The following is a 60,948-nucleotide window of genomic DNA, read 5'->3' as shown; positions in this document are numbered from 1 at the left end:
ACGAATCCAAACTGTACTTCTTGATCGAATAATTCTCATAATTGCTATCATCTGCCTGTAAATCGACATAGGAAATCAGAGACCTGAGTGAACCAAAGGCGAGGTCAAAATTAGAAAGAAGGTATCAAACATGCTCAATTGCAGGGATTACTGGCAGCGTACGATTCAAGACCTGCAGAGCCTTAAACTTTGTACTGGTACGCAACACAACTCTTTACTAGTACCGATCGTTCAGGATGCAAAGAACCCACTAAGCCTTAATGGGTTCCACTGTTTTGTGGATGGTTCGTGGAGTGAGACAGGACAAGCGGGTATCAGATTGCTGCTGTTGCGGGATGGACAAGTGTTGTAATAACCCTACGGGCAGTTCATGAAGCAAAAAGATAGCACAGTCTTCAATATCTGGCAGTAATTCGTCAAACTTGTTAATTGATTTTCACCGAGTAATACCTCATTATTGAAGTTTTTAATATGAATTTTCTGCAACCTTCGTAGTAATTTGAAGCTTAAATAATACTACATTTTACATAAAATACGTGATAACTATGGTCAGGACACAGTGGCACCAAACTCACCAGAAAGGTACTGTACTGATACTTAAACAAAGTCACTTTAATTTTCAATAAATATTACTCACCTAATTTACATCAAAATTTAATGTAGAACCAACTGGTAGTTAATTTGACTGACTACTGGTAGCATCGAATCAGATAAAGCATCAGAATTGATTCAATTTCTTATAATTCAGGTGCATTTATGTTTATATTTGAGAGTATTTTTGAAAATGTACGACAAATAAAAAAACAAAAAAGAAGTTGATAATTTAAAAGTGAAGACATTTTAATAGCCATTGCAATTGTTATTTGTGAAACAAACATGATAATAACATATGTTCTGGAATATGTAAGCAATAGCCATGCATCAACTAAACATAATAATAGCACATTCCCTAGAATAGCATTCTTTGACATTACATTATCTGAAATTCTTCTATTCCCTGGAATAGTCTATAGCGCAAACCAAACGCACCCTAAGAGCATACAGATGATTATCCAAATAGTCATCTTACAACAATTACAATTACGTTATACAGATTGTTATGTCTCTTAGAAAGGATAGGAAGATATTTGTTTACAAGTGAGTCTATGGTACTATGCATATCACGGGTTGTTACTGTGCTACGGCTATATATTCGAGTTTTTAAATCCTAATGGTTGATCCGAACCGTTCATCTTGTTCTCCATATTAATATGTGTTTGGAGACCAAATTTTACATTTTTTGAAAAATTTTACTATTTTTTTAGATATTTAGAAAATCACTTGATCTGGAAATTCTGGACCATCCAAAAACAGTGATTTTCAATAAATCTAAAAAAATAGTAAAAAAAAATTTCAAAAAATTTAAAATTTGGTCTCCAAACACATTAATATGGATAACAAGATGAACGGTTCGGATCAACCGTTAGGATTTGAAAACTCGAATATAGAACCGTAGCACGGTCACGAATCGTAATATGCATAGTACCATAGACTCACTCTTTGTTTACTTTTAAAAATAGAGGAGAAATTTGAAATCATGGTAAAAAGTGTACGAAAATAAAATACTGAAACATTTATTTCCAAAAAAAAAACACTGAACTATTATACTTAAAGAGAGGAAAGAAAGGAAAACGACACGAGTCTTAGAACAAAATAATTTACCAGCACTACCACTTAGAACTCTTATATTGTCACATACTCACATGTATCACTGTTGTAACCACAACTATTTTCATTTTAATTCAAAATATACATTTTATAAGAAATAGGTCCAGTGTGACTTCCTATTTACTTGCGCAATTAAAGCATGCCATGGCGAGGGTCATTCACTCATTTCCTTGTATCTCTCTCTGAACCTACACCATTCAAAAGTTCATTCATGCCATCGGGCAATAATTGAGCACAGCACCACCACCATCTGCTATTCTAGACACATCAACTCCAAGCAAAGGATATGACTTGTGTAGAGATAACTTGCGCCCTCTCACTTGTACATGGCAGATACTTTAAAAGAAAACAACTAATTACAAAGAATATATAGGATAATGTAAAATTTGGTCACTGAAGGACAAAACAAAAGGGTGAATTTCTATATACACAGAAAGAAACTTACCAAATATAATACAAGTTATCAATATAACATTTCTGAACCCTGCCTAGCAGTTCTACCTTCACTACACCTCCAATGCAAAGAACAGGGCGTGGTAGTTTGAAAGATTGTAAAACATTTTCCTGAAAAATGGCAAAAAGAAAAAAATAGTAAGCTTTGATTTGTGATGCAAACAGGTAAATATAGAACATAATTAAGGTTCAAGACATATTCACCTGTTGCATGGGAAATTGAGGCGAGATATAGGTCCAAACATAATTTTCATCAGCAATTAGGTCCAAATATTGATGTCGTTCCGAAAATGACAGTGGTACATGTTGCTTGGTATAGCCCAATTTGAACTGCACAAACTTTGACGAATATATAGGAGCACCATAATGAAAGAATGCTGCATAAAAAGGATTCCAAGAAGAACATTTAAGATATCCGCTCAAGTTGCGTATTAGTAGAATTCTTCATATTTTATTTTGGAAGACATTTGCTACTTGATATAAGTGCATTATGCAGAACCTTTGATAGAAACAAATTTTGAGCATCAATCGTCGGAAGAAGAAAAGAACAGAAACTTATAGGCCAAATTTTTAACAATTGATTATATTTATGGCAAAAACAAAAATAGTCGATTGGAGAGTAACAGACCAACAGTAAGTTTCAGAATCTTCAAAGCTCATTTTTTTTTTCCTGAACTCAAACATAAGCATACAGATAAAAGTTTCAAGCAAAAAATTAGAAAAGTCATGTTTATATTTTTTAGCAATCTTATTTATTAAACAGGAAACCTATACACAAAAGACCACACAGAAAAAGTTGCTTGGCTCATTCAGATGGAGAAATTCAGAAATTTTGATAGAAGATATCTGGTACCAGTTTGTTACCCCTCTTTCTCTTTTTAAATTTCTTTCAAGTGGAATACCATTAGACCTTTACCTTCAAGACAAGCATTAATATGACAAACTAATGAGCAGAAAAGGACACAGAAATATATCTGGACAGCTTTTCCCTCTATTATATTTTTTCCTAATTTGTCAACTAATGATTCCGTGGCACCGATAAACAAGTAGAAATGAACAAGCAAACAAAACAAACTTAATTTCACATTTCTGCTTATTTTAGATTATCTTAGAGACTCTGGGCCACCTAGTTATTATTTCCTATTTTGGCTACATAAAAGTTTTGAATATATCAAAATGTTACCAAGTCCCCATAAACAAACGGAACTAACCACTGAAGGGCTCTATTCTGATCTCATGGACAAAAACCACATCATGAGCGAGCTGGTACATTAGACTCTCCGGTACAGTAGGGTCCACTTGCCCACCACTTGACCAATAAGATGCCATCGAATTGACATTCTCACTCAGTTCGAGCGTGTTATCAATGCTCTCATCTAGATAATTGTCAGTGCTAGAAGCACCAATGGTGTAGGAAATGCAACTTCTAGTACCCTCAGTCGAGAAGAGGTGTTGGCTGAGATATGCGTAGATCTTGTGGTCTGTTTCATGGTTTCTCCATTCTGGCGTGGAACTGGACTCGTCCAGTGTTGTCGTGCCAGGAGGGGTGATCTCTTTGATGCTCGTGAAGTATGAGACCTCTGGACACAGTTTAATGCACAGGCGCTTACTAAAACCATTTGCAATTACTGGAACATAGAATAAGTAAGTAGATAAATTAATCAATTCAAAAGAACTGTACTGTATTCAATTGGTTACTGCGAATATTAATTTACCAAATTGACGCCAGGATCTTGAGACAGCGGTGGCGCGAACGAGATCAGCTGGATCGTCGATGCAGTTAAAGATGCTAGTCGCAGAATCAGGCCCAAGCCACTCCAACAAATCCCATCCATTCCAATTCTCCATCCAAAGAATTCGACCGGAGAAAAAAAGAAAAAGCACGCAAGTCGACCGGAGAGAGATGTCTAATCACCTTATTTTATTTTTCTTACCTTCCTTCCGTTCTATTCTAACGAAAGGTCATGTCACCACGAATCCATATCCTCTGGGGTAACAGAATATTTCTGTTTGTATTATAGCCGTCCAATCGGAACCCGGCCAATCCGGGTCGAGGTGTAATGAACGGTCTGCTTCGTGTGGATTCTAATTGAAAGGTCCAGATTCAAACAGAAATATTCTGTTACCTTAGGTGATACTAATTCATGTCACCGCCCCATGTCTTGAACTTTTTTTTTTTGCTTTCCTCGAGGCCCGTAGGCCTATTACAATCACAGATTCTCATCTAACAAACAGGAAAATTGCCCCCCTGCCTATTACATGCTGACATTCTACCCTGATTTGCTAAACAGTGAGCCTCCCTGATACCTCTATCCTGTCTGGACCTGTGCACAATTTCAATAGAACTCGTAGCTTGATTTTGAATCCTCCAAGCCTCCCATAGTTCTTTGCTTACTCTCCAATCCGGTATCAGAGGTAATGGGTTCGCCAGTGCATTAACAAGCTCAAGTGAATCTGAAAAGACTTTCCCCCCTTGACCCCCATTTCCTGCCACCTCTAGCAGACCTTTGCATATCGCCTGAGCTTCAGCATGGGTTGCATTAATGGCTTGGATCGCCCAATACTCCCTTTTGACAGTGGTACCATGATGTACAGTAACAAGTCCTATCCCCGCACGTATTTTAAACAATAATACCAATTCGTAACGTATGACACCGAAAATTTTGTAGTTACCACCCTCAAATTTCAAAATTCTGACATTACCCACCGGAGAGAGACCTGTCGCTCAACTCCGCTGACTTTACACGGTTCAGATCTTCTATACCAGATTCTATACGTTTATATCTAGGTAGTATTTCCTGACATATTGCATATGCACACATTTTTTTCCGATCAATAACATTTGCATTTTACATTTTAACTCCACCTGTCACTGTCTCGAACTCTAGATCGCCCCCATAATAATGCAAGTATTTAAGGATTCAGAGAATCTGTATTGACTTGTCAATTGCTAGTCTTAATTTTTATGTAATTTGTAGCTACTAATTACTAGCTTGCAATTTGCATGCCCGTTCTCAGTTCACTTCTTTACTTTCAGTTTCTGCAGTCTCTATGATTTTCTCGCTCTAAATGGAGGTGAATAAGAATGACAAACAAACAAGGGTTCGTCTATTTTCTAGACCCAAACCTCAAACCATGTTTGAATTATGGACAGTGATCATTAACTAGTCAATACTTCGGCTAAGTTAGCTATAATAATCAATTCAATCTTTGAATGTTTATTAAAATGAAAGAAAATTTATGACGTCGTTACAAAAATAATGAATCTAAATAAGAATTGATAAAATATGTGTTAATTTATTCAATAAGTTAATGATAAGCTGCATCGGAATTAAAACAAAGTTAAAAATTTCTGTCTTGGAATTGTCATTGTTGTGTTTATTGCGTTTTTTTTTTTTTTTTGTAAATCTTCATCATTTTATTTAAGTTGAGTAGAGTAAATCACACAAATAATAAATATGTCACTTTTTACATCAGATATTAATAAAATCAATTTTAGCATTAATGGTTTTATCATCATAAAATAACAAACAAAAAAATTGCCCTGGAAAAAATTCAAGTCAACATATATAGTACTTCAAACAGAGTAAAATCATCCTGAATTATTATTATTTTTATTTTTTTACTTCCAACCTGATTTAATTTTACCAACTGGAGACTCTTTTCCGCCTCTAATCTCTATCAGTAAATAATATACTTTCTATTCAAATGTTCAGTAATTAAATTAAATAAAATTTAGAAGTACTGAAAGAGAAATTTGACCTTCTGGATCCAAACACAGAATCCAAGAAGAGAGGCTTAGCTGTCCATCTTTCAATTAAGTGTTAAGTCTTAAGTCTTTCATGCATAATCAATCAGATTTAGAGAAACCTGCGAGAAGTTTTGAAGAAAAAAAAACATTTGGTGCACAAACCTGATCGTTTCATTGAACTTAATTTTTCAAAGACAACATTTGGTCCCTACCATCTCGTTTCATTGAACTTAAGAATCTTGTTGTGCATCAGAAGCCATCCAAAGACATGGAACCTCGGTGGGACCTGAAGCCTTCATAACCTACATGCTGTTGATGCTATTCTTGGTCCATTTTCTATTGTGAAGTACGCCGATCTCACAGTGAACTTACCATTATGATTCATTTTCGATCATCCCATTCCTCTTCTCCTGCATGCCGGATGTACCCGTCTCTGACACCTGAATTAATGTGTCTCATGGTACAGCTGCTGTAGTTCCATTGTCGCCTGAGTAAACAGTACCGACCTGAAGAAGGATGATAGGTCTTGCTCCATAATTTCCTGCTCTCTTGTTGTGTGTGTAAAGAGAGTGCTATATCGGTATTTCACACAACCCCTCTGTAACATTGTCAGTTCCATAGAGGGCATTGAAAATTTGCTTCCACAACCTTGGCTCCAATTGCTGCCACTGCCAATCCCATTTTGCCAGTTCCATAGACTTGACCATTAAATTTATCCTTTTCTAACACAAAAACTACAGCTTCATCTCTAGTACAGGGTAATATTCCACTATTATCTATTGAATATGCTATTGAAAACTACCAAGAAAAATTAATCCTACATTTTGCAATATATTATATTAATATGTATTGTCTTAAAATCTGTGTCAATCATATCCTATGGAACTTAATTGGTGCGCCATACTGAGGATGTATGGTAATAACAATGTATGGAGCATGCTGGTATTTTTCTGACAGCTGAAATTTGAAATGCTGAAGAATCATACTCAACCCCATCTTAGCCTCAAGAAGTGCAAAATTCTGGCCAATGCATATACGTGGGCCCCACCCAAAGGGAAAGAAGGCTAACTGCCCATCCTTTGTTGCCTTTGAGATACCTTCAGCAAATCGTGTTGGTTTGAACTCGGTTGCATCAGGGCCCCATATGTCAGAGTCATGATGGATGAATAGTATTGGCAATCCTAGAAGCACACCAGGTGGAATGGTTACATTGCCAAGTTGCATGGTTTTGTAAGTTTGACGGGTAAGCATAATCACCGGAGGGTACAAGCGAAGCACCTCATGTAGTATCATCGTCACCTAAAATTGAAATTAATTTTAGGAATATGAAATAACAAAATATAAAGATGTGGTTCTAGATCAGCTTTGTTTGTTAACGTTATAGGAGGAAGTTCTCTCTTCTGAGTTCATCACAGACTAACATAGACTTGCAATTGCAGCAACTACCGTAAGATATCGTAATTGTCCCATACCATTGGGCACAAAGAGTCATACTTTGATTAAAGAAATCAATATATCCCCTTCTAACCTTGTGAAAACCAAATTAATCCATCTTTAGCACAAAGAGGCAACATAATTTATATTTAAAACTAACAATTTTTAGTCGGCCCAAACTTTCAAAATCTGGCTTTTTCCTCCCAATATGTTGCAAAACCTCCTCCTGCGTCTTTTCTTGCCACTCAGGATGCATGCTCAACACAACCATAGTCCAGGTCAGCAGCACTGATGTGGTGTCCTGTCCTGCAAAATAAAATAGTTTGCACTCTTCTATCACCTCGTGAGTTGTCATGCCTAGACTTGAGTCCAATTTCCCATTTTGCCCCATTTCCCTCATGTTTGATTCCAACAAAAGACAGAGCAGGCCATCTTTTGTGGTGTCTCCATTTCGGATGGCCGTCTCCCTTTTTGCAATTATGCTCATGAGGAGTGTTTGGACCTCTCTTGAGATCTGCTTCATCCTCCTATTGTTTTCGGTTGGTAGGTACCTAGGACACCGGTGAATGAAGCTCAAATCATTTTATAATTCTTCAAAAGAATATTGACAAGTACCTCAGTTCCTATACAAGGCTTAAAATAAAACTAGAAATAAGAGGAGCTTATTTAGTCATCAGTCATTTTGACCTTTTCTGTTTACTTTTGTCTGTTTGCTTTTATAATTTCTATTGTGTTTTTTTTTTTTTTTTTTAATTTATTATTATTTAACTTAGCTCTTAAACCTGGTTACTCAATACTGCTATAATATCTCAAGAATGTACTAAAAATTTACAAAAAAAAAAGGTATTACATGTTATCTCTAAGTTATACAATATCAACAATGCATAGCAATAGTACATACGAAAGGCACAATACAGCAGAAGAATAATGTAAACTGGTCAACTGCTGTATTTAGTCTGTTCTTGTTCACAAATGATAAAGAAATTATTTCTCAAATTAAAACTAAAATAATAAGGGAATACTCGTACCAGATGGAAGGGAAGAAAAAGGTGGGAACAGATTTCATGAGACGCTCCGCCAGCTCGCTTTGCAGCTGGAAAATGCGTCTCCCTTCCAGGTAACTACTGCCAAATGCTGCCCTTGAAATGACATCTCCTGTAAAATTTTGCATCTCTGGCCAAATATCCAGCTCAAATGACCCATCAGGCCCCACTGAGTTCTCCCATCTGCCAACTAACTCATCACAACAGGTAGAGAATGCTAGCTGCATCCTCTGACAAGGAAATTGTTTTAATTGGCCTCTCATTAAAAATAATAAAAGTGTTATATCCACATAGTCAAAAATCAAAACATCAAAATCCTCTTTCTAAAGAGACAAAGCTGAGAATGACACTTCGGAGCAAATTCGGGTGTTGTTGGCCAAAGACTGGGAGTTGAAGATCATGCGAACCAAGAGGAAATGGAATGGTTGTGCTGATCTATTAGCAAAAAATGCACTTTCAAGTGGCATTATTTTTAGATCCTTAAATTTTATCCCTCATTTTATAAATAATTTATATTGTGCGGATGTATTAGGTGCAAATTGTAATAACTTGTTTGATTATGTTTAATAAAATGGGATGTATACTCTTCTGATGGCTATGCTGTAGGAGGGGTGTGCTTTTTTTCCCTTGTTTGATATAAAAAAAATAAAAATAAAAAAAAATTCTCTTTCTAAAACTTGCACAGTCAAATGTGACATCCTAAAACTGAACTGTTGCTTTAGCAATCATACTTTCCTTTTTATCATTAAATTATTGATGAAATGATGTTAATAATTAACACCATCTCGTGCATACAAGTAGATATGGAATGACTACCTCAAACTTTGATTATTAATGCTTAAGCCTGATAGAAAAGGATAAACCGAGACCAGCTGTACCAATTTTGTACATAATTTTATAGAACACATACAAAAACCAATACAGTGCCAGTAGCCCAGTACCACAGGAAACTATTGGTTCCTGAGGAACTGATATTAGCAACCAAAATTGCTACTCCTTTTTTTCCCACTACAAATAAAGAATTTTCTATCAAACGTAGCTAATTATTTTTACGTAAAAAGTTACATTTACTTAGCAGCAAAGCACCTGGATAAAAAAAGTAAGAACCAGGTGTATGTCCAAAGCATTTAGTACTATTCTAATTTATTTTTTATGTCATAAATTACCTTTAATTTCTCTACATGAAAGGCAGGGTTGAGAATTCTTCTGTGCTTAGCCCATTTCTCCCCTTCATAATTCAAAATCCCCTCAGCTAGACGACTGAGTCGGCTTGCTTTTGATTTCTTAAGGTGCCCGAATTTGTTGGATAGAGAATTTCTCTCACTAATTCTGGATCCCTGATGGTAACTCTTGGGAAGGGGCCAAACCAAGTAATAGACTGTTTGCCTGTATTTTGTAAAAGTCAAATAAATATTCATCCAACAGATTTAAGAACATCAATGTTCGTGTATTGCTTTTTCATTGACTTCATTGACTTTACTAGAGCGACTACAAGGTATTTATAGATAGTGAAATGTGCAAACTAGATCTAAATTACACTAGTAACTATGCCTAAACTACAGTTAACATCTCTGGTTAAATTTGAATTGAGCGCTAGAAGAAGGAATATAAATCCGTATTCAGTTAGGCGCGCCAGTGATGCTGGTAAAGGAGTTATATTTCCAGATTTCATTCTCTCTGTTGTATATTAAAAATGGATGTGTCCATTGTGTATCTAGTACAATTTGAAGCTAATTGATACTTTTGAATTTTGGGAGGACCACAAAGAAAAGTAGCCCTTAAGACTAATAAAAGTGAGCAGGGATTGGATAAGAGAAAGATCTACTAGAAAGAAAAAAGATGCATCCCTCGTAATTGACTCATCGAAACCAAAAGAAAATAAGAATATAAGGTTTCTCAGTTCGTACCAAATTCTTCCATGCTGCGATGAAGAAGGGGCGCAACACGAGGGATAATATCGTGCGAAAGTGGCATGGGCTTGGCGCACGCTTCTTCGTTGAGCCGGGTGTTCTCCTTGAAATCACCGGCAAGGGACCGGTACACAGTACCACGCAGCCCTTGCTTCCTGAGCGACCGGTCCAGGCGCCTCGGCCTAAGCCACGCCCGTTCAAGTGCTTGGGCCGCTCCCCATAGGAGAAGCAAGGAGAAAGCGCCTATGAACAAACTCCACATCCACAGGTTAGATCCAAATTGGGAAAATATTTGTTGCATTTTGTTAGTTGGGCGTTTCGCTTTTTTGTTTTGTGTTCTATGTGGTAAGAGGGGTTATAGATTGATTGGAATTAATTTGGGGAGGATCGAAGTGATGGTTTAAGAAGGGAAAGAATTAGGGGTGAGTAATGAGCGAGCATGAGCGAGTTAGGGTATGCTCGTGCTCGCTCATTTAATAAATGAGCAAGTTGTTAAATGAGCGAGTTCAAGCGAGCGAATAAATAAGCGAGTTATGAGTGGCTCACGAGTTTGAGTACAAAAATTTAATAAATTGTCATAATTTAATTAAATAGAATAATAACAAAAAAATCAACGGTATTACAAAAATAAAATAATAACAACATAAACTAACAATAGCATCAACAAACAACAAACAACAATCAACAAAAACTAAAGCAGCACTAATAAAAATCAAACATAAATCTAAAAACATAAACTAACAACAGCACACTGTTTTGAGACGTCTGTTTAAAAAAAATAAATAAATGTATAAACTATGAATATTTGGGATTGAATGTGGCGGCGGGATTAGATGTGACAAATTTTAAATGAGCAAGTTGGGGCATGCTCATGCTCTCTCATTTAATAAATGAGCGAGTTGTTAATGAGCGAGTTTAAGTGAGCGGATAAATGAGCGAGTTCAAGTGAGCATTTAGTGAGCGAGTTATGAGCGGCTCACGAGTTATGAGCAATTTAATCACCCCTGTAAAGAATAGCGAAGTATGGTTCGGGTCCTTCGGGAAACCAAACAACTGCAACTCCATCAAAGTCAAGCCGGTCAAGGTCAAAGTGGTTAAACCGTCAAGACGGAAATCTCTCCCCTCAGCTTGTAAGTTGTAAGGGTGTTGAACGTATCCCTCTCGATTTTCCATTATTTAGCAGTGCTCTTTCTGTCTTTCATAAGGGTTGACCGTTAATGTACCTTGGTATCTACTGTTCATCTACTTTATATCTATTTTAAAAATAATAAAAAGAACAAATATTTTGTTCTTGATTGATCCTTGGCCGTTTGATCAATGATGTGTGACCGAGATCAACTCTTATTTTCAACATGGGACCACCTGCTAGTCTACATATTTAATATGACTTCTGTTGTTCACCAAATTGATCGTTCCAACTCATCACGTACTGCAGGGAAAGATCAACATTAAAAAAATGCGCTTTAGATTCTAACTCGCATACTTAGTCCAGAGGTATGAAACAGTGATTTTGTAGCTATCTTAATAGTAAAAAGAATTTAAAAAATATAAAATTTGGTTTGTAATTATATTTTAACGTAGATATCATTTTGAACAATTTGAATTGTCTATTTGAACTTTGAAATTAAAAATAAAGATGTTGAGATACAATTAGAACATAAACTATGAAGCATTTGAGCTCCTCTTGCAACATAATATGTATTGTCTTGAAATTGATGTCAATCATATCCTGTGGAACTTAATTGGTGCGCCGTACTGAGGACGTACAGTAACAACGGTGTACGGAGCATGCTGGTATTTTTCTGACAACTCAAATTTGAAATGCTGAAGAATCATACTCAACCCCATCTTAGCCTCCAGAAGTGCAAAATTCTGGCCAATGCATATACGTGGGCCCCACCCGAAGGGAAAGAAGGCTAACTGACCATCCTTTGTTGCCTTTGAGATACCATCAGCAAACCGTGTTGGTTTAAACTCGGTCGCATCAGGGCCCCATATGTCAGGGTCATGGTGGATGAACATTATTGGCATTCCGAGAAGCACACCAGGTGGAATGGTTAAATTCCCAAGTTGCATGGTTTTGTAAGTTTGACGAGTTAGTATAACCACCGGAGTGTAAAGGCGAAGCACCTCATATAGTATCATGGTCACCTAAAATTAAAAAATAAAAATAATGAATATGATATAACAAAATGTAAGGGTGAATTTTTATAGCAACTACCTTAAAGTAGGAAGTTCTCCCTTCTGAGTTCATCACAAACTAACAAAATTGACTTGTGATTAGAGCAGCAACTCCCGTAGAGTCCATAGCCATGATTTTTATGGATTTAGTTGGATTTGTTTTATTGATATACACATATGCCTTGGCACTATCAGAAACTGTTGTATACACATACTTCAATTAAAAATTCAATATATGTCCTAATCTTGTGAAAACTAAATTAGTCCATCATTAGCGCAAGGTGGTAACATGATCTCTCTGCATCCATGCACATAATGTAATAACTCACAATTTTTAGTCGGCTCAAGTCATCAAAATCTGAATTTTTCTTCCCAAAATGTTGCAAGACCTCCTCGCGCGCCTTCTCTTGCCAATCAGGATGCATGCTCAACACAACCATAGTCCAGGTCAACAACACTGACGTGGTCTCCTGTCCTGCAAAATAGAAAACTTTGCACTCTTTTATCACCTCGTGAGTTGTCATGCCGAGACTTGAGTCGAATTTCCCGTTTTGCCCCTTTTCCCTCATGTTCGACTCCAACAAAAGATCGAGCAAGTCATCTTTTGTGGTGTCTCCATTTCGAATGGCCTTCTCCCTTTTTGCAATTATGCCCTTGAGGAGTGTTTCGACCTCTCTTGAGATCTGCTTCATCCTCTTATTGTTTTCAGTTGGTAGGTACCTGTGACACCAGGGAAGAATGCCTTCTATCATTTCATATATAATTCTACAAAAGAATGTTGACAAACCCCAGTTCCTCGGCAAGGCGTAAAGCCGTAAACAGGAACTAGAAATAAGAGGAGCGTATTTAGTTGTCAGACACTTTTACCTTTCTGTTTCTGTCTGTTTGCTTTTTTGTTTGTTTGTGCGCTTGTTTGTTTCTTGTTTTTAACTGAGCACTTAAACCTGGTAACATAATACTGGTATAATATCTCAACTTACATGTACAATATCAACAAATGTATAGTAATAGTACATATGAAAGGCATAATATGGCAGAAGAAATTTGTATTGGTCAACGGCTGCACTTCGTTTATTCTTGTTCACAAATCATTAAACTGATCACAAATTATAAAATTATATTTCAAATTAAAACCAAAATAATAAGGGAATGGACTGTTACCAGCTGAAAGGTAAGAACAAGGTGGGTAAAGCTTTGATGAGACGCTCAGCTAGCTCATTTTGCAGCTGGAAAATACGTCTCCCTTCCAGATAACTACTACCAAATGCTGCCTTTGAAATTACATCTCCAGTTAAATTTTGCAACTCTGGCCAAACATCAACCTCAAATGACCCATCAGGCCCCACTGAGTTCTCCCATCTGTCAACTAACTCATCACAACAGGTAGAGAATGCTGGCAGCATCCTCTGAAAAGGAAAATATTTTTATTGGCTTCACATTAAGAAATAAGAACAATAAAAGTGTTATATGAATCCACATAGTCAAACTTCAAAACATCAAAACTCTTTCTAAATCTTGCTCTGTTGAATTTGACATCCCAAAATTATAGTTTCCTTTTTATCATGAAATTATTGATAAAATTATGGGGTCAATAATTTACAGTCTCGTACATACTAGTTCATATGCAATGTCTACCTCAAATTTTGATTTTTAAGGCTTAAGCCTAACACAAAAGGATAAACTGAGACCAGCAGTACCAATTTGGTACATAATTTCACAGAACATATCATAAACCTCTGCAATGCCAGGACCAGAGTGACATTGCTCCTGTTTTATTCCCACAAGTACAGTAAGGTGTCAAACAATGTTGGTTGAATGAAAGAATTTTCTATCATAGGTAACTAATTTCTTTTAAATGGAAAGGGCACCTATATCACAAAAGTAAAAACCAGGTATATGTCAAAAACATTTTGTAGTTTAATTTCTAATTTATATATTTTATGGAGTGAGTCTATGGCACTATGCATATCATTTGGTCCTTAATACGGATTAATGTTTTCATTTTCAAAATTTTAACAGTCGATCCGAACCGTTCAACATGATTCCCATATGAATATGTAATTGTAGACCGAATATTATATTTTTAGAATTTTTTTACTATTTTTTAAGATAGGTAGAAAATCACTTGTTCTGAAAATTCTGGACCATCCAAAAACAGTGATTTTGTACCTATCTTAAAACATAGTAAAAAAATTCTAAAAAATATAAAATTCGCTCTGCAAGTACATATTCATATGAAAACCACGTTGAATAGTTCGGATCAACCGTTAGCATTTTGAAAATGAAAATATTAATCCGTATTACGGGCCAAATCGTGATATGCATAGTTCCATAGACTCACTCTATTTTATGCCATAAATTACCTTTAACTTCTCTACATGAAAGGCGGGGTTCAGAATTCTTCTGTGCTTAACCCATTTCTCCCCTTCGTAACTCGAAAGCCCATCAACTAACAGCCGACCCAATCGGCTTACTTTAATTTTCTGAAAATGCCCGAATTTATTGGATAGAATTTCTTTCAGTAATTGTGGATCCCTGATGGTAACTCTTGGGAAGGGCCCAAACCAAGTAAATGACTGTTTGCCTGTATTTTGTAAAAGTTAAACCAATATCAATCCAATTACAGGTTAAGACTTAAGAGCGTCAATGAATGATTATGCCAATGATATTATATCCTCTGGTGATGACTGATGAAGATTTATTTGGGATATTGCAATTTGAAGACTAGTTAACAATTTTGAATTTTGGGAGGACTACAAAGAAAAATAGCCTTAGACTAAAGAAAATGAACAAAAGAGATTGGATAAGCATATGCAGGAACAAAGGTGGTTTTTCCTCGTAATTGACCCATCAAAACTAAGAGAAAATAACAATACTAATAATAATAAGGTTTCTCAGTTCGCACCAAATTCTTTCATGCTCCGGTGAAGCAGGGGCGCAACACGAGGGATAATATCGTGCGAAAGTGGCATGGGCTTGGAGTACGCTTCTTGGTTGAGCCGGCTGTTCTCCTTCAAATCACCAACAAGGGACCGGTACACAGTACCACGCAGCCCTTCCTTCCTGAGCGCCTTTTCCAGGCGCCTCGGCCTAAGCCACGCCCATTCAAGTGCTCGGGCTGCTCCCCATAGGAGAAGCAAGGAGAAAGCGATGAACAAACTCCACATCACTGATAAATCTTGGTAGTAGGGTGTTTCAGTGAGGTTATGAATTTTTTGTTTGTTCTTTGTACTTTAGAGAGTGGAAGAAGGATTATAGACTATAGAGTACGGGTGGCAACGAGCTGTTAAAGAGCGAGCTAGGCCACACTCGTACTTGGCTTGTTAGTGTATCAAGCTGAGCGAGCAAGTTTAGATTTTAGGTTCCGAATTAAAACTATTGTTCAAGACTGATTCGTGGCTTGTCCGAGCGAGCCGAGCTAGTTCGTTATTAGCTTAGCATATTTATAAATTTGTATATTTTTTTCCTGCTATATCTTAAATTTTCATAACACATTTTATCAATTATGGCTAAAATAAAATAATATTTATATGACTAATTACTAAGGAATGCTCTTAATTCAATTGTAATTAAGCAAATCAACTACTATAAATTAACTTTATAGCTAAATTCATACATACAAATATATGAAAATCCTAAATTCATGCAAATATATTCACAGAATAAATTCACGCATATCAAACCAAACAAATTCATACAAATTAACTTAATTGCTTATAATTAATTCACACATATTCCATACAAAATTACCAATCAACTTAAATACAGTCAAAAGTGCAATTGCCATTACACTAGCTATAACATCCATAGACCATAATATTCACAATCTAAAGTGAACGGATCCGATTAAACTATTAAACTATATATATTAAATAGCTCGTTAACGACTGAGCTAGCTTGTGCCGAGCTAGGTCAAACTCAAACTCATTAATTCTAGCTCGGGTATGTAGCGAGCGAGCTAATTTTAACTCGATCCATTAACGAACGAGCTATTACCGATCAAGTTACGGGCGAATACCAAACGGATCACGAGCCGCGAGCTTTTTTTGCGAGTCCTAGTTCAAACCAGTGCAAGGATATTATGTTCCTGTCGGCTACTTTTCAAAGAAATATTTGTTTATTTATTTGAACATAATAGGTGAACGGGCAAAATGCCGAAATTTTATTCATATCTTAAAAAAAAAAATCCAGATTGCTAGAGGTAACCGTTTTAAAAAAAAAAAATTGATCGGTGTGAGTTCGGTTGAATATAAAAAAATTGTTATATAAAAAAATTGTTCGGTTGAATATTAATCTGTGAAATGTGTGACGCCAGCGCTCGAGTAAGCCTGCTTGTCATATCTGGGGTCAGATCTCGAGAAACATTTTTTTATTTCAAATAGGAAAATAAACGACTTTCTTTTTACCGATTTTTTTGTCCGTACTCCGTAGTCTGCAGCGTTAAAAAATTAAATCAAATTTATATAGAATTTGTGAAAATTTATAACAAGGCAGGGATGCGGTTAGCTTGCTTAAATTTTGTTCAAATTTATATACATTATTAACTAGTTCGACCTTCCCATAAAAAAAAAAACTAGTTCGACCTTGACTTGACTCGATTTGTGGTGATCCGGTTTGTTTCTTAGTTCGGTAAAAAAAAAGTGTACGAAGATATTTTTCGACCTTTATATTATCTCTATTTGTGTCTAATAGGAAGATGATTACTTGTCAGATTTTTTTTTTTGCCGATTTGTGATATATAATGCAGCTGACAGTATTAAATCAACGAAAAACTTTACTTTCTATGCAGACGTGTCAAAACTATACTCTCTATGCAGACGTCCAGGCTCAGCTCGCTCGTGACTCGGTTCGACACAAGCGAGTTTGAGCTTTACTCGGCTCGTTGACAGTTCCACTTTAAGGGCCTGTTCGGTCAACTTTCTCAACGTTACTGTTCACGTGAGAAAATAAAAATTCAGTTGGACTGAATTTTGTTTTTCCCACGTGAACAGTAAAAATCAGTTTAATTTTTGCACAGCCCATACCCATTATCTTTCCCATGAAGTCTGTTGAACAGGCCTAAAATGTTGTACAAATTATAGTACCACTAGGAAAAAAAAATATGTTTTCAAGGACAACGTTTACCTCATTGACCACATTTTTTTCATTATAAAATTATTCACAATCACACCAATTCACTTCACACTCAAAATTTGTATATTCACTCCTCTCCTCGCACTCAATGCTTCTGTGCACGATTTTTTCCGAAATTTTAATTAATAGGAAATTATTTAAATAAATATCGATAATGGAGAACGGATTTGAGTTTTTTTTGAGATATAGGAAAAATGTAATATTCTCTAGACGTTATAAACCATCACAGTCAGGAATATACCCTGTTTTGACAGAAACTGGTACTGTTTTAACAAAGACTGACATTGTTCCAGACCGTAATAGACTATAACGTGCAAAGGACGTTATAAACTATCACATTTTCCCTGTATATTTACGTTATAAACTATCCCATTTTTTCTGTATATACTCATATTTGTTCTCCATTATTGATATTTAATTAATTAATGTTCTATTAATAAAAGTTTCGGCGATTTTTTAGGACCTCTGGAAGTAGAAAATTAAATTGGCCAATTTTCAAAACGCAGACTATCTAACTAATAATATGAACTTAGAAACCATGCCAATTCAACCCCACAGAGACATTCTCTATTTTCCCATATCGTTTATTCTCCCCCATGCCTCTCATGTAACTATTTTTCTTAATTTATTAACTATGGGAAAAAAAAAATCTTCATGAATTATTTTTCTTAAACAACCCGGCATTCTGACAATTTCGACTCCCGTCTAGGTTGCCTCTGCATCTACAAAGTTCTGTTAAACAATGGGCCCCAGTTGAAGGGGAACAACGGAATGGCCGTTCTTTGGTGCCTCTGTATTGATATTAAATAATATAAAAGAGTAATTAATATTGATTAACGAATAGTTTATTAACACTAAGAACTCCCACGATCCTTCATAATACATTATTATTATTATCTTTCAATTGGTACACTCATATCCTCCAGAACTTAATCGGTGCACCGTGCTGATCAGGGCGCAATTTAACAGTAGTGGTGTATGGTGCATGCAAATACTTCTTCGAGAGCTCGAATTTGAAATGTTGAAGAATCGTACTCAACCCTATCTTAGCCTCCAGAAGAGCAAGATTCTGGCCAATGCAGTTGTGCGCGCCCCAGCCAAACGGAAAGAAAGCAACTTGGCTGTACTTTGTTGCCTTTGAGATACCTCCGGCGAACCGGATTGGTTTGAACTCAGTTGCATCAGGACCCCATATGTCAGTGTCATGGTGGATGAGTATTATTGGCATCACCAAAAGCACACCTGGAGGGTAGGTAATGTTGCCAAGTTTTGTTATTTTGTATATGCGACGATTCACAGTTACTATCGGAGGGTAGAGGCGAAGAACCTCATATACTAGGGGAGTGCTATTTTGAGGTCAACAATTGTAATATTAAGAGCTAGGAGAAATTCTTTTCTCTAAATATCTACTTTACCCTTTAACTCCTCTCTCTTACATCTGTCTTATTAATTAAAAAAGTTTATAAAGGAAATGGTTAATAAGGAAGTTTCACAGTCAATTAAAATTTATTTTGAGTGATATTCTTTTGTTGGTTCTTTTTATTTATTTATTATCTTTTTTAGAATGAAATATTTTTGGTCGCGTAAACTTAATTACCTGCTCTGAATATTACAACAAGACTAAGAAAACATGCCAGTTGAATGCTCCGGCAGGAGTACAAAATCGAGTTATTTGAGAATGAAATTATTTTGCTCTATATTAGATAAATTATAACGGATACAGATACGATTCGATTACTATCCATTTGTATCCGATCCGTGTACACTCTACACAATATCCTTATATATGATATATATATTTTTATAATAATAAATGATCAGGTTATTCTAAATGAAAACGTCAGTAATTTGCAAATAAAGAAAAAAGTAACAATACATTTATTTTCTATGAATCCTGACGCCTAATTCAAAATTAAGTTTGAAATAATTATTATTAGAATTTTTATTAAATCACATGTAAAAAAAATTCAACAAGATCTTGTTTCCATTAACTGAGATCAGCAATAAATTTCATTCTAAAAAGAAATAATAAAAAAAAGAAACCAACGAAACAATTTCACTAAAAAAAATTATTAATTGAAGAAACACCTCATGTAACTTCCTTATTAATCATTTTCTTTATTAATCTCAATTAATGAGACATGTAAAAGAGATGAGTCTAAGGGTAAAATAGATATTTAGAGAGAACTTTCTCTCAGCTCTCAATATTAAAATTTTACCTTAAAATAGCACTCCCCCATATATTATCATATTTACCTGGAGTTACATATGATGTTAAAATTACAAAAGGTGTCATAAGTATTTCAAACAGCTAGCTTGAAATTGGTATATATTATGGCATTAAGAGCTGGCTGGAAGTGGGGCGCGTCCAATGGGCATCGGACCCAACTCGGTTTGATCTCCGCTCAGAACAGTCTGATTCACTTCATGATTCGTGCGCGCTTGATCCGCACTACTATTGAAGCGGCATGCACGAATTTTGAGACGGTACACACAAATCATAAAAATAATCGGACGGTTCCAAGAGGGTATCAGACCGATAATTTGGGTCCAATGCCCATTAGACGTGACCCGCTTCAAATCCAAATCCGAATTAAACAGAGCGGATAATTTCCAAATTCGGATCCGGATAATTTCTGAATATGATTTAAACTCCCGGATACGGAAACAGATACGAATTAGGATTCCGAAATATCCGATATATCCGGATCGTCAGATTATCAAAACCCACAAAGTTTAATCCTTCATCCGCGTTATCAAACATTGGTTCAAGCATCCCATATATATCGCTCTCTCCGACTATTACTACCGCTAGTGGGACTAAGCATCCGCACATCCAGAACCGGACATCCCGTCCATTTAATAGTATTAATATTACTGGCCTTTGGATCTCCTTGAGATCTGCTCATTGTTCAATCTAACTGTGCTAACGTCACAAATAGCATGGCCTAAAGATATTGATATGCGCTGAATTTTAATACCCGCTCCAGTCCGCCTCGTTTCTTGCTCTTCACTCCACCCAATCTTATCCATCTGTTTCTCCCTTCTCTGCCACGTGTCTGACTGATATTCCCCTCCCTTCTTTAAATAAATTATTATTATATTACCATACCTAAGCTGTTGTTGTTTGAAGAACTGTTATTGGTATATTACAAATTTAGTTTAAATAAAGTTAATTATATTTGGATGGTAAATTGATTTAATTCGGACCGGATATATTGAACTTAATTAGTATTTGTATTTTAAAGTTTATATTACTCGATTATCCGACAATTATTCATTTTGTATCCGTATTCGAATCCATATCTGTGAATTATCCGCTCAGTATCCGTATCCTTTTAAGGCGGATTTGGTTTTTAATTTTGATATCCATTTACTATCCGTATCCGTATTCGTATCCGCTTATTATCCAACGGATGCAGATATGGTATCAGCATTATCCGCTCCGTATCCGCTCCGTTTTCACCCCTAGTGATTATTCACTACTAATAAATATCTCAAAGTAATAAAGTTAATAAAGAAGCAATGTATGTACCAGCATGCTTTATTAGTGAGTAACACATCATCAATTAATTATAAGTATCTTAAAATCGAAATGGTAGCTTCAAGCCTTCAACTTATACCATGGAGATCATTAGGGAAAAGATTTTTTTTTTTTTAAAAGAGGCATTAGCCCATTTCATATTACTGAAATTGAATAATTATAAAACACTAGTCTCATCATCCACCAAAAAAAGCACCAGAATATATCAAAACCACCAGAAAAAGTAGTAAATTCATAATACTAAGCCACTCATAAGGGCTACCACTAAGTCAAAAGTATCTAGATTATATCCAAAAGTAATATAGATTGTCTACTACTAAGCCACTCATAAGGGCTAGGATAGACTAGGTAGTCAGAGCTAAGTAGTAAGAGCAAAAAGGTGAGACTGTCTTCATCATCCATTAAGGGGCCTCAGAGCCCTCAGCTGGGTCAGTGTGCTGGTGTATCACCATATGTAACGGCATGAACTGGCTAATAGGAATCGCATCCTCCACCACTGACAACCACTCTTCAACAGAGTCCTTGGTCTTCTTTTTCAGCACACCTATCCAATACAAACAAAGAGATTTTATCATAGTAATCAATGTTCTAGCTGTTTTAACTTGAGTATTATTAAAACACATGTCATTACGATTTTTCCAAAGTGTCCAAGTGACAGCAATGAGGACAATTAAAAAACTTGTGCGATCAGCAAGGCTAAGAGAGTAAGCAAACTGAATCAAACTATCCCAATTGTGCCAGAGATGCATTACCTCTTGACTTTTTCCCAACCAGAACCAAACCTTTTGAGCTAAATCACAATTAAGAAACAAATGATCTACGGTTTCATGTTGACCACAAATGTGACATTGAGTGTTACTGATCCAGCCTTTTTTATTAAGATTATCTTTGGTCAAAATGAGATTATGTGTCACTAACCACATGAATATTCTTATTTTGGGGGGAATTGGTAAATGCCACCAAATCATAGCATTGGTTGGTTGGTACCCACCAAAGTTTAGAATAGTGTAAATAGAGTGAGTGGAGAACTTCCCTGAATTTTTTCATCTCCAATCTATCTTGTCATGCGGCAAAGTGAATGAAATAGAGCTAATAATAGCAAGCAATTCTAACCATTCCCTATAATCTACGCCTACCAATTCTATTCGAAATTTCAAAACCTGACCTTGAGTGTGTATGACATCAGCTAACAATACTATTTTATTAGTGCATTTAGAGAACAAGGAATAGTATTTAATAGAAAGGGAACAATTTTGGTACCATTGATCTAACCAAAACCTAACTTGAGTTTGTAAACCAGGAGTATACGTAGTACTCATATCCCCAATATGACTAATTTTATTCAAAGAAGACCAGAAAGGAGAAGTGGAAACTGAATGGTTACTATTATATTTGTGTAGAATAAGGGTTTTCCAAAGGGCAACACAATCATTATTTTTAAGTTTCCACCACCACTTAAGCATAAGGGAAATGTTCATTTGTCTAAGGTCTAGAATACCTAATCCTCCAAAATTTTTGGCTAACCTAGATGTATACCAATCTAAAAGAATGTATTTTTTCTTCCTTGAGTTACCTTACCACATAAACCTTCTTCTAATTTTGTCTATCATTTTAATAACAGTAAGAGGTATTTTATAAACTGAGAGAGCATAAAGTGGAATAGCAGAAAGAACTGAATTTAACAATGTAAGTCTACCACCTATAGATAACATATTGTTTTTCCACAATTGAAGCCTACTTTCTACTTTATCAACTAGGAAAGACCAATCAGAAATTTGTAATTTTTTATAATGTAATGGAAGTCCTAAGTATTTCATTGGAAACTCCCCCCAAGAGCACCTAAACAAGCAATTAAGAGCTGAATTACGATCTATATGTAAGGGGAACATTTCTGTTTTATCATAGTTAACTTTGATCCCAGAGATGGATTCAAAGGCTAGCATGGCCCACCATGCAGCTTCCACATTAGTTTCTTGGACTGTCAAAAAAAGAATTGTGTCATCTGCATAGTGACAATTGGTAATGGCTTTACCTTCGACACATTGGGGTCCTAAACCTTGTATCACATTAGCAATTCTACCTTTAGAGAATATTTTACTCAATGTATCGGCATCTAAGATATATAAAAAGGGAGATAAGGGGTCCCCTTGTCGAACTCCTCTTTTACAGTAGAAATATGGACTAAGTTCCCCATTAATAGTCAGACATGATTGGGAGCTATGCAACCATTGAGTGATTCATTGGATCCATCGACTACCAAAATTTCTACCATGAAGAATTTCTAACAGATATTCCCAGTTAATCTTATCATAAGCTTTTTCAAAGTCTATTTTAATAACTACCCCAGCTTGCTTATTAGTATGACAGGAGTGCAAGATTTCCTGACTCATAATGACATTATCTAAAATGTATCTATTCTTAATAAAGGCAGATTGGCTATTATCTATAAGTCTATCCATCACTAGGTCTAATCTATTAGTAAGTAATTTAGAGAGAATCTTAAAGCTACAATTAACTAGACTAATGGGTCTAAATTTCTTAACATTATTGGCATCTTTTTCCTTTGGTATGAGGCATATACAGGACTTATTAATACTATGCAGATTTAAGTTGTTTTCATAGAGCGGCCAACGCGGCCTGCTTCTTATCCTTCGAACATGAGCGTGAAAGGAGTGCTGTAAAGGGGAAGGGGAGTTGGGCTGCTTATGATGCTTGAGCTTTCTTTCCTCCACTATAAATAAAAGAAATCTGCTATGTTAAATGAGTGAGAGTCATAAGATCATCCTAGGGAAAAGATTTTATGATCATTTTAATTGGAAATGAAGATCGACTCCCAAAAAAAAAAAAATTAGAAAGAAGAGAAAGAGCACACAGACCAGTGAAAAGGGATGTGAGCAATATCCAAAATCTTGACAAGCAACTCCCCCCTGCTCAGCTTGGAGATCAAAAATCCGTCTTCCTTCCTGGTAACTGCATGCTACCAAACGCTGCTTTTGAAATGATGTCTCTTGCCAATTTTTGCAATTCTGGCAACACATCCAGCTCAAATGACCCATCAGACTCCACACAATTGTTCCATCTGTTAACTAATTCACCACAACTGGTATAGAATGCCAGTATCATGCTCTGCAACCAAAATATGCCCACAACTTTTCCAATTAGATGTTACATAAGATAATATATGTTACTTATTATATATATAAATAGAAAGGTGGAGATCTAGCCTACCAACTTCCATTTAATGTTGTAAAAGATCTCCATCTGGATTTTGAACCCACGACCTCCCATACGGAAGAGAGTGTTGCCTTTTGCCATTAGACCAAAAGTTGATTCTTTACATACTGAAACTGAACATGAAATTTCCATTTCTAACGCTTGGAGGATAAATTCCACATTTTTTTTAGGTTAGTAGATTAACATCTACTTAAAACTTTTATTACACCAACAAAGAGAGTTTACAAGCAAGAAAAATTATGAGCTAAATTTCATATTTTGACTCTTTTGATGGCTACATTGGAAAACTTTCTGACAACATTTTGACTGAAATTAAACCCATAACATGCACTTATATCATCACGGTGGTTTATTGTTAGAACGTAATTCAAAACCAAAATCAAAATTATAAATTGAGCTGAAAGTATCAAAACCCACTAGATTGGCAGTTGGTACAACATCATATTAAAAGAAAAAAAAATAACCAGTAGCAGGACCAAAGTATATAGATAGAAATCTTGGGCACAGAATTAAGTTACCTTCAAATTCTCTACATGAAAGGCAGGATTGAGAATTCTCCTAATTTCTTTAGCCCATTTCTCCTTTTTATAATTTGCAAGCTCCTCCGCCTTCATTCGACCTGCTTGGCCTAATTTTGATTTCTCAATGTGTCCACATTTATCAGATAAAACTTCTCGTACTAATTCCGGATCTGTGATGGTAACTCTTGGACACTGCCCAAACCATGTAAAGGATTTGTTTCCCTGTAATGCATAAAAAGTAAATCAATCGATACTCGGTAAAGAAATAACCACATAATATTGCAAAGAATTAAAAAATTAAATCAATCAATACTCAATAAAGGTCAATTAAATTCTACAAGTAAAATTAATCTTAATGTGTATATATATAGTGAAGGAAAAATGTGACGTAATCAAATTATCTTTCACGTGATGTCATGACGTGATTGGTCAAGTTAATTAGTTTTTGTTTTCAGATTTTAAGTTAGTTTACAGAAAAACAATAAAAAAGATGCTAAAAATAAGAAAATATCAAAATATTGCAAAATAAATTAAAATAAAAACAATATTGAGCAATTGGTTACATAATGTGTCATGTGACTGGCATGATCAGTTTGTGTGACGTGTTAGTGTTATTTTTATTCAAAGGAAGACATGTCACACAAATTGACACATGAATCATGTCACGTGACCCACACGTGTGACTAATTTATATGTATGACACTATTTTAATTTGAATGGTAAATTTTGTATTGTTATTGGGTAAATTTGCAAATTAGAAAATATATCCTTAGTATTTTAACATATAACAATAATGTCGAAATATATAGGAATAAATCTCGCTTAGTCTTCCCTCGATCCAGCAAATTAACTCAAGAAAAAAAAGAAAAAAGAAAAATCACTCTTTTATCTTGGAGGAATAAGAAAAAGATTATTAATTCTCGCCATATTCTTTCATGGTGCGATACAAAAGAGGTAAAATACGAGCTGAGATATCATGCGAAAAAGACATGGGCTTGGGCCGGTTGGCGCAAGCTTCCTTGTTCAACCGGTTTTCCTCCATGTCACCAGCTAAGGATCGGTACACAGTGCCGCGTAGGCCTTGCTATCTGAGTATTTGGTCCAGGCGCCTGGGCTAGAACGAATTCACATCCTCTCCAATACCTGATAAGGGAATCTTTTACAATTACTACATCTGAACCGTACTTTTTAACTTGGCACGAATCTCAAAGCCCAAAAATACAGCCCCTACAGTGACCCGAATCCCAAGCTGATTGAGATTTAATCTCAAACCGTAAAGTAAGTGATCCTCTGCAATATCTGTGCAATACCTGAGAGGATACGGATTCGGGCTAGAACTACGTCCATTCAAGTGCTTGCGCTCCTCCCCACAGGAGAAGCAAGGCGGTCATTTTTATTAATACCCAAAAAAAAATAAAAATTTTTAAAAATAACCTCGGTTTTTTTTTTTATTATTGATGCCCTAACCGCTTGGTAGACGGGCGGTCCATGCTCAACACCAAACCGCCCCATTTCCGGGCGATCCATGCTCAAAACCAAACCGCCCCGGAAACGGGTGGTCTATGCCCAAACCAAACCGCCTAGAAAGTTAGCGGGCCATTAAATATAAAATATTCCGGTTTTTAATAATATTAAATTCTTATTTTAATTTAAAAATATTAAATTATTATTTTAAATTCTTTAAAATTTACCCGTGACATTTAATACCCCAACCCACCCCCACCCGTGAACCAACCTAACCCACCCGTGACCCCACTCTCTTCTTCCTCACTCTCCACTCTCTCTGTCTCTTCTTCCTTCACACGGCGCACCAAAAACACAAGAAAAAAGAGAAGGAAAAAAATGAAGCTGCAGCAGTAGAAGAAGAAAAAGAAGGAAAAAAAACTCAAATTGCTAACTTCTTCGCTCTCTCTCGTACTCCACCGTTGAATTGGGTAAGTTTTTAATTTGAATGGATTGAATATTAAGTTGTGTAAATGTTGAATTCAATTGAAATAGAATCGATTCGATACGATTCGAATCGAATCATTTGAATGTTATTGGATGCGATTAAATGTGATTGTGATTGTAGTTATGATTGTGACTAAATTAATAATTGTTATTAAAAAATTGTTACAGTTTTCGAAAAAATAAATGTTAGGATTGTGATTGTTTAGGAAAAAATTCATGTGATTATTAGAATTGTGATTGTTAGAACTGTGTATTGTGATTGTTAGATAAAAATTCATGTGATAAAAATTTATGTTATGATTGTGATTGTTAGAACTGTGTATTGTAATGTTATTTGGTAAATAGTTATTATTTTAATTCGATTAAAATTTATGTGTTAGAGTTATTTAGTTAGGATATAATTTTATATTGTCAAATTAGTAATTGTAATGTTAAGTGTTAATTTAATTGTATCATGTATTTTTGTTGTGATAATAAAAATATGTGTGTTATTAGTTATGAATGTTTGCATGCATGTTATAGCATGTTATAAAATATTGTAAAATATTTGCATGCATCTTAAATTTTTTTCTATATGAATAATGTTTGCATGCATCTTATAGTTTATGGGTATAAAAAATTATGGTTATAGTTTATGGTTAAAAACATTAGAGTTAGGGTTTATTGTCGAATTTAGGGTTAGAGTTTATGGTCGATTTTATGGCCCATATTCTATAATTATTATAAAAATATTATATAATTATAGATGTTATTAATATATTAATATTATATAATTAGTATCTTATTAATTATATATAACTATATAATTAATGTGTTATATAGTTAATATATTAAATAATTAGTATAACAACAATTACTGTAGTTATATTATAATATATAGTTATATTATTATTAGTTATTTTAGAAAAAATATCATATGTTTTAATTATCTATAATTGTCTGTAAATGTAGTATGCCCAGAGAGCGCAGACGATGGAGAGACCCTCCGGATGCTGTGGATCCACCACCGGATGTTGTGGATCCCCATCCGGATGCTGTGGATCCGATTGAAGCGGGTCCGTACTCGGTGGATCCGACTGGAGAGGGCTCGTCATATGAAGAAATGACTGGAGCAGGATTTGGTCGATCTGAACCGTTCATCTTATTCTCCATATTAATATCTGCTTGGAGACCAAATTTTATAATTTTCTAAATTTTTTTACTATTTATTAAGCCACTTTGAAAATCGCTAATCCAACGGTTTTACTGTTTTGTGCAGCCACCGTTGGATCAACAATTTTGTAAAATACTTAATAAATAGTAAAAAAATTCAGAAAAATGTAAAATTTGGTCTCCAAGCAGATATTAATATGGAGAATAAGATGAACGGTTCGGATCGACAGTTTGGATTTTGAAAACTCGAATATTGAGCCGTAGCATAGAGGCCACTATGCTATCCATAGCACCCCAGTCTAACTCTATATATATATATATATATTCACGAAGGATAAAATGGATAGCTTATAAATTTAAAATGAGTTTTCATATAAAAGACAATAAATTGAATAAATTTCAGAGTTTTTGAATTTTAGAATAGTAAATACAAAATTATGAATTTTATTTGGAGGATTATATAATTTCGAGATGTTGAGGGCCATACATGAAATTGTTCTTTTATTTTTGGGTGCAGTATTTTTTTTGTGTTAATTGAGAAAGTTCCAAACGATGTTATGTATTTTCTGTTATTCAAATTGAGATTTCGGGGATTTGTTATTCAAATCTAGGCTGTCCAATCTAAAACAGAGAGATTGGATCTTATGTTGTGTTTCTAATTAAAACATAGGGATTGGATTGGATGGTGCGTTTCTAATTAGAAATGCTTTTAATTATTCGGTCAAGTGAGACGTTAAAAACATGAAAAGCAGTTGACAAAGTTCCACTAAAATGACGTCATAAAGGTAAAAAAAAATTAATCAATGGTTTGAGAACCTAAGTAATACAAATCCTATTTACGAGAGAGAATTGTCCAAATGAAAAGATAACTTTTAATAACTTAGTGATTATAAAAAAATATATTATTTTGTGAGATTTTCTTTGATGCAGTTGGTAATAATCTATTCATAAAAAAATAATTTCTGGTTTGTACGTACAATAAAGTAATTACACTGGGCTGCTAATGAGTCGAGCCGGCTCGCGAATCAATGAGTTGAGTGGCTCAATATTTCATAACGAATCGGACTCAAAACTAAAAAATGCCCTAACTCGACTCGGCTCACTTTTAAAAGAAAAAAAAAACTTGTTTAAATGAAAGCCTAAGGGCAAACTGTTTTGCAAAAAAAAAAAAAAAAAAAAATCTCGGCTCGGCTCGACTCAACTCATGTAAACACTTGGCTCGACTCGCGAGTCAGCTCGTGAGCCGGCTCATATTACATGTTAAAAAAGTGATCATTTAATTATTTTAAAGAAATAATTGAAGTGGGATAGAGATATTTTTGTGATTTTAAATTACATGTTGAAAAACTTTGATTATTTTTTAAAGAAATGATCTAAAGAAATTTGAAAAAAATATCATTTTTTTAAAATAATTTAAAAATACCGGCTCATATTATATGTTAAAAACTTTGAAATTTGAAAAAAGAAAAATTTGAAATCTGAAATATGAAAAAAATTGAAATATGAAAAAATTTTGAAATCTAAAAAAAATTTGAAATTTGAAAAAAATTGAAATCTAAAAAATTTGAAATAAAAAAAAATTGAAATCTGAAAAAATTTGAAATCTGAAAAAAAGTTGAAATCTGAAAAAATTTGAAATCTGAAAGAAATTTGAAAATTTTGAAATCTGAAAAATTTGAAATCTGAAAAATTTGAAATTTGGAATTTGAACTTTTTCCAAATTTCAAATTTTTTTGAAATTTTAAATTTTTTCAGATTTCAAATTTTTTCAGATTTCAAATTTTTTCAGATTTCAAAATTTTTCAGATTTCAAAAATTTTCAGATTTCAAAATTTTTCAGATTTCAAATTTTTCAGATTTCAAATTTTCCTTTTTCAAATTTCAATGTTTTTCAGTATGTAATATGAGCCGGCATTTTGAAATTATTATAAAGAAATGATCGTTTTTGCAAATTTCTTTAGATCATTTCTTTAAAAAATAATCAAAGTTTTTAAACATGTAATTTAAAGTCACAACAATATCTCTATCCCACTTCGATCATTTCTTTAAAATTGTTAAATGATCATTTTTTCAACATGTAATATGAGCTGGCTCGCAAGCTCACGAGCCGAGCCGAGTCGAGTCAAGTACTTACATGAGCCGAGCCGAGCCGAGCTTTTTTCTTTTAAAAGTGAGCCGAATTTGAACCGAACCTTAATCATTAGCAGCCCTAAGTTACAGGGGTGTTTTGGGTTACTAATAATTTCAATATCTTACATGTATGTTTGGTCGGAGTAGAACAAGGCTATTCGGAATAGCTTGTTCTTTGTTTGGATGGTGTTGATTAGCTAGAATAGTGAATTCAACTCTTTTATCTTGTTAGAATAGCCTATTCTAAAAGTTGAATTTGACTATTCTAATTAGACAAATGATAAAAAAGCTATTTGAGCTATTTTTATTTTGCAACCGATTTGGATTCCAGATGTGTAACTCATCATGTTTGATGTCCCACAGTCCCGGGCGTGTTATTTTACTTTTTTTTTTTTCTTTACATTGTGCTTTAAATTTGAACAGCCGGCTTAATTTAAACATAAATTTTATTTATTTATTGGTTTTAATTTACAGAATTCAATTTATATATTTTAATTTTTTTTTTCAAAGTTCGCATTAATTAAGTATCAGATAAATTTTCAACATAATAATCTGAACATGACATGACCTAATTCAAATCCGACCCGGGTCGACCATCAGATTTTGACCTCCCGAATTCCACCTCTAATTAAAATGTACAAAAGTAATTTTGCTACTATTAGTGTGTTATATTCAAAGGGTAATACATAAATCTCCAGAAAAGTTAAATTTTTGCTGTGAACATTTTGAAAGGATTTTGCAAATATATGACATGAACCCCATTTATTATTTTTACTTTTTTTTATATACAATTTTTTGGTCCTTTCTTTGTCCTTTATTATTATTTGTTTTTAAAATCTATATATGATAGTAATGCAGTTTTAGTATTGCATGGACATTTTTGACAATTGATGAAAAACTTCAATTGAAAAAAAAAAAAACGATCTTTTGTCTATAAAATGTATTCATATCCCCAGTTAATCATCAGTTGTGTGTGTCAGTGTGCAATTATATTTCTGTTTATAATAACAAAACAAACACTGTAATATATCACTATGCAACTCATCACTATAACTTCTAGATATATATTTCAATTGCCGAATGAACACTTATATATCTCTTAAATCAGCATGATATCATAACCTATGAAACTTAATCGGAGCACCATGTTGAGGCTGTAGTGTGATGACTGTGATCGGAGCATGAACATATTTCTCCGATGGCTCGAATTCGAAGTGTTGAAGAATCATGCATAGTCCCATCTTAGCCTCCACAAGTGCAAAGTTTTGCCCAATACATATCCGTGGGCCCCATCCAAAGGGGAAGTATGCGGCATTTCGGCCCTTTGTCTTTGACGCCTTTGAAATGCCGTCAGAAAAACGCTCGGGTTTGAACTCATCTGCGTCGTGGCCCCACAATTCCTTGTCATGGTGGATGAAGAATATTGGCATTGAGAGAAGCACGCCGGGTGGATAGGTTGCGTTGCCAAGTTTGACAGGGTTGTATGTTCTTCGGGTGAGCATTGCGAAAGGAGGATACAGTCGAAGTACTTCGTATAATATCATTGTCACCTGAAACAAGTTAATATTTAATTAAGGAATTGAAAGCTAATTAAGTGAAGTTTGGCAATTTTATGTTTATAATTTCCAGAGGTGTTGTGCAACAGTTATCACTCGCACTTGTGATTTGAACAAGACAGTTAGAAATTCTACAAACAAAAAACAGAGAATCTTATCAACTAACTTATAATTTGTAGTGTATAATATTATTTTGTACTTTTGGATTAAATGGCACATGACACGGATTGACATCCGCTGCGCAATTTTAGTCATTTTTATGGGAGCAGAGGTATCATTTTTGGTATCAGCTGTGTAATCAAAATCAGAAGTTCAGATCATATTCAATAATTTCTTGTAAAATATCTAGAGATAATTAGAACATTTGAATTTGATTAGACAGCTCCTGTGCATCACGGCACATCTGATACCATCTGATAATAGTAGCAGATGCGGAATTGTATGGATCCATTAGTAAATTACAGATAAAAGCAGCAAATATTATCATCCTAATACTCACAATCTTTAATCGGCTCAACCCATCAAAGTCTGGTTTATTCTTTCCAAAATGCTGGTAGACCTCTTGGCGTGCTCGCTCTTGCCAATCAAGGTGCATGCTCAGTACAACTAATGTCCATGTCAATAACACAGAAGTGCTCTCTTGCCCTGCAAAGTAAAATAGTTTGCACTCTGTTATCATCTCGTCTCTTGTCATTACAATATTTGATTTGCCATTTCCAATTTTTTCTTTCATGTTGGACTCCATCATCAACCCCAACAAGTCTTCGTTGATGACTTCTTTGTTTTTCATGGCATTCTCTCTCTTTTTTATTATTCCCCTTAGGAGAATTTTGACTTCCTGATCGATATGCTTCATTCTCCTGTTGTTCTCTGTTGGCAAATACCTATAAGAAAATTTTAATCAGTACGAGACCAGTTATATCCTCGTTGTTTTTTCTACAAACTATTTTAAAAGGCAACACACGATATTCTCGCTGTTTCATTTAAATAAGAAACTAAATTAAAGAATAGAAATTACCAATGACCAGGGATAACTACGTCCTCGAAAGCCCGAATGAGACGCTGTCCTTGCTCAAATAGTAGTTGGAAGATCTTTCTTCCTTCTTGGAAACTACTGCCAAATGCTGCTCTAGAAATGACGTCTCCGGTGAACATTTGCATCTCAGACCATACATCTAGCTCAAACGATCCATTCGGCCCAGAAAACCCCTTCCATTTGTCTATTAATTCGCTGCAACATGCAGAGAAAGCCGGCAACATTCTCTGTTCATATTTGTTTAGAAGTTCTAATGTCAGAATCACCATTTCAACAGTTATGACATTGTATGAACACAGATCTCAAAACATTTGAAAATAAAAAAAAAATTAAAATGATATAAACTTTGAATTATACATCACCTTCAACTTCTCGACATGAAAAGCGGGATTTAGTATCCTCCGGTGACTTGCCCATTTATGGCCTTGATAGCTAAAGAGCCCATCACCTAATAACTTTCCAACTGGTGTTAACTTTTGCTTCTCGATTTCGCTAAGTTTGTTTGAAAGAATCTCCCTTACTATCTCAGGATCTGAAATTGTGACCCTTGGAATGACCCCGAACCAGGTAAACGATGTCTTTCCTGCATTTTACATGTGAAATCTAATTATTTCCTCCAAAAATGAATTTCAGTATTAATCTGGTAAAGCATTTCTTGCTGATATTATCTGATCAAACAATGAAACAATACAATCAATATGGACATGGGACTAAATTTAATATCAGCATCTGAAACCACACAGAAATAATATGTTCTCATGAACAGAACTGATTAGTATGAGGAAGCACAGTCAAAAAAATACCTAAAACAAGATTTGACCTCAAATTGATTTATGTGTCAAAACCAACAATTTTCCAGAGTAATAACCTAAATTATACCAAACTCCAAAATCATAGTAAACTAAAACTTAAACCGCATCAAATGTCAATTATTTTATGTAAAACTCATGATAATGCAACTCATAGTAAAAAAAACTGGTTTAAATGTCACGCAGTATTTCAAGAATTTTATCAAACCCAACAAAAATTTGAAACATAAATTCTAATTTTATCACCATAATTGGACCGTCTCATTACATAGTTTGGCACTGTAAAGGACGGTTTAAAATCTTACCATGCTCTTTCATGTTGCGATGAAAGAATGGTGAAACCCGACTTGTGATATCATGAGAAAGAGGCATGAGCTTGGCCCATGTTTCCCTATTGACCCTTGTTATCTCCTTCAAATCTCCGGTCGGTGACCGGTACACCGTGCCACTTAAACCCTGCGCACGGAGCTGCCCTTCCAGCCGTCTTGGTGTGAACCATGCCCATTCAAGAATATGCAATGCACTCCAAAGGGAGAATAACCCTAATGCCAAGCTCCAGTTGTTACAAATGAAATCTGAGATTGTTGCAAACATGGTCTAATTGGGTTTATTTGTTTTTGTTATATTTTGAAAGGAATTGCTCTTTTAGCAAGGTCAGAGGAGGTGAAAATTAGGTGATTTATTAAAGATTAGCATGGTTTAAGGAAGGAGCAAGTGTTGCATGGTTTACCAGATTTCTGCTCTGACACTTGGCATGCGTCAAGTGCAATTTTTTTGGTAAAACTTATAAAAAGAATAATTTCCACCAGTAAAAAAGAATCTAGTTCAGAATTAGAACAAGTGGAGTCGTAAATTATCGTAACGTTCCTTTGTAATGCAAGTAGTGATTCCTTTTTGTACCATAGCCGGCATGCAAATAGATAGGCGAGTTTTGTTAATTGACAAAACTGAATGCCCCAATATAGTTATTGGTGGATTGTTTGTTATATGCAAGAAAATCAATTTGATAACAAAAACTTGACTTTTAGTGCTACTTCATATCTGTCTAGGTGATATGATCATAATACTTGCTCTTTGATACTTTTTTTTTTTTTTTTTTAATTTCTGTAGAAGAACTTAAAATCTTATGCTAATTCAGGTTATTGCATTTAGAGATGAGGAGGGTTAGGTTCCAGTCCTTTTTAGGAAGTGCTAACTGCTATAGCTGATAGTCTGCCAAGATGTATATATTTGCTCTACAAGTATCTGACAATAATTTCAATCTATTTAGTTCAAGAAAAACATAGACTAATAATTTCAAACAACAATAGAATTTTGTGTTGGTATTAGTTTTCTTTTATCCTTCTATATGTAAACTTACACTTGCATCATGAGTACAATTTCTCTTTTAGATGTCAGCACATAAGAAAAAAAAAAGTAATTGTTAGGATTTGTTTTTTCTAAGAAAATTTATACATGCCCTCAAATGTTTTAGAAACTATAAAACAATCAGTTATGTATATTATAAAAACTAACAACTATTTCTGTATATTTAATTTTCCCCCAAAATTAAATAACAACTAGTTATTATTATTTTATCATTCATTTTAATTAACGTAGATTTTTGTTGAAGACTTCTATGTTTACTAAGGAGTTTATTTATTATTATTACAGAATAATAAAAAAAAAACAAAAAAATTAATTTGTTTTATTTTTTTCCTTAAAAGAAACGTTAATAAAATAAATAAATTTTTAATTGGAAACGATACAACCCGGCTGCACTTCAATTAAAAGACACTCTTGCACGCCTACTGTTTTGGAGAGATTTTGTCGGGAACAACGACAAGGCTTTGTTGAAGATTATTTCAAGGAATCCTTTCCTATTCTCATTGCACATTGACAAGCATATTCTTCCCAGAATAGATTAAATGTACTGAAAGAATATGGATTGTCGAATGGAGATATGGTTTCATTGTTAGTTGGAAGAAGCTGCTGTGGCCGTAACCTGGTTTCTTCAAGACAGATACTCAATCTAATTGAGGAGCTGGGAATTCTGAGGGGATCTGGAACGTTTCTATGGGGTTTAAAAGCAATCGGTAATTTCAGCGTAGGTAAGATTAAAAGCAATAGAGAGTTCTTCAAGAACACATATGGCTGATCACAGGAAGAGATGTGTGCTGCCTTTAGGAAGTACCCTGCCGTACTCAAATATTCAGAGGAGAAAGTGAGGTTGGTTATGAACTTTCTTATGATAAAAGCTCAGATTGAGGCGAGGAACATAGCTTCGCAACCGCGGTTACTCAGGTGTAGCTTAGAAAAAGTATTGATCCTGAGGTATACTGTCCTGAGTACTCTGCAAAGCAAGGGACTGAAGAAAAAGTGCAGTTTTTTCAGTGCTTGTTTGGTTCCTGAAAGACACTTCCGCGAGATCTATGTCGTGCCGTATGAAAAGGATGTGCCTGGGCTCGGTGAAGCTTATGCTGCTGCTTATGGTGGGAAAGTGCCGGTCTGAATATTGTTCTTCTGGGGAAGAAATTATGTGTATCAGTTCGCAGTTGTAAATTTGATAACAGCTGATACTAACTAGCTATGCTTCTACTATTTTGTAATTTTAGTATTTGTTGAATTATTTTTTCTAGTCATTAGAAGCTTGTAGTTCTTAACTGTACCTTTTTGGTTCCAGTATCATTTCAGTTGGATATTGGGTATTCTAAATTCCATTCTTCTAATTTATTTGCTGTATCTTTCTCTTTTTCATTTTATTTGCAAATGTCACTTTTTAATAAAGGGACATTTGCTGTTTTCTAACCTCTTTTTTTTTGGGACAACTTGGGCTCTAGATCTGATATGGGTAATATTTTATTTGGCAGGTGTGCATATATTTGACAATAATAAATTAATAATCATTATTAAAATAAAATCTAATTGATATTGCCTATGGGTCCTATACTGGTAAAATATATTGTACCTTTACCGAGGCTATGATCATGCATTGTGCACATTGGAGAAGTGCCTAGCGAGCATGCAACTTATATTGGTACACCCGGGAAGGGAATCTTAGTGGCCGATTAATCAACCGGCACGATCGACAAGCCCTAGTGAACATAAATGTGGAGAACATTGAGTAGAACTGCCGAAACCTACGTGAGCTTCTCTTCTTAACACCTGGCGCTCTTGAGTGCATCAGTGGTGTCATCCTCTATCAGGAGACTAAGGATGAGAAGCTTTTCATTGATGTGCTCAATGAGAATGGCGTTTTTCTGGGAATTAAGGTTCACATAGGCACCATTGCGATCACCGGCACTGATGGCAAGACCACCACTCAGGTATTTAAATTATGTCTTTATTGTTCATGGTTTGTTGTGAGTTCGGATTAAAATATGCTTGAATTGGTTTGTTGTAGGCTGTAAAAAGCCAATTCTAAAAACCTTGAAAACAACACCTTAAAATTGATTTTGTTTTGGGAATTTTAAAATTAGCAACTTATTATTGTTTTTTTTCTTTTTATATTGGATACTTTTGGAATGAAGCGGCGTTAAATGGGATAAGAGATTTGGTAATGAAGCATCCGTTGGTGCTTAAAACACACAAGGTTGCAATAATAGAGAAATTGTGTCAGAGAATTTGTGATTGCGGCAAAGCTGTCAGAGAAGTTTTTTATAATATTTTTGAATGTGTGATCTTCAGATCCTTGAAAGAGGCAAGTCCTCAATTTTTGTATTTATCTGGCACCTTCATCCTTATAGTCTGCCTTTGTATGATATTTGGTCCAATTGAACTTGTCAGAAATGAGATAGAGATAGTGTGCTATACAGGTATTTAGTGGTCATGATCCATCAGAAATCAATATATAGCTGGTGTTCTTATTATGAAATACTCAAATAATGTATCAAATGATGAAATTTTGATCCTTCTGTACTGTACAGGTGTTGTATTGCCATTATATTAGTCTAAATCAAAGAATCAAAACATTTACTGGTATTTAACTTATGCAGATAGTTTGATATCTTAGACGGCCACATCTCTGCATTTGACATATATCACAAATTCTCAAATAACAGCAGTAACTTTCCGATTGTTGCCAAACCAGTAGAATCTTATACACAGCTTTCCATGTATTAAATGGAGAAAATTCTGACTTACTGCCAGCACTCTTTGGCATTATAAACAGTTTTGATTCATATGTATAGTTTTTGGGAAATTTTCTAGTTTAATGTAAAGCGGGCTCAGAAAAATGTCATTTTACCAGGGACCAGAAATTTTAGGGTTAAGTTTCTATTTACCCTCGAAGACTTTTTCAGTTTTCTATTTACCTCTACACTCTTTAATTATATTTAATATATCCTTTAACTCTTTTAATTTTTTTCTATTTATAAAATTTTGTGTGCTTTTATCAGCAGGACAGCAGCAGGATAATGTAAATTAGCAAAAATGCCTTAGCGTCATTTAGATAAATAAGAAATTAAAGAATTAAGATACATGAAAAATTAACCCAAATTTTTATATTAAATTCTTCAACTTGCTTTTAACTCTAGCCTTCACTATAGAAAATCTTTTTGCTACCTTTCTTCAATAGTCAGTACTTCCCTGGCGCTCAAAAATGGAGCATTCGGCATCTCCAATTCCCGACTGGGCTACTCTCTCCCTAGCAGCGGTTCTTTCGATTTCACAAAAGGTGAAACACATAGCGGACTTCATTCGATTCCGCGCCGTGGAGAGCAGACGGCGTTTTTTTTTTTTTTTTTTTTTTTCTTTTTCTTAGTATGGTACTAGGGGTGAGTAAATCGCTCATAACTCGCTCATTAAAAGCTCGTCTAAACTCGCTCATTTATCCGCTCATTTACTTAATGAGCGAGTATGAGCATGACCCAACTCGCTCATAACTCGCTCATTAAGCATTTGCCACATCTAATCCTTGCCACATTTAATCCTATGTAATTATGTGTAACATCAACCTTGCCTCATTAAGATTGATAGATAGTAAGCATAGTTTTATATTTGATCATGTGTAATATAGTGAGAACAATGTAACATTTAATCGTGTGTAATATACTAATATTCATAGTTTCATATTCATTTTTTTTTGTAAATCGGCAGAACCAAAACCTCCGCCTAAATCCCAAAACAAGTAATAGTCATAACAACTCTCTCATTTAAATGAATTATGACAATTTGTTAGATTTTGTTATGATGACTTTTAACAAATTTTGTTATGCGTGGGCACACTATATAATTTTGTTATGAGTCATAACTCGTGAGCCGCTCATAACTCGCTCATTAAAAGCTCGCTCATTTACAACTCGCTCATTTATCCGCTCATTTAAACTCGCTCATTAACAACTCGCTCATGCTCGCTCATTAATCACCCCTGTATGGTACCATACTACCATACTCAATAAATACAATTAATCGTTGTCATTAATGAGTTTAACACAAAAAAAACTATCAAATTGGATTTAAATAACAAGTTTAAACTATTGAAACTTATCTATTTCATAAGTAATGTGTTTACTTGCAAAAAAAAAAAAAATTTATCTATTAGTATAAAATCAAATTGTAAAAAAATAATGAAAAATTGAATATATTAACATTAATTTATAAACTATCAAATTGGCTTTAAATAACAAGTTTAAACTATTGAAACTTATGTACTTCATAAGTAATGTGTTTACTTGCAAAAATTATTTATTTATTTATTAGTATAAAATCAAATTGTAAAAAAATAATGAAAATTTGAATATATTAAAATTAATTTATAAATCCCTTTTTTTTAGTACTTAGCTTTATATCAAATTGATTTGAATATTTATAAACTTTTCATGTAAACAACATCGTAAAATAAATTGTTTGAAATCAATGTGATAAGTTTTAAAGTTAAAACTCATCAAAAAAAATTATTGGGTTTTAGAACACCTAGTTCTAGCTACTCCAACTCCTTATATACAATGCTTAATTAGTTTCTTTACCGTTATAAGCAATAATATAAATTCCTAAATTGTAAGCATTTAATAATTAAGGATGTAGAGTACTGAGTACATAGATGGCTACTCCCATTCCCACAATCAATAAATAGTGCGGATAGTAAAGTAGCTTTAATTAATTAACCTCTTATTTTTCCTTAAAACATGGATTTCCTTCCCACCAGCACTCAAATAACTAATAATTTAACATAGCTTAGCTTAGCTTCAAAGAATATACTGTGACAATCATTACTGGCACACAGAAAAAGAAGTTGATTTTCTGTGGCTATTAGGAATCTCCACATGGTATAACGAATCACCGTTTCGGAGACGTGTCCTTGATGTCTGCAAGACACTGTATTAATTTTTTTTATTCGTGGATTATCTAAATCATTAATCGTACCAGTAAGTATGAATTTATAGAAAGGATATATTCTATTGGCAATAATGTTTTTGATAACTGAAACTTTAAATAAATCAAAACAGCTAAATTTTTATAGTTTAGATTTAATTAGAAAATTGATTTCATCTGTCAAGCAATTTAAAAGAAAAATTAATTTTTCATTATTTTTAGTATTGATTAAACAGTAATACATAACCTCTATATATTATAATAGTATATTTCTAATTTTTCTTTTTTCTTTTTTAATAATCATATTAATCATCATAATTGTTAAATTAAACAATTCTCAACTTGTATCTATCATTTCCTCTATAAATCATGATACTTTTGCTTCTGATTTCATCTTAGCATCGGAAGGCGAAGGATTGGAAAGAAAAAGATATTTAAAATTAAAAGAATCTGTATGTTGATTTATTAATGCAATTAAACTAAATTTGTGTCGTGTCTCTGAAAGAAGGATACTGCTACATAACAAAATAAAATAAGGACTAAAATATTTATTTCTCACTAAATTCTGTGCTAAAACAAATCGGTCTTATAACATATTTCTAGTAGCTCTGCTTTTATATCGAGAGATTTTGAAGACTTCATTTTGTATACATAGTCTTCTAAACCCTCTTATTTTTTACTAAAACTTCTTTATTATTATGAATTAATAGAGTTTTGTGATATTTGATACTTATACTGGTTCTTGATATATATATTTTATAGAGAGTTATTTTGATTTATTAATTATTTTGTTGTTAAAAGAACTTTTACAAGTTTAGAAGAACTTCATCAACAATACTATGCTATTCCCTACTTAAAATGTAAGTAGACTACGGTGTTTTACAGAATGTAGATTGGTATGCATTATAAATTTACATTTTTATTTTTAAAGTCTAAATAGTTGATCAGAATTGTTTAATATAATTTTCATATAAAATGTACTTAGAGACTAAATTTTATATTTTTTTAGAATAATTTTACTATTTTTTTAAATAAGTTGAAAAATATTATGTTTAGATGGTTCAAATTTTTTAGATCATATAATTTTCTATCTATTTAAAAAACAGTAAAAAGAATTAAATATATAAAATTTGATTTACATACATATATTTATATAAAAATCGTGTTCAACAATTCAAATTGCCTACAAGCTTTCTAAAAAATAAATTTATGCATTGCAAATTACCGCAATCTCACTTTTGAAGTGTTTGGAAATACTAAATGATTTGAAACTTTGCTGCATCAAGCTGATAAAGACATCCTCACGTCTGTTGATGAAGATGTGACGTGTAATCCACTAAGTTACCGAATGCGTATTCTCTGCGTTAACTCAAAAGAGAATTTTTTGAGTTAATGAATTTGAGCCTTCTAATTTTAAACGGAGTTAATTCAGCACCTGCTTATAATATAGGTGTCACACCCCGGAACAGGGGGTCGCGCAGTTTTGTTTTAAAATACGGTTTTGTTCATGCATGCGGAAGACCACTGCATACCGCATATGCGGTATGCGGACGCATATGCGGATTTATATATATATTGTTATGTTTTTGTATGTGGGCCTGATTTTAGGAGTATGCGGGGGGTGGCAGGGGGGGCGGCAGCCCCCTGCGAGCGTTGTCTGAGGTTACGAAGCACCGCTCAATAGAGCCCGGAAAATTTTATTTCGGAGAAGTCAAATTTCATGAAAATCCTTTAACCGACGGCCCAGATTAGTCAAATTATCATAAGATTTGATTTAAAACAAGTTTGGTTCAAATCCGATTTAATTTGGCTAAGTTATACCCAAAACAGCATTTTTCATAACCCATTGCGGCCCGCAATAGGGCTGTTGCGGCCCGCAACAATTTCCAAAATTTCCAGCCTCTGCAAATCGCCTCTGCCTCCATTCATTGCGGCCCGCAATGACCTGGTTGGATTTTAATCTGCGAATTTCCCTCTGTCTACTCTCATTGCGGCCCGCAATAAGGGTACTGTTTTTCATTCCTTTGCCCATTTTCGTGAAATTTCACCCCGTTTTCAAACCCGATCAAATCCCCGTATAATTAAACAATTATTCCCCATTCACTAGAAATTTTAATGACATTTAACATGCAATTTCAACATTTAAGTCATAACAACAATTTAAAACATACCGTTAGGGTTTTATAACATAATACGGTTCGATAATAACCTATACATCAAAATAACTGACTACGGGTTCAACTACACATTCAAAATGGGCATAAAAGGGTTTGGCATAACCTATTAGTTTGGCCTATACTCACGTGTCGAGCCCGAGTCCCACTTCACTCGCGTTTACCTGCACATTTCAATTCAAAGGGAAAAATTCCCCGAGGGGAGGGGGTGAGAAAACCTGTCATCCGTTTTCTCAGTGCGGAATTTAAAAGGGCTACTGGATTTGTGAGAAATCCATCACCAGAACTAAATACACTAGCAAAAGGGTATCTATTTATTTATTCACCAATAATAATAAATGCACATGTACCGGGAATAAATTCAAACGGATTTCAATTCACATCTCATCAACATCAATCAACGAATTTCCAGAAGGATTTGGTTTCACAGATATAATATATATAAGTCTGGTTATGAGGTACAGATATCAACTATCGATCACCTCCGGCTTAACAGTTCTATTTTCTGGTTTCAAGTCATACAATTTCATCAATTCATCACTTAAAATATACACGGGCATATTCCGCGAATATACAACAGAATATCACTTTTCTCAAAAAGAAATCACTGACACTTTCACTGAATCACTGAACCACAGTTCTACCTAAAATTACACTGCACTTCCCTTACCCAACCGGTACTGGGTTCACTAGGGCCATTCTCCAGATGCGCATAAGGGTCCTGGATGAAAGTCTAGTAGCTAGCTAGACTTTCCACTATGATACACTGTTCACTTCACACAATCAATCCAAGTCATACTGTGGTTCCACTCACTTATTCAAAACGACAGATCAACAATCGATAAACCGTACCAACATGAGAATCATAACAGTTATACAATTCAATTACACTAATATCACAATTAATGCAATGCGACAACAAATGTTTTCAATCAGAGATTCAACATACTATGCACAGTTTATTTAAATCAAGCAATCAACATAAATATAACAATATGCACCGTTATTTAGTTCTACGAATAAACCCCAAAACAGATCCCGTGAACCCCCGCACCTGGTTACGTAGGGCACGTAGAGGGTCTGCGATCTCGTGACTCGGTAAGCTCGTCAATCCCGCTAGCCGTGCTCGTTAGGATCTATACATAGGTCAATTTATTAAATTCCTGCACTTTTACAATTTAAACCCTAATCAATTTTTTTTTTTTTGGGAAAATCCGTAAATTGGAAATTTGGTTGCACTTTGGAACACGGAATCAATCAATTTACACTATAGAAACAACAAAGGCATGGAATAATCAATTTGGTACGATTCTACGGGTTTTCACCGAAACCCTAAAAATACGGAATCAAGAAATGAGAGAGAAATAGAAAGGGGAATTACCAATAGAACGGATGGATGTGCGAGGTTTGAGCTCCTCTTCCTAAATCTCCGTTTTCGGGCAGTACGGTCACCGGGGGTTGTCTCTCTCTCACTCTCTCGTTGTCTTTCTCTCTTGGCGGAAACAAAGGAAAAGAGAGAAGGGGTGGGGGCGCAGGAAAGGAAAGGAAGGAGGGGAAAGAGGAAGGAATGACAAGGGCCCCCACTTGTAAGTGGTCTTTTTGCAAAATAAACCCTCCACTTGTTCGATATTGATTAAATGATTTATATAACACCTATTGCTCCTCTTTCTTAACACAATTAATCGTATAATTATTGTTCACCATCCACGTCACTAATTTTGTATATACGTATATATATATTATTCGATTTAACCACTTATTATTATAATTAAATCTGAATTTTAAAGTTCACAGTGTTACAATAGGGGGTATTTTAATATTAGTGTAGATCTGATCTAATTTGTTCGAATCTTAAAACAAATTAGATGGTTGAGATTCATTAACTCAAAAGATTTTTTTTTTGAGTTAATGCAGAGGATACGAATTCCTAAGTTACCTGGTATTATTTGTTTTCTCTCTTGGAGGTCGAACAAAAAATTTAACTTATGTAATTGTCATGTAATTGTCGTTATCGGACCTAGCGGTTAAGTGGTGGCAATGAACTACTAAAGAGCGAGTTATACTTTACTCATAATTAACTTGTTTTTAGATCAAACAAAACGAGTGAGTTTGAATTTTAAGTTTCGAGCCGAAATTATTGCTCAAAATTGACACATAGCTTGTCCGAGCGAGTCAAACTAGCTCGTTACCAACTTGGCAGATTTATAAATTTATATTTTTTTTTCTGCTATAATTTAAATTTTCATAGCACATCTTATCAATTATGACTAAACTAAAATAACATTTATATGACTTATTATTAAGGTATAGTCTTAATTCAAGTGTAATTAAGCAAATTAATTACTATAAATTAAGTTTGCAGCTAAATTCACACATAAAATATATCAAAATCCTAAATTCATATAAAAATATTCACATAATAAATTCATGCATACCAAATTAAACAAATTCATATAAATTAACTTAGTTACTTATAATTAATTCACACATATTCCATACAAAATTACCAATCAACTTAAGCATAGGCCAAAGTGTAATTCTCATAACACTAGCTATAACATTCATAGACCATAGTTTCCCCAATATGAAGTGAACAGATCCGAAATAAACTATTAAACTACGTATATTAAATAGCTTGTTAATGACTGAGTTGGCTCGTGCCGAGCTATGCCAAACTCAAACTCATTAATTCTGGCTCGAGTATGTGATGAGCGAGCTAATTTTAACTCGATCCACTAACAAATGAGTTGTTACCAATCAAATTGATACCAAGCGGGCCACGAGCTTTTTTGCCAGCCATAATTCGAACCTATCGGTAATATTTATTGACATCAATAAAAATATTATCATCGTTAAATAATTAGAAATATAAAGTTATTGATGACCTGTCATCACTGCATGCATAATTCAATTTACCAACTTGAGGCGCGAAGCGAAAGTTAACAACCTGGGAAAATAATTTATAACTTAAATTAATTCATTTGAAAAAATAAAATGTTGAAAATTATATCTCTGTATATGGCATATCGATAATATGTCTTACATATAGAGTATGTTAATTCATTTAAAAAGATAAAAAAAAATTTACTTCGAACTTATCTATCTCTTACTTTCTTCTTTTTTACTTTACAACTATTTATATTTAAACTAATAAATTTACTCCAACTTTTACTCCACAATCAAACATACCGAGTATTCAATCGAATCGATGGTCGAACTTCCATGTCAATTTTTTTTTTTTTTTTTTTTTTTTTGAAAACTTAGTAGTAGCTACTAAGATTGTATTAGTAAATTTGATTACAACCACGAACCCTAACAATTCACACTACATTAGAACCTCAGTAATCTCTGTGACTAATTGACCTGTAGTCCTTTTCTGATCTGATACGCCCCTCTATGTTGGTACCGGTTGTTTGTACCTTTCCTACAGTACCGGATCCAAAGAACTGCATCCTCCATTGCTCAAAGTTAATTAATATGTACCATCATTGTACAGACCTTTCTTCGTAAAATTCAACGCCTTTTTAGACCCTTTTTTTTCCTGTATCGCTCAAAGCCACAAAACCTAGCTACTCCATTTTTCAAGTCATGTTTTTTCAACGCCTTTTTAGACCCTTTTTTTTTCCTGTATTTGTATGGCTGAAAGCCACAAAACCTAGCTGCTACATTTTTCAAGTCATGTTTTTTCATGGCTGGAACATTTTAAGTACCTGATTAATGTAATTTAATTTCTTACGCTTTAAGCTTTATCATTAAAACATATCCTCTTTTTCTGTACCGGTTTCTCCCAAATGGACTCAAAACTCTTGAGCCATGATCACGTTTGACAATGACTGGCACAGACTGACAGACACTTGTACCGATTTTTATATCAATACAATAGGGACTTGGCCCCAGTTTTTACTAAAAAAAATATTACTCAAATAAAATTATAATCGCAATTATATTCTTTATTATCTAGATATAACGTGTATAAAATTGATCCAATACAAAAATATATTTTTCAAGTGATTTACAATTTTTAATTGTTTAGCTTAAAGATTTCTTTATGAATGACAATTTTTTATTTTTTTAGAGAGAGACAAAATAAACTTTAAGCTAGACCAAAATTGATATTACCCAAGATTATATTAATGATAAGAGTAACACTATTATGTGTGCTAAACATGGTTTTCCTATATATATAGAGAGAGAGATGGGCTATGGTGCATTGCAATGCATGGAGGGGTTTGTGCATTGGACCATAAATCTAAAATTCAAAATTAAAATGGCCGATCCAAACCGTTCATCTTGTTCTCCATATTAATATGTGCTTGGAGACCAAATTTTACATTTTTCTGAATTTTTTTACTGTTTATTAAGTATTTTACAAAATTGTTGATCCAACAGTGGCTTAACAAAACAGTAAAATCAGCAGCCACCGTTGGATCAACAATTTTGTAAAATACTTAATAAATAGTAAAAAAATTCAGAAAAATGTAAAATTTGGTCTCCAAGCACATATTAATATGGAGAACAAGATGAACGGTTTGGATCGGTCATTTGAATTTTGAATTTTAGATTTATGATCCAATGCACCATGTATATATATATATATATATATGAATGATTATATGATAGACAAGATAACTATGAAATTAGTTAGTAAATTGGAAAAATATTCGATGATAGTTGTAGCATTTACATACCATTTACATATATGCTTGAACTACCAAAAAATAATTTCACTAATTAGATAATTTGATTAAAAAACTTACTAAATTAAATCTCTTGCAAGGAACCAACTAGTGTATTAAGGACGGGCAGGGGCAGGGCGGGCCGGGTATACCCGGGCAGCGGCAGGGGTATTGGTCGGGCACGGATATCACGGGTATACGGGTATCTCGGGCCGGGTATTTCGGATATTTTTTTTTCAAAAACCGTGCCCTGCCCGTCCTATACCGGTGCCCGCGGTACCCTTGAGGGGCAGGGCGAGCTGGTCCGGTCCTTCTTTTTTTTCTGTTTTTTTCTGTTTTTTTAACAGTGTCGTATAAATATTATTACGGGTTTATAATTCGACTTTTAAAATCTGAATAGTTCAATAACAAATAGTATATATATATATATATATATAGAGAGAGAGAGAGAGAGAGAGAGAGAGAGAGAGTTAGGCTGGGGTGCTATGGATAGTATAGTGGCCTCTATGCTACGGCTCAATATTCGAGTTTTCAAAATCCAAATGGTCGATCCGAACCGTTCATCTTATTCTCCATATTAATATCTGCTTGGAGACCAAATTTTACATTTTTCTGAATTTTTTTACTATTTATTAAGTATTTTACAAAATTGTTGATCCAACGGTGGCTGCACAAAACAGTAAAACCGTTGGATTAGCGATTTTCAAAGTGGCTTAATAAATAGTAAAAAAATTCAGAAAATTATAAAATTTGGTCTCCAAGCAGATATTAATATGGAGAATAAGATGAACGGTTCGGATCGACCGTTTGGATTTTGAAAACTCGAATATTGAGCCGTAGCATAGAGGCCACTATGCTATCCATAGCACCCAGCCTAACTCTATATATATATATGAGTAGAACTAGGGTGCTCTTAAGCTCACCAAAGTTTTGGTGAGCTTAACTCTAAAACTCATCAAATCGATTTCAAACGATGAATCCGAACTGTTGAAACCCGCCTACCTTACGTGTGATGCATCTACATGTGAAATTTTTAAACATTCGAATTAATTTAGTATAAAGTCAAGCGGTCAAAATTAGAAGGTTAATAAATTAATTTTAGTGCATTCATTTTTTGAACGTTTTTGACCGCTTGACTTTAAACTAAATTAATTCGAATGTTTAAAAATTTCACATGTAGATGCATCACACGTAAGGTAGGTGGGTTTAAACAGTTCGGATTCGTCATTTGAAATCGATTTGATGAGTTTTAGAGTTAAGCTCACCAAAACTTTGATGAGCTTAAGAGCACCCTAGTTCTACTCATATATATATATATATAGAGTAAGGCTTGGGTGCTATGGATAGCATAGAGGGCAATGGTGCTACGGCTCAATATTCGAGTTTTCAAAATTCTAACAGTCGATCCAAATCGTTCATTTTGTTCTCCATATTAATATGTGTTTGGAGACCAAATTTTACATTTTTTTGAAAAAATTTTACTATTTTTTTAGCTAGATAGAAAATCACTTGATCTAAAAAATTATGCACCATTCAGATATTTGATTTTCTATCTAGCTAAAAAAATAGTAAAAAATTTTCAAAAAATGTAAAATTTGGTCTCCAAACACATATTAATATGGAGAACAAGATGAACAGTTCGGATCGACCGTTAGGATTTTGAAAACTCGAATATTGAACCGTAGCACCGTAGCCGTCTATGCTATCCATAGCACCCAAGCCTTACTCTATATATATATATATATACATAAAATTATTGAGTCACATTTTTATAATTCCTACATAAATAAAATTTGTAACTTATATTTAAGAATTATTCTTGCGAAAATTTGTATGTTTAATCGACTAAGTACAAATGTATTTATTTATTTCTTTACACGAGTTATTTTATTTTATTTTATTTTCAAATTCTCATTGTAATTATATAGTTTCATAATTTATTTATATCTCGAAATTTTTAGTTTACATTTTAAATTGATAAAACATAATTTAAAAAACAAAAATTAAAAAACAGAAATAAAAAAAACAGAGATAAAACAGAAATAAAAAAACAGAAATTGAAAAACAGAAATAAAAAAACAAAATTAAAAAAACAAAATTTAAAAAACAGAAAATAAATCTAACCTATTCAAAATAAATCTAACATTTTCAAAAATAAATCTAACCTATTTAAAAATAAATCTAACCTATTTAAAAACAAATCTAACATTTACAAAAATAAATGTAACCTATTCAAAATAAATCTAACATTTACAAAAATAAATATAACCTATTCAAAATAAATCTAAGATTTTTAAAAATAAATCTAAAAAACAGAAATTAAAAAACATAATTTAAGAAACATAAATTAAAAAACAAAAATAAAAACAGAAATAAAAAAACAGAATTTAAAAAACAGAAATTAAAAAACAGAATTTAAAAAACAGAAATTAAAAAATAGAAAATAAATCTAATCTATTTAAAAATAAATCTAACATTTTCAAAAATAAATCTAACCTATTTAAAAATAAATCTAACATTTACAAAAATAAATCTAACCTATTCAAAATAAATCTAACATTTACAAAAATAAATCTAACCTATTCAAAATAAATCTAACATTTTTAAAAATAAATCTAACCTATTCAAAATAAATCTAACATTTACAAAAATAAATCTAAAAAACAGAAATTAAAAAATAGAATTTAAAAAACAGAATTTAAAAAACAAAAATAAAAAACACAAAATAAAAACAGACCGATTTTTTTATTTATATCCAAAATAAAATATAAATTTAAAAAACTAACCAACTAGCTAATGAAATTGCAAAACTACCCAAACCGGTTAACCATTAACCAGACTCAAATCAAATTTCCGGTTATTGGTTTCCCGGACCCATTGAAATAGTCCGGTTAACCATTAACCGGAAATTTGATTTGAGTCCGGTTAATGGTTAATCGGATTTGTGCATTTTCCTTTTTTTTTCGTTTTTTTTTTAAAACAGAAATTTTTTATTTTTGTATTAAAATATTAGAAATGTTGAATATATTTCTTTAAAAATAAATGGAATACAATATAATTTGATTTATTAGAAAGACTGCAACTAATAACCCGGATCAATATTTTTCAGGCCGGATTTTTCGCGGCTGTAAGAAAAATTAATATATTTCTTTATGTGCTATTGGAAAAAAAATAAAAATGCTTAGATTCTGAGTTATTGATCCCGGTTCAAAAGTCACTTCTATGTAATCTAGAAAATATTGTGATCCTTCTAGGACATTTAATTTATGAAAAGTTGTATCTATTCTGAGTTATAAATCTAACATATTCAATAAATCTAACAAATCTAATTACTTAACAAATTTAACAAATCTAACATAAAATAAATCTAACAAATATAAATATCTAATTACTTAACATCCAATAAATCTACATAAATTAAATTTACTCTACAAAAATAAATTAATCTAACGTGAAATAAATGTAACATTTAAATCTCTCGGAAAAATCTTGCAGGAGGTGCTGAACTTCGTAATTTCGATACCTTCGTAATTCCGTTTGCGTATTTGTAGAAAGAATTAAATTTACAACTATATATTTTTTTAAACAATAAATTTAAAATTTGAGAATAATAGAAATTTAAGAGAATGAGAATTGAGATGGAGATGTGAAAATGAAGGAGGAAGAGGGGTATTTAAAGAAATTTTGATTGGAGGGATAAAATTTAAATTTTTAATTTTTAAAGAATAACAGAAGAAGAAAAAAATTATGTCCCATCCGGTCGGTTCGGTCCGGTCCAGGTGGGTCCGGCCGGTCGGGTCCGGATGGGATTGAACCGGTGGGAGGGAACTTTGGATTTTTGAATTAAAGTGAACAGTAGACGGATATCGGGTAGGGGTAGTTGGGTACTCGGGTACGGGTATAGTCGGGTACGGGTATGATTGGGTAGGGTATGGTCGGGTATTTGTCCAAAAAATCGGTCCGGTCCGTTTGTTGCCCCTACCCACGTACCCAACTTATACCCGGACTCGGGCACGGGTACCCCGGGCATAGGATACGGACGGACAGGGTAGGGTATACCCGACTGGGGCAAAATCAAACCACTAGAACCAACAAACCCAACTGATGAACTGATATAATTAAGTCACGATTCCCCATAAGAAAACACATAAAAGTCATACAAGGTCATAATGAAAGACACCTTATTTCCTCTTACTTGACTTCAAAGCCAAGTGTAAAGCAATAAAACCAATATCTCCAAATGATTAAGTCCAATCTAACAAACACTTCACTACTACACAATACATAGTTTACAAACACCAACAGAAGACATCTCACTCTAAACACAACACAGCACCATGCTTCCCCTTCTCTTCTTGATTTTCCTCTTGTACCCACAAACCCTAATTACCATAACCTTAGCCAGCCGGTGCACAATCACTACCCCACTCAAAACATACCAAAAATGCATCTCCTTACCGACACAAGGAGCAACCCTCGCTTGGACGTATCACGCAACAAATGCCACATTGGATCTCGCCTTCACCGGCTCGTTCATATCTCCGTCGGGTTGGGTTGGGTGCGGCATAAACCCGACTTCTCCCACAATGACGGGAACACGTGCACTTGTTGCCTTTTCGGACCCGAGTTCCGGATCTCTTATAGTTCTCCCTTTCATTCTTGATCCTTCTGTGAAACTTCAGAGCACGCCATTCGTCTCACGGCGACTTGATATACCGCTACTCACTTCGTCCGTCTCATCGAGATCGGGAATTCGAGACGGTGACATTGTTCAGATATTCTTTGCCATTAAGCTATCGCCGAATAAGACCCGGATCAATTTTGTGTGGAACAGAGGTCTATATGTCCAGGTAAGTGTCAAGATATTGATCACACATTTTCCATACCTCTATTAGAAGTCTACAACCCACAATTCATTGCCATACTTTTACTTTTTTCAGTGGTACCATAATAAAATAATAGTGTATAAGAAAAATGATCTTCAATAGATTCCTTCTACATGCATAATCTCTCCTCATAATATTTATTGAGAACAATTGTTAGCGGCATATAGTTTATCAATTTGCCTAATTTACCATTGTTAAATAAGTATGGGTCCTCTGCTCAGGGGTAATTTTTTTTATCAGAGCAGTATTGCTTCCTGCAGCGCTGTTTTAATTCTAGTCTGTGCACTGCAGGAAGCCAAAACTCCTCTGTTAAAATATTTACCCTCTGCTCAGAGGACACTGCAACTTTGCATCTTTTATATTTTCACCGGGTTATTGATTGAATCCTTCCGGATTTAAACAAGAATCAATAATCTAATCAATTGATTTTTATGCTTAGGGCTATTCTCCGACCATCCACAACACAGCTGCATCTGATCTTGCATCACATGCCACAATTGACATTGTCTCGACTGCCTCTGAAACCAGCCCACCCATCTCATCAAACCTCCGATGGATCCACGGCACATTAAATTGCGCTTCCTGGGGCATCATTCTCCCCATCGGAGTTGCAATGGCACGCTATCTCAGACCATTCACATCATTGTTTGGACCGACATGGTTTTATGTGCACGCAACTGTGCAGATCATTGGATTTCTCGCAGGGACAGCTGGATTTGCGATCGGAATAATCATGGGAAATGCATCGGTTGGTGTCACTTACGGGTTGCATCGGTCACTTGGCATAACGACTTTTGTGATTGGCGGGCTTCAGTTTGCCGCACTTCTATTCCGGCCAAAGACAACCAACAAGTACCGGAAATATTGGAAGTCGTACCACCACTTTGTTGGGTATAGTTGCATTGTTCTTGGTGTGGTTAATGTGTTTCAGGGATTTGATGTTATGGGTCTAAGTGGATCATATTGGAAGCTGAGTTACTGTCTTGTTCTCTCGACATTCATCGGGGCATGTATAGCATTAGAGGTGAATGCTTGGGTCGTGTTTTGTCGCCGTGCAGAGGAGGAGAAAGTGAGGAGGGAAAGCAGTGGAGAAGTGAATCAAAATGGCAAAGGAAGAGTGGGCTATTAGTGTAGAGTTCATGCAACTTTTTTTTTAATTTTATAGAAGTAATTGTTTGGTTTGCTGTGGATGGTTAATATATTGAGTTCTCTTGATAATTTTTGGTGAAGTTCAACAGGATTACAAATTTTCTCCCCTTAATTTGTTATACAGTCAGCGTCAAATATATACTTTTAACTGTGAAATTTAAATTTTGAGAAAATAATTGTTTGTTCATCATTTCAAATTTATGCAATATTGGAAGATAAAAAATTATGTAGAAATTATTTAATATTAGTACATAATTATTTGGGTCATTAACTAGTTTGATGAATCAGATTTCAGATTTGATTCTAATAATAATCCAAGGGGATCATTGCTTCTCTATTGCCCTCTACACATAACTGCTCTTTATGTTTTAATCATGTTTCTCAATTGATCGGTTGACCTCTGTGTATATTTTCTTCATCAGCCTGTTCTTCTTTGTTGGTAGAAACATATAATTAGTTGAAATTTATAAACAGAAACCCTGATTATTGTCAATTAACCTCCTAAAATTCTTTAATCTATTTTCCAAATTGCAAAAGAGCTTTTAATTTGAGAAATTCTTACAACATCGAACCAATAGTGATACATACCTATATAGCCCTTAATAATAGGCATATAAGAACAAGTATACCTGCTCTGTTTGGCGGGTGGTCTTATCCATAGGCCATAACCGAATGCTGTGCAAGACATGATTAAAGTAAAGAAACCAACTAGGTTGGGCTACTTTTTGGGCTTAGCTTCTCTTTTGTGCTGATTGAATATGTGACAGGGGACAATCACTTTGCTTTTTACATTGTATTCAATTGTAAGTTCGCCTTTGACCCAGACAACTGAAGAGGGTGCTTTGGGCCGAAGGGCTAAGAGCAACCTCATCCTGCCCTTTCCGTCCGAAAAGAGGCCCAATTCAAGCCATATATCTCTCATGATATCGCTGCTCGACACCATGCTTCCTTGTGTCATTAAGCAATATGGTAATTAACTAATTACTGCCTCAATGGATTAAATGCTTTTTGCGATTAAGAAACCAACAGGCACCCCAAATAGACCCGAGTCAATGGAACAGAATTGATCCAAATCCGATCATATATAGTTTTCTACTCAAACTCAAACCTGATATGCATTGAAGAATTGAAGTCTAAAATAGATAGGCAAGCCAACTAGTCAATGCAAGTACTCACAAAGTTGGCAGCGTGTCGCTTTCTCAGGAAATTATCTTTTCTAAAACAGTAGTTGCTTGGTTCTTATCCATTATAAAGTACTTGAATTATATACTGATTGAGGCATGGAAAATACAAATATTTATATTTTAAAATTGACAATTTGAGTACATCATTTTATATAATGCAGGTTGTTTTTTTTTTTTTGGTATATGGAATATATATTTCGAGAGCATCCGCTGGTAGTTTCATCTTAATTAATATGCTCTACCTTTAGATTATTTATAAGTTGATTGCATTTTGAAAAATATCTAGCCTAAGGACGTCTCTTTGCCCCCATAATAAACAAAGATCAAAGAGGATTGAAATAGTAAAGGGTATCAAATTTCTCATGCATGTCTATCCAGTTGTCTCCCAATTGGCACCCAATCTCATCTAGCCTAGGCCATAGAAGCGTGCTCAAGTAAAAGTAAAAAGTCATAACTAGCTAGTTTAAGCATATATAGGGTATAACAAAGTTAGTGTAGTGACCGGAATACGTGGTAATAATTATGTTTCAGGACTATTTGTATGATGTGATTATTTCTTGAAAATTTAATATGGAACGCTATGACATGTATACTAATTTGGACAAGATATAAGATTGACACATGGTCACATAAGCCATGAGTGATCATGACTATAAGAATTTAATTAAATAGTGAATTTTGAATAAACTTACATTACGAAAAATATTTAACATGATCAAATATGATGTATAAGCGTGATCGGTCCCGTTTATATTCAACACATGTGGTCACAGCATAACAGACGTTCTGTCACATGCTGTAAGTGTTCCTTCAAATTTGATTACAACATAACATGCACGTAGAAATTAGACTTGTCAACAACACAATACGGCACGACACGGAACATATCCAAATCATGATACGTTTGGATGAAACAAGGAATAGAGCAAGAATAGAACTAATTTCAGGTTTGAGAATAGTAGCTAACCCAACTTTTAATTGGGTTAGTAGAATAGTGAGCTAACGTGCACATATAAGACATAAAAAATAGTGGGTTAGTACTTAGTACTATTCTTGGTTTATCCAAACATCGAACAGCTAAAAAAGAATAGTGTCATTCTCGAATTAGTGCTATTTTAACTCCATTCAAATGTACACGATGTGATTAGTCATAACACGGTAGGAATTTACATCTCTACTATTAACAAATATAAATATACAATGTTTAATTTTTGAGCCGTTGTTCAAAATTAATATTCTTTTTATTAATCCAAATTGTAAATTTATCTCCTTGTAAGATTGGAAAAGTAAGTATACCGTTCCTTTTTTCACATCTCTAACTCTTTTTTAATCCAAACATGATGGAAAAATGGGGACACCAACGAAACACCGACAACACAGCATCCTGCAATTCAAAATCTTTCTTTTCCATACAAATGATAATTACCTAGTAGTTATAATAACTAATTTACAACACCTGATGTAAAAATGTAATGTAAAATATTACCAGAAGGGGATTGACAGAGAAGCTAGTACCGACCTAGCAGCTGTGTGACCGCATCGTCTGCATTAACTCAAAAGAGTATCTTTTGAGTTAATACATATCGGCCGTCTGATTATAAACGGAGCCCATCCGGCTCCGCCTAAAACAAAGATATTTTAATATTAGTGCGGATTTAATTCGCACGAATCTTAAAGCTGATGGGACGGTCCAGAAGCATTAACTCAGAAGATTCCTTTTTGAGTTAATGCAGAGGATACGAATTAAGCAGCTGCCGTAGGTCTCGCTTTCTCTTTTGTCTAATAAAATAAAAAGAAGAAAATTATGCACGAACCCCTGCTTTGCCTAAAATTACAGAGCATTTTCTTGTGCTCTACTTTTCAAGAGGTCAAATGATGAAAAAAGAATATATATTTCCAGCAAAGGGTACTCTCATAAGAAACACCAATGTTTTACTTTTGGGAAGATTTAAATTAATATTTAAGGTCTCTCAAGTCTCAAGGCTTGACATGTTGCATCAAATCTGAATTTATATGATCGTTGGATTCGTGTGGGGGCGGAATTAGAAATTTTGAAAAAGAGAGTGAAATTTGAACTCAAATTTTCTCTGAGTCTCAACTATATATAAATTACAACTCTGATCATATATAAAATTTTTAAAAAGATTTAATTAAATTATATATATATATTAAAAATTTAAAAATATAGGAGTTGTTTAGCTATCCTTTTAATACATTTAGATTTGTCTATGCATGTGTAGGTGTAGGATTGTTTAACTTCAAATACAACACTTCTTACAACACGGCTCATACACGCAAGTTTAATAACGGGTATCGTATTCCGTCGCGTTCTAACCCATTCATATTATTTCATGGAAATAGAGTAGGTCCGATGGGCATCGGACCTACTTTGGTTCCAACGAGTTCAATCACCGTCAGATTGGCTTTAGGATTCGTGCGCACAAATCCTGAAGCAAATTAGACGGTATATCTGCCCATCGGAACCAAACTAGATCCGATGGGCATCGGACCTACACCTTTCTCTTATTTCATGTTCACGTGTTTTGTGGTATAATTAGGAAATTAATACCCTTTTTTAACTCCAACACAAATCTCAGACCCGTAATATCTACAATAGTCACCATATTTTTTTAATCAGCACTGGGATTAATCCAGATCCCCTCTTATTTCGTAAGGTACGTATGGGGATATAGATAATTCGTATATGTAAGGTAACAAAATATTTTTGTTTGAACTCAGACCGTTGAACAAAGAATCTACACGAATATTAAAGAGACTCCGTGAGTTTCACTTCTGGTCCGAATTATGAGTCCGTGCCGCCTCAGGTATTTGAGATACAATTTAACAAAATGAACGGCCCAGATTAATTCCAATCGGATGAAATTCAATCTAGTGTGCATTGAGACTTAGGGGGTATGCTTTGAGATTCTTGCCATGTTAAGTTAACGGTCCGGATTTATATTTTTTTCCTCAGGTACCTGGGGTGATACGGATTACCGAATTCTGATAGGACTGTCCAAATGTAAACAGAAATATTGTGTTACTTGTTGTCACAAAAAGGACCGATTCAGAAATTGTAAAATATAACAGGGACTTTAGAAGTTCTCAAGTCACAACGAAGAGACAATGAAGCAATATTATAATGAGAAATTTATATATATCCCCATCAAAACTTCATCAATTAGATATTTACCCATCAAAACTTTCAAATTAGCTATTTCTCCATCAAAACTTACTTATTTTATTAATATCCCCATTTTTTGATTAAATTGATTAAAAATACAAATTAATATTTATAAAACAATAAATGCCAATTTTACCCTTCTCTTCAAAATAACTGTGCTGCGTCCCTCTATCCCTTCCCTTCCCTAACTTAACGAAAACACTAATGTCCATAAGGGAAGCACACAACCCATTGTTTATACTTAACGAAAAATGCCACCCCCTCCCTCATATTTGTTGGTACTGGTATCAAACCATCTCAAAATTTTATATATTTTACAATTAGTGCCAACTCCATAACTCCACTGATACTTCAGTACGTCAATCAAGGAGTAGAAATGGATTCCTGGTACTGCTTAATTGATGGGCAACAAAGTGTTGAATTTATGGGTTCATTCGATAATTTTCGAAAGGATATTATGGGACTGGAACTTTGAAGTCTTGGGTTCATTCAACTTAGGTGTCATTGAGTTTTATCATTTATCAGAACCCTTTGGTGAAAATTGCTTATTTCTTCATCAGAACCCTCCAAGCAACAGCTGCCTCGTGCATGCGTCCATGCAACCTTGCGCAATATGCCAAGAGCTTGGGAAATGACAAGGCTTATTATGGATTATATAGTGAAAGAGAATACTGTTATAGAACCGTCTGTTACATGAGCAATCCATCAGGCAATAGACATGAATGAAGCACAATTTGCTAAAATCCAAAGCTGAATATGTAGGTTATTTTTCAAATGACTGGGCAAATAATGTGAGAAATGGGTTATTGAATTTTAGGCATCAATTTATTTGATTATCAGAAGCTGATTGTGTGATCATTAGCAAAATTGGAGTTCATCACTTGCTAATTGGTTCAATTATTTTCTCAAAATAACCATAGAAAGGTTTTAGAGTTCCTCCCGAGAACTTTTGCTCATTCCATCTGTAAAGCAGGATAATTCTTTTACTAACTTCCTAAAACAGAACAATTTTCGACCGACCGGTTCTAGATTGGCAATTCAAGCTTAAACACAAAACACTATACTAATTTATTCTTATTTGAAGTGAGCGGGATATTTGACATTCTATTGAATCAGGGTCATTTATCTTCTTATTATATGTGATGTGTATTTTGAAGAGAAGGGTAAAATTGACATTTTGTTGTTTTATAAATATTAATCTCTATTTTTAATCAAATCAATCAAGAAATGGGGATATTAATAAAATAAGTAAGTTTTGATGGGGGAAATAGCTAATTTGAAAGTTTTGATGGGTAAATATCTAATTGATAAAGTTTTGATGGGGATATATATAAATTTCTCTATTATAATACAGAATCCATTCTTTTTCTTCTCAGTGTGTCACTACTTATGACTAGCTCTCCCTGTGTGTGATTGTCTTTTGCTATCCATCTCTCGTTGTGCTTTTTTGGTGGGAGCGCCTCTTGGCCTTTACGAGTTCGATTTCTCCTTCGCGATCGTGCATAAAAAGGCCATTCCCGCTTCCATTTTTCATCGCAGTTTGAGTCAAATTCATTCATTTCCCGTTAGAAGGAGAGTCCAAGGCCATAACTTGGTTGAATCGATTCCATTTTAGTAAGAATCCATTTCACATTCCATTAATCAATCCATTTTCTTATGTAGTTCCTATAGGTATTATTTATTGAAACTCAATCTTGAATTGAGATAAGGCGCTCATTTGGTTTATGACTTGTGAGAGAGTACCATACCCTTTAATTTGATTAAATTAATCGAATTATCCATGAACCTCATAACATGGTTGGATCAGTTGGATCTACAAGTTCAATTAAAAATATCATTATCACCAAAACTGTAGTTTGCAATCTTGGGCAATGCTTGTAAATTGTTCTTCAATTGTATATTCTAATGATCGTTATTATTGCAGGGATATTTCAGAGAAGAATAAAACTATAACAAAAAGGGAAATTTGAAAAAACAGCATGCCTTGGGCACCCTTACTTTCGAACTATTACAGTAGCAGAAATTGTGTTTGCCTTGTTGTGTATTTTCGTGTTATAGTGTAAGCTAGCTCTCTCTCTCTCTCTCTCTCACACACACACACACACACACACACAAAATCACACACAATTTTCTCTTTTAATGATTTTCTGTACCAAAATTCAATTTACAAGGAATTCACTGTATGGTCCCTGAACTTCCTAGAAGTATGTTTTAATGTTTGTTATTTATTAATTCATTTGCTTATAGTCTATGGATGTTTATTTATTTATTTGCATGAATTCTGGATGATTTTATTTGGCATTTTAGCACACGTGTAGCTTTTATGAAAAAAATAATCTGACATAGGAGCAGGGGCCAGTTTGGTTTTACCTTCCATGTCAGGTGTTCTGAAAAGGTTTTGAGTGCCATAATTTAAATTCATGGCAGTTTCTATGATATTAGTCTATTAGTTAACATGGAAATGTATTATATTCGAATCCACTATTGCAATATTAGCACTAGAAAAATCTTTTTCTGCCAAATATTGTTTAGTTGTTGATGATGGTTCTACACTACTAATCTTTAAAAAATATAATTTAATAAAATCCATTTATTAATTTATTAGTCAACATGGAATTATATTGAGTTCCAATGTCCTCCTACAGTCGTTGCCGACTAATCCCCACTATTGAATTTTTATGGCTAAATAATGCCTTTCCCACTGAAAATGGTCAAGTGCTTTTAAATTAAAAAAATAATCTAGTTTCTTTATGTTGTTTAGTTTTCAAAGATGGTTCTTCACTGTGGCCCTTTTGAAAACATTTTTAACCATTTATGTGATCTGATTTATTTATGCAGGTAACTGAGTCAAGCGTTCAAGGATACTTCTTTCTACAGTTTGGTGTGAAATTTTAGAGTAATTTAGTAATAAGAGGAGAGAGAATGTATGTAAAGGTCGAATTAAAGAGATACCGCAACTTGAAGAGCACTGGAAAAATAGTTATGAATGTTAGATTTGTTGCTTACTACCAATTGATGCAAGTTTGCCAGGTTTGAATCAAGTTTATTTTTTTTATCCTTTTCTTATATTCTTGTTTGTTTGTGTACTTTTTTGTAATTTTATTTTCTACTTTGCAAAACAAATTATTTACTTTTTTTATTTTAGTAAAACTCAACCACAAGTTTGGTTTTTGCAAAATCACCCACTGGGGACATTGAATATTACAGCATTGCCTCTAGAGCAATGGACAATATTGCCCCCACCATTCTTTTATTGAGATCTTGCCTCAAGAAATAAGAGAGATTATTTGGACATTAGAAACTTTACACAAAAAACAAGAGATAAAAATGGATATTACAGGGTGAGTATAGAAATGAGGAAATTAGTTTTCTTGGCTGTAAAATAATGTTATTTTGGATAATCAATTGAGGAAAAATGGTCGGGTTTTTTCTTAAATTTATTTTTTTACCGCCCAGTTTGTACTAGTTATCTGTGCTATTTACAAATAACACTATGACAATATTGTTGCAAACTCTGACAAATTATTTGCATTTGTAAATAAAATGGTAAAGTTGTTGAGGTACTTTTGTACAACCAAATATATCTTGAAAGCAACTTTTGATTATATGAAGTTGATAATGAGTTGGATGTATACATACTGTACCATAAAAATATGCAAACAATAAGGTTGTAATAATATAATTTTATGGTTATTTTGTGAAAGTTACTGGTTAGTCTCGTGTCTGCATGAAATCATTACATAGGGATAGAAAACAAGTATATAGTGTATTGTTTCATCTCCAATTCTTTTTGGTAAATTTGACCATATTTTTTTTTCTCAAATTACAGGCTGAGTACTTCCGCCAATTGCTTAAGCCTG

The 60,948-nt window shown here is 34.0% G+C and overlaps 5 protein-coding genes and 1 pseudogene across 6 annotated transcripts in view; 2 read left to right on the top strand and 4 right to left on the bottom strand.

The window, feature by feature from the left end:
- Positions 1-1,686: 1,686 nt before the first annotated feature.
- On the bottom strand, positions 1,687-4,105 carry LOC144546998 (F-box family protein). The gene is made up of 5 exons (XM_078295599.1): positions 3,876-4,105; positions 3,372-3,788; positions 2,365-2,537; positions 2,153-2,271; positions 1,687-2,043 (listed from the first exon to the last, which is right to left on the bottom strand). Exons 1-5 carry the CDS (start codon positions 4,006-4,008, stop codon positions 1,917-1,919), a joined length of 969 nt encoding a protein of 322 aa, XP_078151725.1. The 5' UTR covers positions 4,009-4,105; the 3' UTR covers positions 1,687-1,916.
- A 2,655-nt stretch (positions 4,106-6,760) lies between these two features.
- LOC144546680 (cytochrome P450 CYP72A616-like) lies at positions 6,761-10,650 on the bottom strand (annotated as a pseudogene). The gene is made up of 5 exons (XR_013508855.1): positions 10,296-10,650; positions 9,555-9,774; positions 8,374-8,618; positions 7,506-7,896; positions 6,761-7,210 (listed from the first exon to the last, which is right to left on the bottom strand). The product of XR_013508855.1 is annotated as a cytochrome P450 CYP72A616-like (transcript).
- A 1,284-nt stretch (positions 10,651-11,934) lies between these two features.
- On the bottom strand, positions 11,935-15,724 carry LOC144546683 (cytochrome P450 CYP72A616-like). The gene is made up of 5 exons (XM_078295220.1): positions 15,385-15,724; positions 14,843-15,063; positions 13,641-13,885; positions 12,809-13,199; positions 11,935-12,449 (listed from the first exon to the last, which is right to left on the bottom strand). Exons 1-5 carry the CDS (start codon positions 15,644-15,646, stop codon positions 12,021-12,023), a joined length of 1,548 nt encoding a protein of 515 aa, XP_078151346.1. The 5' UTR covers positions 15,647-15,724; the 3' UTR covers positions 11,935-12,020.
- Positions 15,725-31,084: 15,360 nt separating this feature from the next.
- On the bottom strand, positions 31,085-34,400 carry LOC144546682 (cytochrome P450 CYP72A616-like). The gene is made up of 5 exons (XM_078295219.1): positions 33,850-34,400; positions 33,098-33,318; positions 32,718-32,962; positions 32,199-32,583; positions 31,085-31,693 (listed from the first exon to the last, which is right to left on the bottom strand). Exons 1-5 carry the CDS (start codon positions 34,136-34,138, stop codon positions 31,259-31,261), a joined length of 1,575 nt encoding a protein of 524 aa, XP_078151345.1. The 5' UTR covers positions 34,139-34,400; the 3' UTR covers positions 31,085-31,258.
- A 16,599-nt stretch (positions 34,401-50,999) lies between these two features.
- Positions 51,000-52,800, top strand: LOC144546841 (Auxin-responsive family protein). The gene is made up of 2 exons (XM_078295412.1): positions 51,000-51,535; positions 52,011-52,800. The coding sequence occupies exons 1-2, from the start codon at positions 51,023-51,025 to the stop codon at positions 52,698-52,700; spliced, it is 1,203 nt and encodes a 400-aa protein (XP_078151538.1). The 5' UTR covers positions 51,000-51,022; the 3' UTR covers positions 52,701-52,800.
- A 5,662-nt stretch (positions 52,801-58,462) lies between these two features.
- Positions 58,463-60,948, top strand: part of LOC144546895 (transcription factor bHLH144-like) — a 3,705-nt gene continuing 1,219 nt past the window's right edge. Inside the window, exons 1-4 of the mRNA XM_078295483.1 lie at positions 58,463-58,702; positions 59,013-59,147; positions 59,927-60,118; positions 60,918-60,948. The exon at positions 60,918-60,948 is cut by the window's right edge and continues 1,219 nt beyond it. The gene's annotated coding sequence lies outside the window, so the exon portion shown is untranslated. The remainder of the gene's footprint in view (positions 58,703-59,012; positions 59,148-59,926; positions 60,119-60,917) is intronic.

This window comes from Carex rostrata, chromosome 30 (assembly GCF_964058835.1).
Source record: "Carex rostrata chromosome 30, lpCarRost1.2, whole genome shotgun sequence".
NCBI classification, from domain to species: Eukaryota; Viridiplantae; Streptophyta; class Magnoliopsida; order Poales; family Cyperaceae; genus Carex; species Carex rostrata.
Note: the sequence above shows the minus strand (reverse complement) of the source record. Positions and strands in the feature narration are given on the sequence as shown.

Bases quoted from the DNA above. Each gene is read 5' to 3' on its own strand.
- LOC144546998 (XM_078295599.1), bottom strand. From the start codon at position 4,008: ATGGAGAATTGGAATGGATGGGATTTGTTGGAGTGGCTTGGGCCTGAT. The intron at 2,538-3,371 runs GTTAGTTCCGTT...CTTTTTATGCAG, and splicing joins CAGAATAGAGCCCTTCAGTG to CATTCTTTCATTATGGTGCT. The intron at 2,044-2,152 runs GTAAGTTTCTTT...TTTCTTTTAAAG, and splicing joins GATAACTTGTATTATATTTG to TATCTGCCATGTACAAGTGA.
- LOC144546683 (XM_078295220.1), bottom strand. From the start codon at position 15,646: ATGTGGAGTTTGTTCATCGCTTTCTCCTTGCTTCTCCTATGGGGAGCA. The intron at 13,886-14,842 runs GTAATTTATGGC...TTTCCTTTTCAG, and splicing joins TTCATGTAGAGAAGTTAAAG to AGGATGCTGCCAGCATTCTC. The intron at 12,450-12,808 runs GTGAGTTATTAC...TTTTAATTTTAG, and splicing joins ACTTGAGCCGACTAAAAATT to GTGACCATGATACTATATGA.
- LOC144546682 (XM_078295219.1), bottom strand. From the start codon at position 34,138: ATGTTTGCAACAATCTCAGATTTCATTTGTAACAACTGGAGCTTGGCA. The intron at 32,584-32,717 runs GTAATTTCTATT...ATTTTCTTATAG, and splicing joins GTAGTTATCCCTGGTCATTG to GTATTTGCCAACAGAGAACA. The intron at 31,694-32,198 runs GTGAGTATTAGG...AACTTGTTTCAG, and splicing joins GGTTGAGCCGATTAAAGATT to GTGACAATGATATTATACGA.
- LOC144546841 (XM_078295412.1), top strand. From the start codon at position 51,023: ATGCTTCCCCTTCTCTTCTTGATTTTCCTCTTGTACCCACAAACCCTA. The intron at 51,536-52,010 runs GTAAGTGTCAAG...TTTTATGCTTAG, and splicing joins ACAGAGGTCTATATGTCCAG to GGCTATTCTCCGACCATCCA.